This window comes from Phyllobates terribilis, unplaced genomic scaffold, assembly GCF_046119375.1.
Source record: "Phyllobates terribilis strain yellow unplaced genomic scaffold, ASM4611937v1 Scaffold_25__1_contigs__length_18738178, whole genome shotgun sequence".
NCBI classification, from domain to species: Eukaryota; Metazoa; Chordata; class Amphibia; order Anura; family Dendrobatidae; genus Phyllobates; species Phyllobates terribilis.
The window spans coordinates 17,736,857-17,808,945 of NW_027362785.1; the positions used below are offsets into that span (position 1 = coordinate 17,736,857).

At 47.8% G+C, this 72,089-nt stretch overlaps 1 protein-coding gene across 1 annotated transcript; it reads left to right on the forward strand.

Moving 5' to 3' along the window:
• The first annotated feature begins 782 nt into the window (after positions 1–782).
• ADAP2 (ArfGAP with dual PH domains 2) lies at positions 783–43,529 on the forward strand. Its single transcript, XM_073660389.1, has 11 exons — positions 783–978; positions 22,244–22,371; positions 25,367–25,458; positions 25,763–25,842; positions 25,935–26,047; positions 28,027–28,173; positions 29,022–29,105; positions 33,282–33,344; positions 38,456–38,533; positions 38,763–38,988; positions 43,053–43,529. Exons 1-11 carry the CDS (start codon positions 915–917, stop codon positions 43,079–43,081), a joined length of 1,104 nt encoding a protein of 367 aa, XP_073516490.1. The 5' UTR covers positions 783–914; the 3' UTR covers positions 43,082–43,529.
• The last annotated feature ends 28,560 nt before the right edge of the window (positions 43,530–72,089 follow it).

The following is a 72,089-nucleotide window of genomic DNA, read 5'->3' on the forward strand; positions in this document are numbered from 1 at the left end:
CCTCACCCCCAATCCTGGTACGTATGGCACCCCTCATTGAGTGACGAGTTATGGACACTCTGGCTTTTCCGTAGGCTGATGTTGATGCATTATGTACACTCTGGCCTTTCCGTAGGCTGATGTTGATGAGTTATGGCCACTCTGGCTTTTTCGTAGCCTGATGTTGATGCGTTATGGACATTCTGGCCTTTTCGGAGGCTGATGTTGATGAGTTATGGCCACTCTGGCTTTTTCGTAGGCTGATGTTGATGCATTATGTATACTCTGGCCTTTCCGTAGGCTGATGTTGATGCGTTATGGCCACTCTGGCTTTTTCGTAGGCTGATGTTGATGAGTTATGGACATTCTGGCCTTTTCGGAGGCTGATGACGAGTTATGGCCACTCTGGCTTTTTCGTAGGCTGATGTTGATGAGTTACGGACATTCTGGCCTTTTCGGAGGCTGATGTTGATGTGTTATGGACATTCTGGCCTTTTCGGAGGCTGATGTTGATGCGTTACGGACATTCTGGCCTTTTCGGAGGCTGATGTTGATGAGTTATGGCCACTCTGGCTTTTCCATAGGCTGATGTTGATGAGTTATGGCCACTCTGGCTTTTCCGTAGGCTGATGTTGATGAGTTATGGCCACTCTGGCTTTTCCGTAGGCTGATGTTGATGAGTTATGGACATTCTGGCCTTTTTGGAGGCCTCCTCTCGGTCCAGGTGCTGCGCAGGGTGCGGTTTTCTGGCTGTTCTGTATCTGGATTGTGAATACTTTCTCACTGACCTAGAAATAGGGAAGCTGCTGACAGAGTCCTGGAGTCGTTAGCAGGAAGTGACTTCCTTGTCACTGAACACTTGCACCCAGGGCTCCGTGCTGACAGCTGCCCCTCCATGGTCGCCGCACAGGCACGACCCATCATTAGTCCTCAGGATGTCTGTGCAGGAACTGCTGCAGCTCCCGGAGAACTCGCGATGTGCCGACTGCGGACAGGCCGGTAAGAGCTGCAGACTCTTCTCCAACATCACCTTCTAGAGCTGATCCAGGGGACACTGCAAAGAATTGGGAAAGGTGGTCGGAGGGTTCTAGAAAAAGTGCGTCCCCCAGGTGCAGACCACGGGCATCTTCTGGATCTGGGGCAAAAGACATGTCATGTTGGCACATTCATGTTCTCAGCTACTGTAGGCGATACACGGGGTCCTAGAAAAAGGAAAACAAATGAGAGCTGCTGTGTAATGGGCACTGGGTCGTAGACTAAAGGGTAATATGCTGGTCATAGTCTGCTCATTGCTCAAGGTAACCAGTGCCCGTCATTGAAATTGTGTCCCGGATATCGCCTTCTGGATTACAGGTTTGTGTCCCGGATATCGCGTTCTGGAATAGAGGTTTGTGTCCTGGATATCATGTTCTGGATTAGAGGTTTGTGTCCCAGATATCGCGATCTGGATTAGAGGTTTGTGTCCCGGATATCGCGTTCTGGATTAGAGGTTTGTGTCCCGGATATCGGGATTAGAGGTTTGTGTCCCAGATATTGCGTTCTGGATTAGAGGTTTGTGTCCCGGATATCGCGTTCTGGATTAGAGGTTTGTGTCCCAGATATCACGTTCTGGATTAGAGGTTTGTGTCATGGATATCGTGTTCTGGATTAGAGGTTTGTGTCCCGGATATCGCGATCTGGATTAGAGGTTTGTGTCCTGGATATCGGGATTAGAGGTTTGTGTCCCGGATATCGCGGTCTGGATTAGAGGTTTGTGTCCCGGATATCGCGTTCTGGATTAGAGGTTTGTGTCCTGGATATCGCGTTCTGGATTAGAAGTTTGTGTCCCAGATATCACGTTCTGGATTAGAGGTTTGTGTCATGCATATCGTGTTCTGGATTAGAGGTTTGTGTCCCGGATATCGTGTTCTGGATTAGAGGTTTGTGTCCCGGATATCGGGATTAGAGGTTTGTGTCCCGGATGTCGCGGTCTGGATTAGAGGTTTGTGTCCCGGATATCGCGTTCTGGATTAGAGGTTTGCGCCTGCATATCGCGTTCTGGATTAGAGGTTTCTGTTCTGGATATTGGGATTAGAGGTTTGTGTCCTGGATATCGCGTTCTGGATTAGAGGTTTGCGCCTGCATATCGCGTTCTGGATTAGAGGTTTCTGTCCTGGATATCGGGATTAGAGGTTTGTGTCCCAGATATCGGGATTAGAGGTTTGTGTCCTGGATATCGCGTTCTGGATTAGAGGTTTGTGTCCAGGATATCGCGTTCAGGATTAGAGGTTAGTATCTCGGATATCGCATTCTGGATTAGAGGTTTGTGTCCTGGATATCGCGTTCTGGATTAGAGGTTTGTGTCCCGGATAACGCGTTCTGGATTAGAGGTTTGTGTCCCGGATATCGCATTCTGGATTAGACGTTTGTGTCCTGGATATCACATTCTGGATTAGAGGTTTGTGTCCCGGATATCGGGATTAGAGGTTTGTGTCCCGGATATCGGGATTAGAGGTTTGTGTCCCGGATATCGGGATTAGAGGTTTGTGTCCCGGATATCGGGATTAGAGGTTTGTGTCCCGGATATCGGGATTAGAGGTTTGTGTCCCGGATATCGGGATTAGAGGTTTGTGTCCCAGATATCGCGTTCAGGATTAGAGGTTTGTGTCCTGGATATCGCGTTCTGGATTAGAGGTTAGTGTCTCGGATATCGCATTCTGGATTAGAGGTTTGTCTCCTGCATATCGCGTTCTGGATTAGAGGTTTGTGTCCCGGATATCGGGATTAGAGGTTTGTGTCCTGGATATCGCGTTCTGGATTAGAGGTTTGTGTCCCAGATATCGCGTTCTGGATTAGAGGTTATATCCCAGATATCGCGTTCTGGATTAGAGGTTTGTGTCACGGATATCGCGTTCTGGATTAGAGGTTTGTGTCCCGGATATCGCGTTCTGGATTAGAGGTTTGTGTCCTGGAAATCGCGTTCTGGATTAGAGGTTTGTGTCCCGGATATCGCGTTTTGGATTAGAGGTTTGTGTCCCGAATATCGCGTTCTGGATTAGAGGTTATATCCCAGATATCGCGTTCTGGATTAGAGGTTTGTGTCACGGATATCACGTTCTGGATTAGAGGTTTGTGTCCCGGATATCGCGTTTTGGATTAGAGGTTTGTGTCCCGAATATCGCGTTCTGGATTAGAGGTTATATCCCAGATATCGCGTTCTGGATTAGAGGTTTGTGTCCCGGATATCGCGTTCTGGATTAGAGGTTTGTGTCCCGGATATCATGTTCTGGATTAGAGGTTTGTGTCCCGGGTATCGCCTTCTGGATTAGAGGTTTAAGTCCCGGATATCGCGATCTGGATTAAAGGTTTGAGTCCCGGATATCGCGATCTGGATTAGAGGTTTGTGTCCCGGATATTGCGTTCTGGATTAGAGGTTTGTGTCCCGGATATCGCATTCTGGATTAGAGGTTTGTGTCCCGGATATCGCGTTCTGGATTAGAGGTTTGAGTCCCGGATATTGCGATCTGGATTAGAGGTTTGTGTCCCGGATATCACGTTCTGAATTAGAGGTTTGTGTCCCGGATATCGCATTCTGGATTAGAGGTTTGTGTCCCGGATATCGCGATCTGGATTAGAGGTTTGTGTCCCGGATATCGCGATCGGGATTAGAGGTTTGTGTCCCGGATATCGCGATCTGGATTAGAGGTTTGTGTCCCAGATATCGCGATCTGGATTAGAGGTTTGTGTCCCCGATATCGCGATCTGGATTAGAGGTTTGTGTCCCGGATATCGCGTTCTGGATTAGAGGTTTGTGTCCCGGATATCGCGATCTGGATTAGAGGTTTGTGTCCCGGATATCGCGTTCTGGATTAGAGGTTTGTGTCCCGGATATCGCGTTCTGGATTAGAGGTTTGTGTCCCGGATATCGCGTTCTGGATTAGAGGTTTGTGTCCCGGATATCGGGATTAGAGATTTGTGTCCCGGATATCGCGTTCGGGATTAGAGGTTTGTGTCCCGGATATCGGGATTAGAGGTTTGTGTCCCGGATATCGGGATTAGAGGTTTGTGTCCCGGATATCGCGGTCTGGATTAGAGGTTTGTGTCCTGGATATCGCGTTCTGGATTAGAGGTTTGTGTCCTGGATATCGCGTTCTGGACTAGCGGTTTGTGTCCCAGATATCACGTTCTGGATTAGAGGTTTGTGTCCTGGATATCGCGATCTGGATTAGAGGTTTGTGTCCCAGATATCACGTTCTGGATTAGAGGTTTGTGTCCCGGATATCGTGTTCTGGATTAGAGGTTTGTGTCCCGGATATCGCGTTCTGGATTAGAGGTTTGTGTCCTGGATATCGGGATTAGAGGTTTGTGTCCCGCATATCGAGATTAGAGGTTTGTGTCCTGGATATCGCGTTCTGGATTAGAGGTTTGTGTCCCGGATATCGCATTCTGGATTAGAGGTTTGTGTCCCGGATACCGCATTCTGGATTAGAGGTTTGTGTCCCGGATATCACGTTCTGGATTAGAGGTTTGTGTCCCGGATATCGCATTCTGGATTAGAGGTTTGTGTCCCGGATATCGCGATCTGGATTAGAGGTTTGTGTCCCGGATATCGCGATCGGGATTAGAGGTTTGTGTCCCGGATATCGCGATCTGGATTAGAGGTTTGTGTCCCGGATATCGCGATCTGGATTAGAGGTTTGTGTCCCCGATATCGCGTTCTGGATTAGAGGTTTGTGTCCCGGATATCGCGTTCTGGATTAGAGGTTTGTGTCCCGGATATCGCGATCTGGATTAGAGGTTTGTGTCCCGGATATCGCGATCTGGATTAGAGGTTTGTGTCCCCGATATCGCGTTCTGGATTAGAGGTTTGTGTCCCGGATATCGCGTTCTGGATTAGAGGTTTGTGTCCCGGATATCGCGATCTGGATTAGAGGTTGGTGTCCCAGATATCGCGTTCTGGATTAGAGGTTTGTGTCCCGGATATCGCATTCTGGATTAGAGGTTTGTGTCCCAGATATCGCGTTCTGGATTAGAGGTTTGAGTCCCAGATATCGCGTTCTGGATTACAGATTTGTGTCCCGGATATCGCGTTCTGGATTAGAGGTTTGTGTCTCGGATATTGTGTTCTGGATTAGAGGTTTGTGTCCCGGATATCGGGATTAGAGATTTGTGTCCCGGATATCGCGTTCGGGATTAGAGGTTTGTGTCCCGGATATCGGGATTAGAGGTTTGTGTCCCGGATATCGCGGTCTGGATTAGAGGTTTGTGTCCCAGATATCACGTTCTGCATTAGAGGTTTGTGTCCTGGATATCGCGATCTGGATTAGAGGTTTGTGTCCCAGATATCACGTTCTGGATTAGAGGTTTGTGTCCCGGATATCGTGTTCTGGATTAGAGGTTTGTGTCCCGGATATCGCGTTCTGGATTAGAGGTTTGTGTCCTGGATATCGGGATTAGAGGTTTTTGTCCCGCATATCGAGATTAGACGTTTGTGTCCTGGATATCGCGTTCTGGATTAGAGGTTTGTGTCCCGGATATCGTGTTCTGGATTAGAGGTTTGTGTCCCGGATATCGGGATTAGAGATTTGTGTCCCGGATATCGCGTTCGGGATTAGAGGTTTGTGTCCCGGATATCGGGATTAGAGGTTTGTGTCCCGGATATCGCGTTCTGGACTAGCGGTTTGTGTCCCAGATATCACGTTCTGGATTAGAGGTTTGTGTCCTGGATATCGCGATCTGGATTAGAGGTTTGTGTCCCAGATATCACGTTCTGGATTAGAGGTTTGTGTCCCGGATATCGTGTTCTGGATTAGAGGTTTGTGTCCCGGATATCGCGTTCTGGATTAGAGGTTTGTGTCCTGGATATCGGGATTAGAGGTTTGTGTCCCGCATATCGAGATTAGAGGTTTGTGTCCTGGATATCGCGTTCTGGATTAGAGGTTTGTGTCCCGGATATCGCATTCTGGATTAGAGGTTTGTGTCCCGGATACCGCATTCTGGATTAGAGGTTTGTGTCCCGGATATCACGTTCTGGATTAGAGGTTTGTGTCCCGGATATCGCATTCTGGATTAGAGGTTTGTGTCCCGGATATCGCGATCTGGATTAGAGGTTTGTGTCCCGGATATCGCGATCGGGATTAGAGGTTTGTGTCCCGGATATCGCGATCTGGATTAGAGGTTTGTGTCCCCGATATCGCGTTCTGGATTAGAGGTTTGTGTCCCGGATATCGCGTTCTGGATTAGAGGTTTGTGTCCCGGATATCGCGATCTGGATTAGAGGTTTGTGTCCCGGATATCGCGTTCTGGATTAGAGGTTTGTGTCCCGGATATCGCGTTCTGGATTAGAGGTTTGTGTCCCGGATATCGCGTTCTGGATTAGAGGTTTGAGTCCCGGATATCGCGTTCTGGATTACAGATTTGTGTCCCGGATATCGCGTTCTGGATTAGAGGTTTGTGTCTCGGATATTGTGTTCTGGATTAGAGGTTTGTGTCCCGGATATCGGGATTAGAGATTTGTGTCCCGGATATCGCGTTCGGGATTAGAGGTTTGTGTCCCGGATATCGGGATTAGAGGTTTGTGTCCCGGATATCGCGGTCTGGATTAGAGGTTTGTGTCCTGGATATCGCGTTCTGGATTAGAGGTTTGTGTCCTGGATATTGCGTTCTGGACTAGAGGTTTGTGTCCCAGATATCACGTTCTGGATTAGAGGTTTGTGTCCTGGATATCGCGATCTGGATTAGAGGTTTGTGTCCCAGATATCACGTTCTGGATTAGAGGTTTGTGTCCCGGATATCGTGTTCTGGATTAGAGGTTTGTGTCCCGGATATCGCGTTCTGGATTAGAGGTTTGTGTCCTGGATATCGGGATTAGAGGTTTTTGTCCCGCATATCGAGATTAGAGGTTTGTGTCCTGGATATCGCGTTCTGGATTAGAGGTTTGTGTCCCGGATATCGTGTTCTGGATTAGAGGTTTGTGTCCCGGATATCGCGTTCTGGATTAGAGGTTTGTGTCCCGGATATCGCGTTCTGGATTAGAGGTTTGTGTCCCGGATATCGCGTTCTGGATTAGAGGTTTGTGTCCCGGATATCGCATTCTGGATTAGAGGTTTGTGTCTCGGCTATCGCCTTCTGGATTAGAGGTTTAAGTCCCGGATATCGCGATCTGGATTAGAGGTTTGTGTCCCGGATATCGCCTTCTGGATTAGAGGTTTGTGTCCCGGATATCGCCTTCTGGATTAGAGGTTTGTGTCCCGGATATCGCCTTCTGGATTAGAGGTTTGTGTCCCGGATATCGCCTTCTGGATTAGAGGTTTGTGTCCCGGATATCGACTTCTGGATTAGAGGTTTGAGTCCCGGATATCGCGATCTGGATTAGAGGTTTGTGTTCCAGATATCGCGATCTGGATTAGAGGTTTGTGTCCCGGATATTGCATTCTGGATTAGAGGTTTAAGTCCCGGATATCGCGTTCTGGATTAGAGGTTTGTGTCCTGGATATCGCCTTCTGGATTAGAGGTTTAAGTCCCGGATATCGCGTTCTGGATTAGAGGTTTGTGTCCTGGATATCGCCTTCTGGATTAGAGGTTTAAGTCCCGGATATCGCGATCTGGATTAGAGGTTTGTGCCTCGGATATCGCGTTCTGGATTAGAGGTTTGTGTCCCTGATATCGCGTTCTGGATTAGAGGTTTGTGTCCCGGATATCGCATTCTGGATTAGAGGTTTGTGTCCCGGACACTTGCACGTTGCTTGGGAGAAGGTATGGTCCCATGTTTGGCACGTGTTCATCTCTACGATATTGAGGGATGTTGCTGTCTCCCACCGCCGTCGGTATTGGGGGGGCTTCTTACACACAGAGTTCTGGATTAGAGGAATGTGTCCGGAATGTGACATGTTGTAGATTTGAGCTTTTGGTTTTTTTAATCCAGGATTTTGCATGTGAGGAGTCCCGAGACGACTCTAGATTACAGTGTTCGGACATCGTGTGTGTTCTAGATTGTTAGATCTATGACTGGTATCTCTGAGATGTTCCAGACAAAATGTCTATGTCCCTGCGTGTTACAAGGGGTGTTCTGCATTTGGTGGTAAATGTACCGGACATTCTGGGTTAGAGGTCCGTGTTCTGGGTTAAAGGTCCGAGTTAGGGGTCCTGGGTTAGAGGTCCATGTTCTCGGTAGGGGTCTGGGTTTAGGCCCTTGTTCTGGGTTAGGGGTTTGTGTCCCGGATATCGCGATCTGGATTAGAGGTTTGTGTCCCGGATATCACGTTCTGGATTAGAGGTTTGTGTCCCCGATATCGCGTTCTGGATTAGAGGTTTGAGTCCCGGATATTGCGATCTGGATTAGAGGTTTGTGTCCCGGATATCACGTTCTGGATTAGAGGTTTGTGTCCCGGATATCGCATTCTGGATTAGAGGTTTGTGTCCCGGATATCGCGATCTGGATTAGAGGTTTGTGTCCCGGATATCGCGATCGGGATTAGAGGTTTGTGTCCCGGATATCGCGATCTGGATTAGAGGTTTGTGTCCCGGATATCGCGATCTGGATTAGAGGTTTGTGTCCCCGATATCGCGATCTGGATTAGAGGTTTGTGTCCCGGATATCGCGTTCTGGATTAGAGGTTTGTGTCCCGGATATCGCGATCTGGATTAGAGGTTTGTGTCCCGGATATCGCGTTCTGGATTAGAGGTTTGTGTCCCGGATATCGCGTTCTGGATTAGAGGTTTGTGTCCCGGATATCGCGTTCTGGATTAGAGGTTTGTGTCCCGGATATCGCGTTCTGGATTAGAGGTTTGAGTCCCGGATATCGCGTTCTGGATTACAGATTTGTGTCCCGGATATCGCGTTCTGGATTAGAGGTTTGTGTCTCGGATATCGCGTTCTGGATTAGAGGTTTGTGTCCCGGATATCGGGATTAGAGATTTGTGTCCCGGATATCGTGTTCGGGATTAGAGGTTTGTGTCCCGGATATCGGGATTAGAGGTTTGTGTCCCGGATATCTGGATTAGAGGTTTGTGTCCTGGATATCGCGTTCTGGATTAGAGGTTTGTGTCCTGGATATCGCGTTCTGGACTAGCGGTTGGTGTCCCAGATATCACGTTCTGGATTAGAGGTTTGTGTCCCGGATATCGCGATCTGGATTAGAGGTTTGTGTCCCAGATATCACGTTCTGGATTAGAGGTTTGTGTCCCGGATATCGTGTTCTGGATTAGAGGTTTGTGTCCCGGATATCGCGTTCTGGATTAGAGGTTTGTGTCCTGGATATCGGGATTAGAGGTTTTTGTCCCGCATATCGAGATTAGAGGTTTGTGTCCTGGATATCGCATTCTGGATTAGAGGTTTGTGTCCCGGATATCGCATTCTGGATTAGAGGTTTGTGTCCCGGATATCACGTTCTGGATTAGAGGTTTGTGTCCCGGATATCGCATTCTGGATTAGAGGTTTGTGTCCCGGATATCGCGATCTGGATTAGAGGTTTGTGTCCCGGATATCGCGATCTGGATTAGAGGTTTGTGTCCCGGATATCGCGTTCTGGATTAGAGGTTTGTGTCCCGGATATCGCGTTCTGGATTAGAGGTTTGTGTCCCGGATATCGCGTTCTGGATTAGAGGTTTGAGTCCCGGATATCGCGTTCTGGATTACAGATTTGTGTCCCGGATATCGCGTTCTGGATTAGAGGTTTGTGTCTCGGATATCGTGTTCTGGATTAGAGGTTTGTGTCCCGGATATCGGGATTAGAGATTTGTGTCCCGGATATCGCGTTCGGGATTAGAGGTTTGTGTCCCGGATATCGGGATTAGAGGTTTGTGTCCCGGATATCGGGATTAGAGGTTTGTGTCCCGGATATCGCGGTCTGGATTAGAGGTTTGTGTCCTGGATATCGCGTTCTGGATTAGAGGTTTGTGTCCTGGATATCGCGTTCTGGACTAGAGGTTTGTGTCCCAGATATCACGTTCTGGATTAGAGGTTTGTGTCCTGGATATCGCGATCTGGATTAGAGGTTTGTGTCCCAGATATCACGTTCTGGATTAGAGGTTTGTGTCCCGGATATCGTGTTCTGGATTAGAGGTTTGTGTCCCGGATATCGCGTTCTGGATTAGAGGTTTGTGTCCTGGATATCGGGATTAGAGGTTTTTGTCCCGCATATCGAGATTAGAGGTTTGTGTCCTGGATATCGCGTTCTGGATTAGAGGTTTGTGTCCCGGATATCGTGTTCTGGATTAGAGGTTTGTGTCCCGGATATCGCGTTCTGGATTAGAGGTTTGTGTCCCGGATATCGCGTTCTGGATTAGAGGTTTGTGTCCCGGATATAGCGTTCTGGATTAGAGGTTTGTGTCCCGGATATCGCGTTCTGGATTAGAGGTTTGTGTCTCGGATATCGCCTTCTGGATTAGAGGTTTAAGTCCCGGATATCGCGATCTGGATTAGAGGTTTGTGTCCCGGATATCGCCTTCTGGATTAGAGGTTTGTGTCCCGGATATCGCCTTCTGGATTAGAGGTTTAAGTCCCGGATATCGCGATCTGGATTAGAGGTTTGAGTCCCGGATATCGCGATCTGGATTAGAGGTTTGTGTTCCAGATATCTCGATCTGGATTAGAGGTTTGTGTCCCGGATATTGCATTCTGGATTAGAGGTTTAAGTCCCGGATATCGCGTTCTGGATTAGAGGTTTGTGTCCTGGATATCGCCTTCTGGATTAGAGGTTTAAGTCCCGGATATCGCGATCTGGATTAGAGGTTTGAGTCCCGGATATCGCGATCTGGATTAGAGGTTTGTGTCCCAGATATCGCATTCTGGATTAGAGGTTTGTGTCCCGGACACTTGCACGTTGCTTGGGAGAAGGTATGGTCCCATGTTTGGCACGTGTTCATCTGAACGATATTGAGGGATGTTGCTGTCTCCCACCGCCGTCGGTATTGGGGGGGCTTCTTACACACAGAGTTCTGGATTAGAGGAATGTGTCCGGAATGTGACATGTTGTAGATTTGAGCTTTTGGTTTTTTTAATCCAGGATTTTGCATGTGAGGAGTCCCGAGACGACTCTAGATTACAGTGTTCGGACATCGTGTGTGTTCTAGATTGTTAGATCTATGACTGGTATCTCTGAGATGTTCCAGACAAAATGTCTATGTCCCTGCGTGTTACAAGGGGTGTTCTGCATTTGGTGGTAAATGTACCGGACATTCTGGGTTAGAGGTCCGTGTTCTGGGTTAAAGGTCCGAGTTAGGGGTCCTGGGTTAGAGGTCCATGTTCTCGGTAGGGGTCTGGGTTTAGGCCCTTGTTCTGGGTTAGGGGTTTGTGTTCTGGCTTAGGGGTCCAAGTTCTGGGTTAGGGGTTGTGGAGACACGAGGATTCCAGGGCCGACTACCCCCATTAGTGGCACTCCGATTTTGGTGGGCACCCACAGAGAGGAGGTAATGACAAGTTTAGGAAGCTGACAGTCAATGGAGGCACGTGGCCAGATGATCTGATTGTCCCAACCTGGCTTTTCCAAACATCTCCATGATGCCAGGTGACCATAGGGGCCCAACCTGGCTTCTCTGAATGTCTCCATGGATTCAGTGATGGTCAATGGAGCAGATCTGTATCCCTCCAGCGGGGGCCGTGGTCCCTTAGGTTGCCATCCTATAAAATGTCAAATGTATCCCTCTTGATGGAGTCATGGTGTCCTGGCTGTTTTGTAGGGTCTCTCGTTTTGCAGAAGAATATAGATTCCTTTTTATACCCACAGCTGTTCTCCAGGCCATCATCCACAGGTCATGGGGAAGGTGGGATGAGAATAACTCTCATTGTTTGAGTATTTAATCAATCTGCATAGTTTGTCCTTCACTGTTTGCAGGTCAACAAGTTGCATGTACTTATCCAATGGGTAATCAACATATTAGGAAACATTAATTGTTCAATGACCCTGCGTCCCTGTCCTCCAAGAACAGAAACTCAATAAGCTGTAGGAGCTGATTTAATAGGTAAACAGCCGCTTTTCCTCACTTGCTGTCTGGGAAGTTCACTGACCTGATCTCTGATCAGCAGGATATGGGATCATCTCCCTGTTATACCGTCGTCATGATGATCGCAGGGGGGAGTGATAGGTGGAAAGCCCCTCCCACAAACAACTTTCTGGATACCACTGTCACTAAAGAGATGCCTCCGCTCCGACACACCGCTCTCACACACTGCTCTGATGCACTGAGCTGATCCACTGCTCCGACACACCACCTGTTTGTGACCCCTTCTCTAGATCATAGAGTTAGAGCATTGTGTATGTTCTGGTTATGTCTGAAATGTTCTGGATGAGCTCTGGGACATTACGTGTTCTGGATCAGCGGGTCTGCTCCAGGCTATTCCATGTTCTGGATCAGCGGGTCTGCTCTGGGCCATTATGTGTTTTGGATCAACTCCTGGCTATTCCATGTTCTGGATCATCAGGTTGGCTCTGGGCTATTACATTTTCTGGATCATCGGGTTGGCTTTCGGCCATTACATGTTCTGGATTGTGAGGAGCTGCCCATTTACTAAAGACTTTTCCAGGACGGAGCACTAATTTTCGTTAATCTTATTGTGTTTTCTTAGAGAATTGCTTGCTGTATTTTATTAATGTTCTGCTTTCTCATCAGTTTATGTACACCAATTTCACTTGTAAAGTGTCCAGCATTCTAGTAATCTCATCAGTATCTCAGGAGCCTCTAACCATTGTACAAATAGCGACTAGGCCAATTGTGGGGCTGTGTTTAAAGTAGATCCGACGGAGCCATCACCACAGGGAGTCTCACATTCAGAGCCAAGTGATGGGTTCGACCTGAGAAAAATAGCTCCACTATTACACACTTAACTTTTGGGGGGAGGGTGAGAGCAGTTCTTTCCCTTCAGGGGTCTGATCTCAGTGAAGGAGAAAAGAAGCCACATATAGGATCTAGTCTGAGGTCCTGGACCATGGATGGATCGATGGCATATGGAGTAGAGATCGGCTGCAAACTGGGCTGGATAAACATGCTACAGTTGTGGAATCTGTCGTCTGGATGTGATAAACTTTCTTAAAAGACTGTTGCTACTGGGATACCTTTTGCTTCTATCGTTTTATCAGTCATATGGAGGATCATGGACTCTGACTACAGACTATACTGGCTGTAGATATGAAATCTGTGGGCCAACCAAAAGTTGGGGGACAGTGAGTATGGCCTGGCACAAAGGCAGTGGAACTACCGCCCCGGGAATAGGATCTTGTGAACTGAGACATTTGTATTTTGGACATTTACTTGGAATTTCTGTATTACCATGGATGTGAGGAATAAAATATTGCTGCATCGTTAACCTGCCTAAGTGATTATTATAACCCACAATCTCGGATCTTTATAAGTGGTGGCAAGCGGTGGGTTCACCTATCTCTGGAGAGCATACCAGGGAAAGTTACTGAGACGTGACTTGGCAGAAGAGATGGCAGATTCCATCTACAACCTAATACAACGCTTGGTCGATTGGGACCGTGAACAACCACAGGAGGAGGTCAGTTCAGACGTGAAGGAGGGCATGTCCGAGGAGGGACTACAGCCCAGGGCTGTCATCCAGATGGCGGAGGATCGACTGACTGAGTTGAGGTGTTTAACCTGCCTAGGTGATTATTAAAACCCACAATCTCAGATCTTTACATGGATCATCGGTTTGTTTTTGGAGTATTCCATGTTCTGAATCAGCTCCTGCCTATTCCATGTTCTGGATCAGCTCCTGCCTATTCCATGTTCTGGATCAGCTCCTGCCTATTCCATGTTCTGGATCAGCTCCTGCCTATTCCATGTTCTGGATCAGCCCCTGCCTATTCCATGTTCTGGATCAGCTCCTGCCTATTCCATGTTCTGAATCAGGTCCTGGCCATTATATTTTCTGAATCAGCAAATCACTTCTGGGTTATTCCATGTTCTGGATCAGCTCATGGCCATTATATGTTCTGTATCAGCGGACCAGTTCTAGATTATTCCATGTTCTGGACCAGTTCCTGCATATTCCATGTTCTGGACCAGTTCCTGCATATTACATGTTCTGGATCAGCTTTAAGCTATTCCATGTTCTGGATCATCAGGTCATCTCTGGGCTCTTACATGTTCTGGATCAGCTACTGGCCATTATATGTTCTGGATCATTGGGTCATCTTTTGGCTATTCCATGTGCTGGATCAGCTCCTGCCTATTCCATGTCCTAGATCAGCAGGTTGGATCTGGGCTATTCCATGTTCTGGATCAGTTTCTGCCTATTCCATGTTCTTGATCTGCTCCTGGCCATTTTATGTTCTGGATCAGCTGACCAGTTCTGGATTATTCCATGTTCTGGACCGGGTGCTGCCTATTCCATGTCCTAGATCAGCAGGTTGGATCTGGGCTATTCCATGTTCTGGATCAGTTTCTGCCTATTCCATGTTCTTGATCTGCTCCTGGCCATTTTATGTTCTGGATCAGCTGACCAGTTCTGGATTATTCCATGTTCTGGACCGGGTGCTGCCTATTCCATGTTCTGGACCAGTTCCTGTCTATTCCATGTTCTGGATCAGGTCCGGGCTATTCCATGTTCTGAACTAGCTCCTGGCCCTTATATGTTCTGGATCATTGGGTCATCTTTTAGCTATTCCATGTTCGGGATCAGCTCCTGCTTATTCCATGTTCTGAATCAGCTCCTGCCTATCTCATGGTCTGGATCAGATCCTGGCCCTTATATGTTCTGGATCAGCAGATCACTTCTGGGTTATTCTATGTTATGGATCACGTTTGTGCCTATTCTATGTTCTGGACCAGTCCCTGCCTATTCTACGTTCTGGGTCATCAGGTCAGCTCTGGGCTATTACATGTTCTGGATCAGCTGCTGACCATTATATGTTCTGGATCACTGGGTGTCCTCTTGGCTATTCCATGTTCTGGATAAGCTCCTGCCTATTCCATGTTCTGGATCATCAGGTCAGCTCTAGGCTATTACATGTTCTGGATCAGCTGCTGGCCATTATATGTTCTGGATCATTAGGTGTTTTCTTGGCTATTCCATGTTCTGAATCAGCTCCTGTCTATTCCATGTTCTGGACAATTGGGTTGGCTATGGGCTATTCAATGTTCTTGATCAGTCCTCATCTATTCCATGTTCTGGATCAGCTCCTGCCTAGTCCATGTTCTGGATCATTGAGACATCTCTTGCCTATTCCATGTTCTGGATCATCTCCTGCCTATTCCATGTTCTGGATCATTGGGTCATCTATTACATGTTCTGGATCATTGGGTCATCTTGGGGCTATTCCATATTCTGGATTATTGGGTTGTCTCGGGGCTATTCAATGTTCTGGATCATTGGGTCATCTTGGGGCTATTCCATGTTCCGGATCAGCTCTTGCCTATTATATGTTCTGGGTTATTCCATGTTCTGGATAATTTGGTCGTCTATTCCATGTTCTGGATCATTGGGTAGTCTATTACATGTTCTGGATCATCGGGTCATCTTGGGGCTATTCCATGTTCCGGATCAGCTCTTGCCTATCATATGTTCTGTGTTATTCCATATTCTGGATCATTGGGTCGTCTATTCCATGTTCTGGATCATTGAGTCATCTATTCAATGTTCTGGATCATTGGGTAGTCTATTACATGTTCTGTATCATCGGGTCATCTTGGGGCTATTCCATGTTCTGAATCAGCTCCTGCCTATTCCATGTTCTGGATCAGCTCCTGCCTATTCCATGTTCTGGATCAGGTCCTGGCCATTATATTTTCTGAATCACCTAATCACTTCTGGGTTTTTCCATGTTCTGGATCAGCTCATGGCCATTATATGTTCTGTATCAGCGGACCAGTTCTAGATTATTCCATGTTCTGGACCAGTTCCTGCATATTCCATATTCTGGATCAGCTTTAAGCTATTCCATGTTCTGGATCATCAGGTCAGCTCTGGGCTCTTACATGTTCTGGATCAGCTACTGGCCATTATATGTTCTGGATCATTGGGTCATCTTTTGGCTATTCCATGTGCTGGATCAGCTCCTGCCTATTCCATGTCCTAGATCAGCAGGTTGGTTCTGGGCTATTCCATGTTCTGGATCAGTTTCTGCCTATTCCATGTTCTGGATCAGCTCCTGGCCATTATAGGTTCTGGATCAGCTGACCAGTTCTGGATTATTCCATGTTCTGGACTGGGTGCTGCCTATTCCATGTTCTGGAGCAGTTCCTGTCTATTCCATGTTCTGGATCAGGTCCGGGCTATTCCATGTTCTGGACTAGCTCCTGGCCCTTATATGTTCTGGATCATTGGGTGATCTTTTAGCTATTCCATGTTCTGGATCAGCTCCTGCTTATTCCATGTTCTGAATCAGCTCCTGCCTATCTCATGGTCTGGATCAGATCCTGGCCCTTATATGTTCTGGATCAGCAGATCACTTCTGGGTTATTCTATGTTATGGATCACGTTTGTGCCTATTCTATGTTCTGGACCAGTCCCTGCCTATTCTACGTTCTGGATCATCAGGTCAGCTTTGGGCTATTACATGTTCTGGATCAGCTGCTGACCATTATATGTTCTGGATCACTGGGTGTCCTCTTGGCTATTCCATGTTCTGGATCAGCTCCTGCCTATTCCATGTTCTGGATCATCAGGTCAGCTCTAGGCTATTACATGTTCTGGATCAGCTGCTGACCATTATATGTTCTGGATCATTAGGTGTTTTCTTGGCTATTCCATGTTCTGAATCAGCTCCTGTCTATTCCATGTTCTGGACAATTGGGTTGGCTATGGGCTATTCAATGTTCTGGATCAGTCCCCATCTATTCCATGTTCTGGATCAGCTCCTGCCTAGTCCATGTTCTGGATCATTGAGACATCTCTTGCCTATTCCATGTTCTGGATCATCTCCTGCCTATTCCATGTTCTGGATCATTGAGTCGTCTTGGGGCTATTCCTTGCTCTAGATCAGCACCTGCCTATTATATGTTCTGGGCTATTCCATGTTCTGGATCATCGGGTCATCTATTCCATGTTCTGGATCATTGGGTCATCTGTTCCATGCTCTGGATCATTGGGTCATCTATTCCATGTTCTGGATCATCGGGTCATCTATTCCATGTTCTGGATCATCGGGTCATCTATTCCATGCTCTGGATCATTGGGTCATCTTGGGGGTGATTCCATGTTCTAGATCAGCTCCTGCCTATTATATGTTCTGGGCTATTCCATGCTCTGGATCGGGTTCGCGATGTCCGAAGAGCTTTATGCGGCTGCCGCTGTCACTATTATCGGCCGTGCGTCATTCTGGGAAATCCTGGCTGATAGAAGAAATGGTGCAACGTCCTGACTCGAAACGTCGCTGCTTTTCCCATCTTTTCGTCGAGGAAGCCGCGTGTGAGGAGCTGCCGACCACATCCTGCTGACGCGTCTTTCACATTTCCCTTTTCGCTGTGGCCCGGACACGTCTCCATGCTGTTTGACATCGCATTTTCTCGACTTGTCTCTGTTCACACATTGTGTGTCTCTGATGAGACCACACCGTGTGACTGCGCTCCTATCTGTGGTGCCGCTGCGCTCGCTGTGGTCAGCCGCCATCACTGAAACGTCTCTGAATTCGCAGCAACTCCCGCTGATCTCATGTTAGATGCAAGATCCATGGGAAATAGCTGATAACAGGGAAAAGCAGATTGTATTCCCCTGTGCTACTGTAGTCAGTCTGGGGTAGCTGATAACAGAGAGTAATAGTACATGGTCAGACTGCAGCAGAACTGACAGTGATGCAGGCCGGTCATGTGCTGAGTATTGGCCGCTGATCTCCAGTTCTGTGGTTAGCGCTTCCTGTTCCTGTCCTGCCAGTTGTGAAATCTGTACAAAAAGGATGAAAATGATCCCGCTGACGGCGCAGAGGCAATCACCGGGGTCCTTTCCTGCTGACGGCGCAGAGGCAATCACCGGGGTCCATTCCCGCTGACGGCGCAGAGGCAATCACGGGGGTCCGTTCCTGCTGACGGCGCAGAGGCAATCACCGGGGTCCGTTCCCGCTGACGGCGCAGAGGCAATCACCGGGGTCTATTCCCGCTGACGGCGCAGAGGCAATCACCGGGGTCCGATCCCGCTGACGGCGCAGAGGCAATCACCGGGGTCCGTTCCCGCTGACGGCGCAGAGGCAATCACCGGGGTCCATTCCCGCTGACGGCGCAGAGGCAATCACCGGGGTCCATTCCCGCTGACGGTGCAGAGGCAATCACCGGGGTCCGTTCCCGCTGACGGCGCAGAGGCAATCACCGGGGTCCGTTCCCGCTGATGGCGCAGAGGCAATCACCGGGGTCCATTCCCGCTGACGGCGCAGAGGCAATCACCGGGGTCCGTTCCCGCTGATGGCGCAGAGGCAATCACCGGGGTCCATTCCCGCTGACGGCGCAGAGGCAATCACCGGGGTCCGATCCCGCTGACGGCGCAGAGGCAATCACCGGGGTCCGATCCCGCTGACGGCGCAGAGGCAATCACCGGGGTCCATTCCCGCTGACGGCGCAGAGGCAATCACCGGGGTCCATTCCCGCTGACGGCGCAGAGGCAATCACCGGGGTCCATTCCCGCTGACGGCGCAGAGGCAATCACCAGGGTCCGTTCCCGCTGACGGCGCAGAGGCAATCACCGGGGTCCGTTCCCGCTGACGGCGCAGAGGCAATCACCGGGGTCCGTTCCCGCTGACGGCGCAGAGGCAATCACCGGGGTCCGTTCCCGCTGACGGCGCAGAGGCAATCACCGGGGTCCATTCCCGCTGACGGCGCAGAGGCAATCACTGGGGTCCATTCCCGCTGACGGCGCAGAGGCAATCACCGGGGTCTATTCCCGCTGACGGCGCAGAGGCAATCACCGGGGTCCGATCCCGCTGACGGCGCAGAGGCAATCACCGGGGTCCATTCCCGCTGACGGCGCAGAGGCAATCACCGGGGTCCGTTCCCGCTGACGGTGCAGAGGCAATCACCGGGGTCCGTTCCCGCTGACGGTGCAGAGGCAATCACCGGGGTCCGTTCCCGCTGACGGCGCAGAGGCAATCACCGGGGTCCATTCCCACTGACGGTGCAGAGGCAATCACCGGGGTCCGTTCCCGCTGACGGTGCAGAGGCAATCACCGGGTTCCGTTCCCGCTGACGGCGCAGAGGCAATCACCGGGGTCCGTTCCTGCTGACGGTGCAGAGGCAATCACCGGGGTCCGTTCCCGCTGACGGTGCAGAGGCAATCACCGGGCTCAGTTCCCGCTGACGGCGCAGAGGCAATCACCGGGGTCCGTTCCTGCTGACGGTGCAGAGGCAATCACCGGGGTCCGTTCCCGCTGACGGTGCAGAGGCAATCACCGGGGTCCGTTCCCGCTGACGGCGCAGAGGCAATCACCGGGGTCCATTCCCACTGACGGTGCAGAGGCAATCACCGGGGTCCGTTCCTGATGACGGTGCAGAGGCAATCACCGGGGTCCGTTCCCGCTGATGTTGGAATGATCTGCGTTCAATAAGGGGAGCGTAGCTTCATGTATAGGATCATGTCTATGTCGCAGCACAACCAACAGATCTCTTGATCTAGAAACATTTAAGGGGCTGAAAGAGACAGGAGAGTTTGTAACTGGACAGAGGGGTCTGGAGAAGGACATACAGTAGAAATTTTGAAAATGGTAGAGAAGTCTGGATGAAGATAGAGGTATTGGGAAGGAGGGGTTAAAGGATTTCAAAGACTTCTTGAAGGGGAAAGAGGGGTCTTAAGGTGTGGAGACACGGAAGTCAGTGGGTGCTCTCATCGCTGAACCGACTGTTTGTAGAAAGACTGCATGGATCAGGGCTCATCCCACTGAACGCCCGCTCTCCTTTCCCGTGGGCAGAATACTACTCAGACAACACAAGGTGAACCATCAACAGACAGTACCATATAGAACAGTCCCGGCAAATACCCAAGATGGTGCAAATTACAGAGTCTCACCTGTCCGCTGACTCGCCGGAATTAGAGCAGCTGCCACTTCGAGGCTTCCAGGGCCGACTACATCCACCAGTGGCACCCCGCTTTTGGCTGGCACCCACAGAGAGAAGGTAGTGACAAGCTTAGGAAGCTGACAGTCCATTGAAGTATGTGACCAGGTGACCGAAGGGTCCCAACCTGGCTTCTCCAAACGTCTCCATAGGGCCAGTGATGGTCAATAGAGAAGATCTGTATTTTTCCAGCTAGAGACATGGTCCCTTGGGCTGGCATCCTGTAGAATGTCAAATCTGTGTCCCTCTTGATGATGCCATGGTATTCTGGGTGCTGTTCTGTAGTCTCCTTTTTTTGCAGAAGGATATAGATCCTTTTTTGCACCCACATCTTTGGTTCAAGCCATCGTCCACAGGCCAGGGGGAAGATGGGATGAAATTAACTCTCATTGTTTTGAGTAATCAATCTGCATATTTTGCCCTTCATTGTTTGCAAGTCAACAAGCTACATGAACTTCTACAATGGGTAATCAACAGATAAGCCAACATTGATCAATGACCCTGCATCCCTGTCCTCCAAAGATAGCAACACAGTCACCTGTAGAAGCTGATATAATAGGTAAACAGCAGGCATTTAACAATTCACAAGAGCGCTAGAAAAATCGGGAAGACATGGAGATCTAAAGGAGACAAAGGATTTTAAAGAGCCTGGATCTGGAGGGGAGAGAAGTGTCTGGAGGATATGGGAGTCTGGGGAGGGTCTGGAAAGAGACAAAGGGATTTGGAGGGAAAATTAATCTAGAGGGCGACAAGGGTCTTAAGGGCACTGATGAATCTGGAGGATAGAAAAGTCTGAAGAAGGACAAAGGAGTGTGCCGTGTCCAGAAGGATATGGAGTGTGCTCTGGAGGATAACCAAGGGATCTGAAGGCGACAGAAGGGACAAAGGAGGCTGGTGTTGTGTCTGTAGGACAGAAGACTCTGGATAGGAAAGACGGGTCTGTAGAGTAGCCCTGGGAGCAGGCAGAGCTGCCTGTGGAGGGGTCTTTTGGGGACAAAGGAGCCTGGGAGTGAACAGAGCAGTGTGATGGGATGGGCACGGCACTGAAGGTTGATCAACAAGTGGCAGAGTATTCTGGAGAGAGGGGGAACACTGGCCTGCCGGAAGAGTCTGAAGAGAGGTGAAACAAGAGTTTGCTGGAGGACTCTGGAGAGAGGGGGAACACGGGTCTGCCGGAGGAGTCAGGAGAGAGGGGGCACCGGGGTCTGCCAGAGGTGTCTGGAGAGAGGGGGCAAGGGGCTCTTCCAGACGAGTCTGGAGAGAGGGGGAACAGTGCTCTTCCAGAGGAGTCTGGAGAGAAGGGGCACCGGGGTCTGCCGGAAGAGTCTGGAGAGAGGTGAAACAGGAGTTTGCTGGAGGACTCTGGAGAGAGGGGGAACACGCGTCTGCCGGAGGAGTCAGGAGAGAGGAGGTATCGGGGTCTGCCGCAGGAGTCTGGAGAGAGGGGGCAAGGGGCTCTTCCAGACGAGTCTGGAGAGAGGGGGCACAGTGCTCTTTCAGAGGAGTCTGGAGAGAAGGGGCACCGGGGCCTGCCGGAAGAGTCTGGAGAGAGGTGAAACAGGAGTTTGCTGGAGGACTCTGGAGAGAGGGGGAACACGCGTCTGCCGGAGGAGTCAGGAGAGAGGAGGTATCGGGGTCTGCCACAGGAGTCGGGAGAGAGGGGGCAAGGGGCTCTTCCAGACGAGTCTGGAGAGAGGGGGCACAGTGCTCTTCCAGAGGAGTCTGGAGAGAAGGGGCACCGGGGTCTGCCGGAAGAGTCTGGAGATAGGGGGCACAGGGGCTCTTCCAGAGGAGTCTGGAGAGAGGGGAGGGGCTCTTCCAGAGGAGTCTGGAGAGAGGGGAGGGGCTCTTCCAGAGGAGTCTGGAGAGAAGGGGCACCGGGGCCTGCCGGAAGAGTCTGGAGAGAGGTGAAACAGGAGTTTGCTGGAGGACTCTGGAGAGAGGGGGAACACGCGTCTGCCGGAGGAGTCAGGAGAGAGGGGAGGGGCTCTTCCAGAGGAGTCTGGAGATAGGGGGCACAGGGGCTCTTCCAGAGGAGTCTGGAGAGAGGGGAGGGGCTCTTCCAGAGGAGTCTGGAAGACAGGGGGCACAGGGGTCTGCCGGAGGAGTCTAGAGATAGGGGGCACAGGGGTCTGCCGGAGGAGTCTGGAGAGAGGGGGCACAGGGGTCTGCCAGAGGAGTCTGGAGAGAGGGGGCACGGGGCTCTTCCAGAGGAGTCTGGAGAGAAGGGGCACCGGGCTGTGCTGGAGAAGGTGACGCGTGTCATATATTCCACTTTTCAGTCTGTCATCCGCTTGTCGTGTCTCCACAGAGCCAGTTTGGGCATCATGCGCTATTGGGGTCTTTGTTTGCTTGGAGTGCTCGGGGGTCCACAGGAACCCAAAAATTGGCAAGGTGAAATCTATACAACTGGACTACATGGAACAAGACATTGTACAGGTGAGGACCCCTGAGATGGCAGCTGCTCCCTGTGGGGCCGCCTCTCCCTTCTCGTCCCACCCTGTAGGGTCTTATATGTTCCACATCGTTCTATTACATACTGATCTGCCTTCCTACATACAGTTATTGAGGAATAACTAAGTACACCCCCCTGTGCATTCTGTGATCTTATGTATCAGGGTACATTGAAGAACAATATACAAATCTAATCCTGATAACTACTGTGAAGATCTGAGGTTGTGGCTTGTAATAATCACCTCGACAGGTTAACGATGCAACTATTTTTTATTCCTTACATCCATGGTTTTACAACAACTCCAGATAAATGGCCAAAATACAGTTCTCTCAGTCCTCAAAATCACCTCCCCGGGAAGGTAGCTCCACTGTCCCCATACCGGCCAATACTCCCTCTTTCCCAACTTTTAGTTGGCCCACAGATTTCGTATCTCCCACCAGTATAGTCTGCAGTCACAGTCCACGCTCCTCCAGATAATGTGTAACGCAATAGTTGCCCATGTTTCCAGCAGCAAAAAAAAGCAGAAAGTTCATCAAATCCAGATGACAGATCCCACTACTGTAGCACGTTTCTCAGGTCAGCTGGCAACCGATCTCCAAACTCCATAGGCCATCCATCCATGGGCTCCAGGACCTCATCCATAGATCCATGGATCTTCACCCCTCAACGTTACTCCACCAACTCTCTGACTAAACATGTGGCCATCCATCCATGGGCTCCAGGACCTCATCCATAGATCCATGGATCTTCACCCCTCAACGTTACTCCACCAACTCTCTGACTAAACATGTGGCCATCCATCCATGGGCTCCAGGACCTCATCCATAGATCCATGGATCTTCACCCCTCAACGTTACTCCACCAACTCTCTGACTAAACATGTGGCCATCCATCCATGGGCTCCAGGACCTCATCCATAGATCCATGGATCTTCACCCCTCAACGTTACTCCACCAACTCTCTGACTAAACATGTGGCTTATCCCTCCCTCCCGGGGATTAGCCCCCTGAATGGGTGGAAGTGTTCACCCCCCCCCCCCCAAAGCTAATTGTGTATTGGTGGAGGTTTTATTTTTCAGGCCAGACCCATCACCTGGGACTGTATGTGAGACTCCCTGTGGTGACGTCTTCTCTGGGTCTACTAATCCCATCCACACAATGGGCCTAGTGGCTGGGAGAACATGGTTTAAGGCCCCTGAGACACTGATGAGATTAATGGAATGATTGCTTTATCTTTACCTTTAGCAATCTCCTGTCTGACCTTATGTATACATAAGATACATCCTGCATTTCTTCCTCTGCTTACTGTCACTGAATGGAAACATTGATTCCTGAGGCTGAACTGATGAGCAAGCAAATCTCTAATAAAGCACAACAATAAGATTGATGGAACCGGTGCTCCGTGCTGGAAAAAGTCTGCATCCCATAGTGCTGTGGACTCCGCTCTACTTCCATTGGTCCAATAGTCTTTAGAACAATGCCAGCTCCTCCCCCACTTTTTCAACACAGACACAAATTTAAGAGGTTTCACTTTCATGAGAACGAAACTTTGTATCATCCAGTTTCTTCAAAGCATATTCCATGTCGTCCTTGCGAATGAAGTCCACAGTCTCCATTCCACCCTGGTGTAGATCAGTATAATAGACCTCTCCAGCTTCTCTCTTATGATCTATCAGATCCTGCCAACTCCCTGATGGGGAAGCCCTGAGACGAGGTCTCTATATTCAGTTCGCTGGAACAGGGGTCTGTTTGTTCCGCAGGATCCTCCATCCCCCCCCCTGATCTCTGGTTTGACCTGGGAAACTCCACATGTACCCAACGAACGGGAACCATACCTGTAACCATTGCGTCCAACCCCAGAGAGCTGACCTCCAGATAGGGGGATAGTCACTTGGCGGTCTGTTAAATAATGTTCTGGGGGGACAATATCTGGGCTGACCAGAGTGTTGGTAGACCTAGTGTCCCAAAGTCCCTGGGACTCCTCCCTGATGTCATTTATCTCCCCCAGATCACGTTCCTTCATGGTAACAGTCATTGCATTTTGTGTATTTGGGTTACGACATTGGCCCAGTGGCACACCAATCCTGCTCCTAGGTTGTTTCCCAGCAACACATCTACTGGTAGGTGCCACACTACTCCTACATCCACCATTCCATGACTGTGACCCCAGTCTAAATGTAGTCGGGTCCTACGAATGTTCAAAGATTCTCCTCCGGCTATGTTGACTAACATACGGCTGCCGGGGACAATACATTGGTCCAGTACTAAATGTTCTTTGATCAATGTGACTGAGGCTCCAGAGTCACGGAGTCCCGGAGCCTCCACGCCCTCTACCCAGACCGGCTGCAGATGCTGGTTCATGGTCGCTGAGGTGTCCCATCTAGTCTGGGACTCTTGTCCTTGTACCACATATACCTCTTCCTCTTCTGGCTGGGGTAGTGGGATCCTCTCCCCCAGAATTGCAGCACAGTGTTCACCGGTTGAGGGTGCGGATGATGTGGGCTAGAACGTTTCTGGCATCCCCAATGCGTCCACAGTTATGGCAGCTTAACCCCAACCCCGACGTGGGCTGTACTTGGGGGCTTGGGAAACCTCCCCCCCTTTGTGAAGTCAGAAATCCCCACAGTACCTCCTCTCGGTGGTCCATGGGTCTCTCTGGCCTCACTGTAAGCTCCTGTTCCTGACTCACTGGGTCCGTACTTCCACGTAGCCCTGGTCGATCCACAACTGTAGCATGTGTGTTCAGCCCAGTCGGCAACCAGACTCCAAACAGCATAGGCCATCCCTCCATGGCTCCAGGACCTCAGCCTAGATCCTCTCCCTTCGACATCATTCCACCCTCTCCCTGACTAAAATGTGGCTTATTCCTCCCTCCTGGGGATCATACACCGGGCCCCTCCTATATATCGGGCCCGGTCCTCTCTATACACCGGGCCCCGCCATCACTTTTGAATTTGTTTTTCTTTGTTTCTTGTCTCAGTTCCTGCAGAGTCGCGGGAACAGAAGAGCCCAGGAAGAATACGAAGCCTTCGTGCCTCCATATTATTACCGCCCCACGGAGAAGGACTGCAAGTAGGTGCCACACGGGGCCACGGCGCAGGCACAGCAGACTTCAGTGTCTCATTTCTCAATGGCATCGTGTGGAGATGTGACTGATCCCTAAGCCCCAGGACCGCACCGCCTTCCTGGCCAAACCCAGTGCTGGCCATCACAGCCGGGCAGGATTGCGAGGCTGTGGCGTAGGTTTCTGAGGCCTGGGTAGGAGCGCAAGTCTGCGGCACAGGTGTCTGAGGCCCGGGCAGGAGCGCGAGGCCGAGAGGTGCAGGAGTCTGAGGCCAGGGGCGAGTGGTTACCGCTCCGTTGTTTTTTCCTTTAGGGTATTGAGGGAACAATGGATCCGAGCGAAGTACGAGCGTCAGGAGTTCAGATCTGGTGAGCGGTGTCGCTACGCCGTCGGTAAGTGCAGGACTTGCGGTAGAGGCCCGGTTTGAGCGCGCGGAGGCCGGCCTCAGGTGTCCATTACACGGCCTCCAATTTTTCTCTGACAGATTTTAAAGAAGGCGTCCTGTGGAAGAAAGGACGAAACAAAGGGCAGTTCCTGGAGAGACTGTTCACATTCTCCGAGAGCGACGGCATGCTTACCTACTGCACCAAGGACAAAGTGAGTGTGCTGCCGGCGCCGCTTATCTCCCAGGGGCACCTGTGAGGGTCTCCTTGCCGGTTACCACCTCCATGGGGCGAGTGGTGCAGCAGATGGCATCTCACCCAGGGATTGGCCCCTGCAGGTCGGGCATTGAGGAGGCTTGGACTGGCCCATGGGAGGGCAGGAGAATCCTCTGGTGGGCCCCCGTGCAAGAGTGGGCCACCACCCTCTTATATGAGCAGTACTGAGCACTATACATTAGAATCACTATGTACAGACAAAGGCTGTAACTTATTAATGTAACATGTCATTGTTATATACAGTGGTGTGAAAAAGTATTTGCCCCCTTCCTGATTTCTTATTCTTTTCCATGTTTGTCACTTAAAAGTTTCAGATCACAAAACAAATGTAAATATTAGACAAAGATAACACAAGTAACCACAAAATGCAGTTTTTACATGAAGATCTTTATTATTAAGGGAAAAAGAAATCCAAACCTACAGGGCCCTGTGTGATTGTGATTGCCCCTAAACCTAATAACTGGTTGGGCTCTTAGCAGCAACAACTGCAATCAAGCTTTTGCGATAACTGGAAATGAGTCTTTACAACGATCTGCAGGAATTTTGGCCGCTCATCTTTGCAGAATTGTAATTCAGCCACACTGGAGGGTTTCCGAGCATGAACCGTCTTCTTAAGGTCCAGCCGCAGCATCTCAATCGGATTGAGGTCAGGACTGTGACTAGGTCACTCCAAAGTCTTCATTTTGTTTTTCTTAAGCCATTCAGAGGTGTACTTGCTGGTGTACTTTGGATCATTGTCCTGCTGTATAACCCAAGTGCGCTTCAGCTTGAGGCCACAGATGACAGGACCTTCTCCTTCAGGATTTTTTGGTGGACAGCAGAATTCATGGTTCCATTTACCACAGCAAGTCTTCCAGGTCCTGAAGCAGCAAAACAGCCCCAGACCATCACACTACCACCACCATATTTTACTGTTGGTATGATGTTCCTTTTATGAAATGCTGTGTTACTTCTACGCCAGATATAATAGGACATACACCTTCCAAAAACCTCAACTTTTGTCTCGTCAATCCACAGAATATTCTCCCAAAAGTCTTGGCGATCATCAAGATGTTTTCTGGCAAAACTAAGACTAGCCTTTATGTTCTCTTTGCTCAGCAGTGGTTTTCGTCTTGGAACTCTGCCATGCTGCCATTTTGGCCCAGTCTCTTTCTTATGGTGGAGTCATGAGCACTGACCTTAACTGAGGCAAGTGAGGCCCGCAGTTCTATGGATGTTGTTGTGGGGTCTTTTGTGACCTCTTGGATGAGTCGTTGCTGTGCTGTTGGGGTAATTTTGGTCGGCCGGTCACTCCTGGGAAGGTTCACCACTGTTCCGTGTGTTTACCATTTGTGGATAATGGCTCTCACTGTGTTTTGCAGGAGTCCTAAAGCTTTGGAAATGGCTTTATAACTTTTTCCAGGCTGATGGATCTCAATTACATTGTTACGCATTTGCTCCTGAATTTCTTTGGATCGCAGCATGATGTGTAGTTTTTGAGGATCTTTTGGTCTACTTCATGTGTGGCAGTAATCAGGCCTTTGTGTGGCTGGGAAATTGAACTCAGCTTCCCAAAGATGTGATAAATCACAGCTAATTTATGTTTTATGGGGGGGCAATCACTATCACACAGGACCCTGTAGGTTTGGATTTCTTCCCTTAATAATAAAAACCTTCATTTTATAATCTGCATTTTGTGTTATCTTTCTGTAATAGTTACATTTGTTTTGTGATCTGAAACAGTTACCTGTGACAAACATGGAAAAGAATAAGAAATCAGGAAGGGGGCAAATACTTTCACACCACTGTACATGTGACGGAGGAGAATGTGACATTCACATGTAGCTGATTAGTGGCCCCTGGAGTTGGTTACAGATGGGCCCCTGGCTCCCCAGTCCGACTTGATGGGGGATTCGCTGGATGTTTTCTCGTCCTCAGCGCAATAAACCCAAGGGCCGGTTTCCCATCCGGAGCCTGAACGCCACATTCCAGTGTGAGAAGATGGAGCTGGAGCACGGGCTGGAGATCACCTGTGTGCAGGGCGGGCGGACCAGGAGCATCTACGTGTACCACAAGGACGGGGAGGTGGGTGATGCCATCCCCTGCAGAGCCCCTCGCCCACAGCGCCCCTCACCCACAGCGCCCCCTCACCAGCAGCACCCCTCACCAGCAGCGCCCCTCACCAGCAGCGCCCCTCACCCGCAGCGCCCCTCACCCACACTGCCCCTCACCCACAGCGCCCCTCACCCGCAGCGCCCCTCGCCAGCAGCGCCCCTCACCCGCAGCGCCCCTCGCCCACACTGCCCCTCACCCACAGAGCCCCTCACCAGCAGCGCCCCTCACCTGCAGTTCCCCTCGCCCACACTGCCCCTCACCCACAGAGCCCCTCGCCAGCAGCGCCCCTCACTCGCAGTTCCCCTCGCCCACACTGCCCCTCACCCACAGAGCCCCTCGCCAGCAGCGCCCCTCACCCGCAGCGCCCCTCGCCCACACTGCCCCTCACCCACAGAGCCCCTCACCAGCAGCGCCCCTCACCTGCAGTTCCCCTCGCCCACACTGCCCCTCACCCACAGAGCCCCTCACCAGCAGCGTCCCTCACCTGCAGTTCCCCTCGCCCACACTGCCCCTCACCCACAGAGCCCCTCGCCAGCAGCGCCCCTCACCCGCAGCGCCCCTCGCCCACACTGCCCCTCACCCACAGAGCCCCTCGCCAGTAGCGCCCCTCACCCACACTGCCTCTCACCCGCAGCGCCTCTCACCCGCAGCGCCCCTCACCAGCAGCACCCCTCACCCGCAGCGCCCCTCACCCGCAGCGCCCCTCACCTGCAGCGCCCCTTACCAGCAGCGCCCCTCACCCGCAGCGCCCCTCGCCCACACCACCCCTCGCCAGCCCACTCTCACATCTGTCAGAAATCCTCATCTTGTGATGGCAGGAAATCGTCACTTGGTACAACGTCCTCCGCGCCGCGCGCTTCAACTATCTGAAGAAGACGTTCCCAGACACTCCAGAGGCCGAGGTAAGAGTGCGAGTGTGGAGGGCAGCACGCGGAGCCACGAGTGTGGAGGGCAGCGCGCGGAGCCGCGAGTGTGGAGGGCAGCGCGCGGAGCCGCGAGTGTGGAGGTCAGCGCGCGGAGCCGCGAGTGTGGAGGTCAGCGCGCAGAGCCGCGAGTGTGGAGGTCAGCGCGCGGAGCCGCGAGTGTGGAGGGCAGCGCGCGGAGCCGCGAGTGTGGAGGGCAGCGCGCGGAGCCGCGAGTGTGGAGGTCAGCGCGCGGAGCCGCGAGTGTGGAGGTCAGCGCGCAGAGCCGCGAGTGTGGAGGTCAGCGCGCGGAGCCGCGAGTGTGGAGGACAGCGCGCAGAGCCGCGAGTGTGGAGGACAGCGCGCAGAGCCGCGAGTGTGGAGGACAGCGCGCAGAGCCGCGAGTGTGGAGGGCAGCGCGCGGAGCCGCGAGTGTGGAGGACAGCGCGCGGAGCCGCGAGTGTGGAGGACAGCGCGCAGAGCCGCGAGTGTGGAGGTCAGCGCGCAGAGCCGCGAGTGTGGAGGTCAGCACGCAGAGCCGCGAGTGTGGAGGACAGGGCTCGGAGCCGCGAGTGTGGAGGACAGCGCGCGGAGCCGCGAGTATGGAGGGCAGCGCGCGGAGCCGCGAGTGTGGAGGGCAGCGCGCAGAGCCGCGAGTGTGGAGGGCAGCGCGCAGAGCCGCGAGTGTGGAGGTCAGCGCGCGGAGCCGCGAGTGTGGAGGACAGCGCGCGGAGCCACGAGTGTGGAGGGCAGCGCGCGGAGCCGCGAGTGTGGAGGGCAGCGCGCGGAGCCGCGAGTGTGGAGGTCAGCGCGCAGAGCCGCGAGTGTGGAGGACAGGGCTCGGAGCCGCGAGTGTGGAGGACAGCGCGCGGAGCCGCGAGTATGGAGGGCAGCGCGCGGAGCCGCGAGTGTGGAGGTCAGCGCGCGGAGCCGCGAGTGTGGAGGGCAGCGCGCAGAGCCGCGAGTGTGGAGGTCAGCGCGCGGAGCCGCGAGTGTGGAGGACAGCGCGCGGAGCCACGAGTGTGGAGGGCAGCGCGCGGAGCCGCGAGTGTGGAGGTCAGCGCGCAGAGCCGCGAGTGTGGAGGTCAGCGCGCGGAGCCGCGAGTGTGGAGGACAGGGCTCGGAGCCGCGAGTGTGGAGGACAGCGCGCGGAGCCGCGAGTATGGAGGGCAGCGCGCGGAGCCGCGAGTGTGGAGGTCAGCGCGCGGAGCCGCGAGTGTGGAGGGCAGCGCGCAGAGCCGCGAGTGTGGAGGACAGGGCTCGGAGCCGCGAGTGTGGAGGACAGCGCGCGGAGCCGCGAGTATGGAGGGCAGCGCGCGGAGCCGCGAGTGTGGAGGTCAGCGCGCGGAGCCGCGAGTGTGGAGGGCAGCGCGCAGAGCCGCGAGTGTGGAGGTCAGCGCGCGGAGCCGCGAGTGTGGAGGACAGCGCGCAGAGCCGCGAGTGTGGAGGTCAGCGCGCAGAGCCGCGAGTGTGGAGGTCAGCACGCAGAGCCGCGAGTGTGGAGGACAGGGCTCGGAGCCGCGAGTGTGGAGGACAGCGCGCGGAGCCGCGAGTATGGAGGGCAGCGCGCGGAGCCGCGAGTGTGGAGGTCAGCGCGCAGAGCCGCGAGTGTGGAGGGCAGCGCGCAGAGCCGCGAGTGTGGAGGTCAGCGCGCGGAGCCGCGAGTGTGGAGGACAGCGCGCGGAGCCACGAGTGTGGAGGGCAGCGCGGAGCCGCGAGTGTGGAGGTCAGCGCGCGGAGCCGCGAGTGTGGAGGTCAGCGCGCAGAGCCGCGAGTGTGGAGGTCAGCGCGCAGAGCCGCGAGTGTGGAGGTCAGCGCGCAGAGCCACGAGTGTGGAGGACAGCGCGCGGAGCCGCGAGTGTGGAGGACAGCGCGCGGAGCCGCGAGTGTGGAGGACAGCGCGCGGAGCCGCGTGTGTGGAGGACAGCGCACGGAGCCGCGAGTGTGGAGGGAAGCAGGCGGAGCCGCGAGTGTGGAGGGAAGCAGGCGGAGCCGCGAGTGTGGAGGGCAGCGCGCGGAGCCGCGAGTGTGGAGGTCAGCTCCTGCGGTCACTCCTATTACACCAGGCGCAGGTTGTGCTCCACTTTGTACATCGGGCAGCAATATTAATCTACTGGTATAATTGTGAAAGGAGAATAGCGTATGATCTGGCAATGGGAGAGAATGGTGCGTGATCCGGCGATGGGGGACAATGGTGGGTGATCCGGCGATGGGGGACAATGGTGGGTGATCCGGCGATGGGGGAGAAGGGCGCGTGATCTGGCGATGGGAGAATGGCACGTGATCCGGCGATGGGGGAGAATGGGGGGTGATCCGGCGATGGGGGACAATGGTGGGTGATCTGGCGATGGGGGACAATGCCGGGTGATCTGGCGATGGGAGAGAATGGGGGGTGATCCGGCGATGGGGGACAATGGTGGGTGATCTGGCGATGGGGGACAATGCCGGGTGATCTGGCGATGGGAGAGAATGGGGGGTGATCCGGCGATGGGGGAGAATAGTGCGTGATCTGGGGATGGGGGAGAATGGTGCGTAATCCGGCGATGGGGGAGAATGACGGGTGATCTGGCGATGGGGGAGAATGGCGGGTGATCTGGCGATGGGGGAGAATGGCGGGTGATCTGGCGATGGGGGAGAATGGTGGGTGATCTGGCGATGGGAGAGAATGGGGGGTGATCTGGCGATGGGGGACAATGGTGGGTGATCTGGCGATGGGGGACAATGCCGGGTGATCTGGCGATGGGAGAGAATGGGGGGTGATCCGGCGATGGGGGACAATGGTGGGTGATCTGGCGATGGGGGACAATGCCGGGTGATCTGGCGATGGGAGAGAATGGGGGGTGATCCGGCGATGGGGGAGAATAGTGCGTGATCTGGGGATGGGGGAGAATGGTGCGTAATCCGGCGATGGGGGAGAATGACGGGTGATCTGGCGATGGGGGAGAATGGCGGGTGATCTGGCGATGGGGGAGAATGGCGGGTGATCTGGCGATGGGGGAGAATGGTGGGTGATCTGGCGATGGGAGAGAATGGCGCGTGATCCGGCGATGGGGGAGAATGGCGGGTGATCTGGTGATGGGGGAGAATGGTGGACTCTGGGGCTGGGAGAGAATCGAGTGCATGGACGGAGCTTGCAGAGATTTCCTCGCTGACTATCGGGGTGGATCGCCTTCGGGTGATCTTGGTTGGGGGGAGTACATGACGGGTGTCAGTATCTGATGAACCAGCCGGACCACATTCCTGCTCTGCAGAGGGAGCTAGGAATGTGCGGGGGGGAATCCCTGATGTCCTGGCAGGAAGAGGCCGCCGATTATTGTGCTTCATAAATTATTCACAGGAGACTTTTACCGGGCCACAACGGGCGGACGGGGCCTGGCGTGGGGCGTGAGACTGGCGAATGGAGCCTGGCGCAGGGCGTGAGACTGGCCGACGGGGCCTGGCGCGTGGCGTGTGACTGGCGGACGGGGCCTGGCGTGTGACTGGCAGACGGGGCCTGGCGCGGGGCGTGTGACTGGCGGACTTGGCCTGGTGCGGGGCGTGTGACTGGCAAACGGGGCCTGGCGTGGGGCGTGTAACTGGCGGACGGGGCCTGGCGTGGGGCGTGAGACTGGCGGATAGAGCCTGGCGCGGGGCGTGAGACTGGCGGACGGGGCCTGGCGTGTGACTGGCGGACGGGGCCTGGCGTGTGACTAGCAGACGGGGCCTGGCGTGTGACTGGCAGACGGGACCTGGCGTGGGGCGTGTGACTGGCGGACGGGGCCTGGCGCGGGGCGTGTGACTGGCGGACAGGGCCTGGCGCAGGGCGTGTGACGTGCAGATGGGCAATGGTGTGGGGCATTTGATGGACGGACGAGGCCTTGTTCGGGGCACGTGACGTGCAGATGGAGAATGGTGTGGGGCGTATGACTGACGGATGGAGTCTGGCGCGGGGCGTGTGACTGGCGGACGGGGCCTGGCGCGGGGTGTGTGATGTGCAGATGGAGAATGGTGTGGGGCGTATGACTGATGGACGGGGTCTGGCGCGGGGCTGTGAGTTGTTGGTGTTCTTCAATCGTTTTATCAGGATATTATAATCCCTTCTGGTCAGATCGGTTGAGAATATTCCTGGATCGGCCGATGCTTCATATATAACTGCGGCCGCCATTACTGTCATGTGACCTGCGTACTATCTTCTAGTTGATACCGAAGATTACCCGCAATTACACCAAAAGTGGATACATGGAAAAGACGGGACCCACCGTGAGTGCCCCCATATGCTCCTCCGTGTGCCCTCCGTATTTTGTATATGTCACCTATTGTACACTTCCTCTGTGTCTCCTCCTCTGGGTCGGGCAGTGTGTATATAATGTACAGTTCCTCTGTGTCTCCTCCTCTGGGGCGGGCAGTGTGTATATATTGTACAGCTCCTCCGTGTCTCCTCCTCTGGGGCGGGCAGTGTGTATATATTGTACAGCTCCTCCGTGTCTCCTCCTCTGGGGCGGGCAGTGTGTATATATTGTACAGCTCCTCCGTGCCTCCTCCTCTGGGGCGGGCATTGTGTATATATTGTACAGCTCCTCCGTGTCTCCTCCTCTGGGGCGGGCAGTATATATATATTGTACAGCTCCTCTGTGTCTCCTCCTCTGGGGTGGGCAGTATGTATATATTGTACAGCTCCTCTGTGTTTCCTCCTCTGGGGCGGGCAGTGTGTATATATTGTACAGCTCCTCCATGTCTCCTTCTCTGGGGTGGGCAGTGTGTATATATTGTACAGCTCCTCCGTGTCTCCTCCTCTGGGGCGGTCAGTGTGTATATATTGTACAGCTCCTCCGTGTCTCCTCCTCTGGGGCGGGCAGTGTGTATATATTGTACAGCTCCTCCGTGTCTCCTCCTTTGGGGCGGGCATTGTGTATATATTGTACAGCTCCTCTGTGTCGCCTCCTCTGGGGCGGGCAGTGTGTATATATTGTACAGCTCCTCCGTGTCTCCTCCTTTGGGGCGGGCATTGTGTATATATTGTACAGCTCCTCTGTGTCGCCTCCTCTGGGGCGGCCAGTCTGTATATATTGTACAGCTCTTCCGTGTCTCCTCCTCTGGGGCGGGCAGTGTGTATATATTGTACAGCTCCTCCGTGTCTCCTCCTCTGGGGCGGGCAGTGTGTATATATTGTACAGCTCCTCCGTGTCTCCTCCTCTGGGGTGGGCAGTGTGTATATATTGTACAGCTCCTCCGTGTCTCCTCCTCTGGGGCGGGCAGTGTATATATTGTACAGCTCTTCCGTGTCTCCTCCTCTGGGGCGGGCAGTGTGTATATATTGTACAGCTCCTCCGTGTCTCCTCCTCTGGGGCGGGCAGTGTGTATATATTGTACAGCTCCTCCGTGTCTCCTCCTCTGGGGTGGGCAGTGTATATATTGTACAGCTCCTCTGTGTCTCCTCCTCTGGGGTGGGCAGTGTGTATATATTGTACAGCTCCTCTGTGTCTCCTCCTCTGGGGTGGGCAGTGTGTTTATATTGTACAGCTCCTCCGTGTCTCCTCCTCTGGGGCGGGCAGTGTGTATATATTGTACAGCTCCTCCGTGTCTCCTTCTCTGGGGTGGGCAGTGTGTATATATTGTACAGCTCCTCTGTGTCTCTTCCTCTGGGGTGGGCAGTGTGTATATATTGTACAGCTCCTCTGTGTCTCCTCCTCTGCGGCGGGCAGTCTGTATATATTGTACAGCTCCTCCGTGTCTCCTCCTCTGGGGCGGGCAGTATGTATATATTGTACAGCTCCTCCGTGTCTCCTCCTCTGGGGCGGGCAGTGTGTATATATTGTACAGCTCCTCCGTGTCTCCTCCTCTGGGGCGGGCAGTGTGTATATATTGTACAGCTCCTCCGTGTCTCCTCCTCTGGGGCGGGCAGTGTGTATATATTGTACAGCTCCTCCGTGTCTCCTCCTCTGGGGCGGGCAGTGTGTATATATTGTACAGCTCCTCTGTGTCTCCTCCTCTGGGGCGGGCAGTGTATATATAGTACAGCTCCTCCGTGTCTCCTCCTCTGGGGCGGGCAGTGTGTATATATTGTACAGCTCCTCCGTGTCTCCTCCTCTGGGGCGGGCAGTGTGTATATATTGTACAGATCCTCCGTGTCTCCTCCTCTGGGGCGTGCAGTGTGTATATATTGTACAGCTCCTCTGTGTCTCCTCCTCTGGGGCCGGCAGTGTATATATTGTACAGCTCCTCCGTGTTACGTCCTCTGGGGCGGGCAGTGTGTATATATTGTACAGCTCCTCCGTGTCTCCTCCTCTGGGGCGGGCAGTGTGTATATATTGTACAGCTCCTCCGTGTCTCCTCCTCTGGGGCGGGCAGTGTGTATATATTGTACAGCTCCTCTGTGTCTCCTCCTCTGGGGTGGGCAGTGTATATATTATACAGCTCCTCCGTGTCTCCTCCTCTGGGGCGGGCAGTGTGTATATATTGTACAGATCCTCCGTGTTTCCTCCTCTGGGGTGGGCAGTGTGTATATATTGTACAGCTCCTCTGTGTCTCCTCATCTGGGGCGGGCAGTGTATATATTATACAGCTCCTCTGTGTTTCCTCCTCTGGGGTGGGCAGTGTGTATATATTGTACAGCTCCTCTGTGTCTCCTCCTCTGGGGCGGGCAGTGTTTATATATTGTACAGCTCCTCCGTGTCTCCTCCTCTGGGGCGGGCAGTGTGTATATATTGTACAGCTCCTCCGTGTCTCCTCCTCTGGGGCGGGCAGTGTGTATATATTGTACAGCTCCTCTGTGTCTCCTCCTCTGGGGCGGGCAGTGTGTATATATTGTACAGCTCCTCCGTGTCTCCTCCTCTGGGGCGGGCAGTGTGTATATATTGTACAGCTCCTCCGTGTCTCCTCCTCTGTGGCGGGCAGTGTGTATATATTGTACAGCTCCTCTGTGTCTCCTCCTCTGGGGTGGGCAGTGTGTATATATTGTACAGCTCCTCCGTGTCTCCTCCTCTGGGGTGGGCAGTGTGTATATATTGTACAGCTCCTCTGTGTCTCCTCCTCTGGGGCAGGCAGTGTGTATATATTGTACAGCTCCTCCGTGTCTCCTCCTCTGGGGCGGGCAGTGTGTATATATTGTACAGCTCCTCCGTGTCTCCTCCTCTGGGGCGGGCAGTGTGTATATATTGTACAGCTCCTCTGTGTCTCCTCCTCTGGGGCGGGCAGTGTATATATAGTACAGCTCCTCCGTGTCTCCTCCTCTGGGGCGGGCAGTGTGTATATATTGTACAGCTCCTCCGCGTCTCCTCCTCTGGGGCGGGCAGTGTGTATATATTGTACAGATCCTCCGTGTCTCCTCCTCTGGGGCGTGCAGTGTGTATATATTGTACAGCTCCTCTGTGTCTCCTCCTCTGGGGCCGGCAGTGTATATATTGTACAGCTCCTCCGTGTTACGTCCTCTGGGGCGGGCAGTGTGTATATATTGTACAGCTCCTCCGTGTCTCCTCCTCTGGGGCGGGCAGTGTGTATATATTGTACAGCTCCTCCGTGTCTCCTCCTCTGGGGCGGGCAGTGTGTATACATTGTACAGCTCCTCTGTGTCTCCTCCTCTGAGGCGGGCAGTGTGTATATATTGTACAGATCCTCCGTGTCTCCTCCTCTGCGGCGGGCAGTGTGTATATATTGTACAGATCCTCCGTGTCTCCTCCTCTGGGGCGTGCAGTGTGTATATGTTGTACAGCTCCTCTGTGTCTCCTCCTCTGGGGCGGGCAGTGTATATATTATACAGCTCCTCCGTGTTACGTCCTCTGGGGCGGGCAGTGTATATATTGTACAGCTCCTCCGTGTCTCCTCCTCTGGGGCGGGCAGTGTGTATATATTGTACAGCTCCTCCGTGTCTCCTCCTCTGGGGCGGGCAGTGTGTATATATTGTACAGATCCTCCGTGTTTCCTCCTCTGGGGTGGGCAGTGTGTATATATTGTACAGCTCCTCTGTGTTTCCTCCTCTGGGGCGGGCAGTGTGTATATATTGTACAGCTCCTCTGTGTCTCCTCCTCTGGGGCGGCCAGTCTGTATATATTGTACAGCTCCTCTGTGTCTCCTCCTCTGGGGCGGCCAGTCTGTATATATTGTACAGCTCCTCCGTGTCTCCTCCTCTGGGGCGGGCAGTGTATATATTGTACAGCTCCTCTGTGTCTCCTCCTCTGGGGCGGGCAGTCTGTATATATTGTACAGCTCCTCTGTGTCTCCTCCTCTGGGGCGGGCAGTGTATATATTGTACAGCTCCTCCGTGTCTCCTTCTCTGGGGCGGGCAGTGTGTATATATTGTACAGCTCCTCCGTGTCTCCTCCTCTGGGGCGGGCAGTGTGTATATATTGTACAGCTCCTCCGTGTCTCCTCCTCTGTGGCGGGCAGTGTGTATATATTGTACAGCTCCTCTGTGTCGCCTCCTCTGGGGCGGCCAGTCTGTATATATTGTACAGCTCTTCCGTGTCTCCTCCTCTGGGGCGGGCAGTGTGTATATATAGTACAGCTCCTCTGTGTCTCCTCCTCTGAAGCGGGCAGTGTGTATATATTGTACGGCTCCTCCGTGTCTCCTCCTCTGGGGTGGGCAGTGTGTATATATTGTACGGCTCCTCCGTGTCTCCTCCTCTGGGGCGGGCAGTGTGTATATATTGTACAGCTCCTCTGTGTCGCCTCCTCTGGGGCGGCCAGTCTGTATATATTGTACAGGTCTTCCGTGTCTCCTCCTCTGGGGCGGGCAGTGTGTATATATAGTACAGCTCCTCTGTGTCTCCTCCTCTGTGGCGGGCAGTGTGTATATATTGTACGGCTCCTCCGTGTCTCCTCCTCTGGGGTGGGCAGTGTGTATATATTGTACGGCTCCTCCGTGTCTCCTCCTCTGGGGCGGGCAGTGTGTATATATTGTACAGCTCCTCTGTGTCTCCTCCTCTGGGGCGTGCAGTGTGTATATATTGTACAGCTCCTCCGTGTCTCCTCCTCTGGGGCGGGCAGTGTGTATATATTGTACAGCTCCTCCGTGTCTCCTCCTCTGGGGCGGGCAGTGTGTATATATTGTACAGCTCCTCCGTGTCTCCTTCTCTGGGGCGGGCAGTGTGTATATATTGTACAGCTCCTCTGTGTCTCCTCCTCTGGGGCGGGCAGTGTGTATATATTGTACAGCTCCTCCGTGTCTCCTCCTCTGGGGTGGGCAGTGTGTATATATTGTACAGCTCCTCTGTGTCTCCTCCTCTGGGGTGGGCAGTGTCTGTATATTTTATTGCTCCTCTTTACATTGGGGTGGGCTCTGCGCGCTGATATTGGGGTCTTTCTTCGCTCTGCCGTCTCCCGCGTACGACTGAACTATTACTCTCCGTCTGATCCGCTGTCATCCGTCCCTGCAGCAGCGAGAACGCTTCAAGAAACGATGGTTCAACCTGGACTCCGAGGAGAGGAAGCTCCTGTACTACAAGGAGCCGCTGGTGAGTGCTGCCGAGAAGGAGAATCGCACATCCAGTCTGATAGTCACCTGTTCTAGAGCAAACAACCGGGCTGATCTCGAACATGGACAGTGAATACCGTACACCCCGACTGCTCTAGAACAGGGAATGTGAAGATTGCACGCCCCGACTGCTCTAGAACAGGGAATGTGAAGATTGCACGCCCCGACTGCTCTAGAACTGGTAACAACCGTGAACTATGTGATTGCAGGACCCCTATGAGCAGGGCGGGATCTTTATCGGGAGCGGCGCGGCGGGCTACCAGGTGACAGAAGGCCTGCCCAATGGGATGAAAGGGAACAAGTGGACGGCGGGAATCACAATCCGGACGCCCCAGCGGGAATTCATCCTCACCTGCGAGAACAGCAAAGAGCAGAAGGACTGGCTGCAGGTGCTGCGGGCGATCACCGCCCGACCAATCAGCACTCACGATACCGGTACAGCTGTTACATCAGGTCTTATACTCCAGAGCTACAGTCACAATTCTGCTGTTACTTTGTGTCTTATCCTCCAGTCACCTCCAGAGCTACAGTCACTATTCTGCTGTTACATCATGTCTTATCCTCCAGTCACCTCCAGAGCTGCAGTCACTATTCTGCTGTTGCATCTTATCCTCCAGTCACCTCCAGAGCTGCAGTCACTATTCTGCTGTTACATCATGTCTTATCCTCCAGTCACCTCCAGAGCTGCACTCACTATTCTGCTGTTACATCGTGTCTTATCCTACAGTCACCTCCAGAGCTGCACTCACTATTCTGCTGTTACATCGTGTCTTATCCTACAGTCACCTCCAGAGCTGCAGTCACTATTCTGCTGTTACATCGTGTCTTATCCTCCAGTCACCTCCAGAGCTGCAGTCACTATTCTGCTGTTGCATCTTATCCTCCAGTCACCTCCAGAGCTGCAGTCACTATTCTGCTGTTACATCATGTCTTATCCTCCAGTCACCTCCAGAGCTGCACTCACTATTCTGCTGTTACATCGTGTCTTATCCTCCAGTCACCTCCAGAGCTGCACTCACTATTCTGCTGTTACATCATGTCTTATCCTCCAGTCACCTCCAGAGCTGCAGTCACTATTCTGCTGTTGCATCTTATCCTCCAGTCACCTCCAGAGCTGCAGTCACTATTCTGCTGTTACATCATGTCTTATCCTCCAGTCACCTCCAGAGCTGCACTCACTATTCTGCTGTTACATCGTGTCTTATCCTACAGTCACCTCCAGAGCTGCACTCACTATTCTGCTGTTACATCGTGTCTTATCCTACAGTCACCTCCAGAGCTGCACTCACTATTCTGCTGTTACATCATGTCTTATCCTCCAGTCACCTCCAGAGCTGCAGTCACTATTCTGCTGTTGCATCTTATCCTCCAGTCACCTCCAGAGCTGCAGTCACTATTCTGCTGTTACATCATGTCTTATCCTCCAGTCACCTCCAGAGCTGCACTCACTATTCTGCTGTTACATCGTGTCTTATCCTCCAGTCACCTCCAGAGCTGCGCTCACTATTCTGCTGTTACATCATGTCTTATCCTCCAGTCACCTCCAGAGCTGCACTCACTATTCTGCTGTTACATCGTGTCTTATCCTACAGTCACCTCCAGAGCTGCAGTCACTATTCTGCTGTTACATCATGTCTTATCCTCCAGTCACCTCCAGAGCTGCACTCACTATTCTGCTGTTACATCGTGTCTTATCCTCCAGTCACCTCCAGAGCTACAGTCACTATTCTGCTGTTACATCATGTCTTATCCTCCAGTCACCTCCAGAGCTGCAGTCACTATTCTGCTGTTGCATCTTATCCTCCAGTCACCTCCAGAGCTGCAGTCACTATTCTGCTGTTACATCATGTCTTATCCTCCAGTCACCTCCAGAGCTGCACTCACTATTCTGCTGTTACATCGTGTCTTATCCTCCAGTCACCTCCAGAGCTGCGCTCACTATTCTGCTGTTACATCATGTCTTATCCTCCAGTCACCTCCAGAGCTGCACTCACTATTCTGCTGTTACATCGTGTCTTATCCTACAGTCACCTCCAGAGCTGCAGTCACTATTCTGCTGTTACATCATGTCTTATCCTCCAGTCACCTCCAGAGCTGCACTCACTATTCTGCTGTTACATCGTGTCTTATCCTCCAGTCACCTCCAGAGCTACAGTCACTATTCTGCTGTTACATCATGTCTTATCCTACAGTCACCTCCAGAGCTGCACTCACTATTCTGCTGTTACATCGTGTCTTATCCTACAGTCACCTCCAGAGCTGCAGTCACTATTCTGCTGTTACATCGTGTCTTATCCTCCAGTCACCTCCAGAGCTACAGTCACTATTCTGCTGTTACATCATGTCTTATCCTCCAGTCACCTCCAGAGCTGCAGTCACTATTCTGCTGTTGCATCTTATCCTCCAGTCACCTCCAGAGCTGCAGTCACTATTCTGCTGTTACATCATGTCTTATCCTCCAGTCACCTCCAGAGCTGCACTCACTATTCTGCTGTTACATCGTGTCTTATCCTCCAGTCACCTCCAGAGCTGCACTCACTATTCTGCTGTTACATCGTGTCTTATCCTACAGTCACCTCCAGAGCTGCAGTCACTATTCTGCTGTTACATCATGTCTTATCCTCCAGTCACCTCCAGAGCTGCACTCACTATTCTGCTGTTACATCGTGTCTTATCCTCCAGTCACCTCCAGAGCTACAGTCACTATTCTGCTGTTACATCATGTCTTATCCTCCAGTCACCTCCAGAGCTGCAGTCACTATTCTGCTGTTACATCGTGTCTCATCCTTCAGAGCTGCACTCACTATTCTGCTGTTACATCATGTCTTATCCTCCAGTCACCTCCAGAGCTGCACTCACTATTCTGCTGTTACATCGTGTCTTATCCTCCAGTCACCTCCAGAGCTGCACTCACTATTCTGCTGTTACATCGTGTCTTATCCTACAGTCACCTCCAGAGCTGCAGTCACTATTCTGCTGTTACATCATGTCTTATCCTCCAGTCACCTCCAGAGCTGCACTCACTATTCTGCTGTTACATCGTGTCTTATCCTCCAGTCACCTCCAGAGCTACAGTCACTATTCTGCTGTTACATCATGTCTTATCCTCCAGTCACCTCCAGAGCTGCAGTCACTATTCTGCTGTTACATCGTGTCTCATCCTTCAGAGCTGCACTCACTATTCTGCTGTTACATCATGTCTTATCCTCCAGTCACCTCCAGAGCTGCACTCACTATTCTGCTGTTACATCGTGTCTTATCCTCCAGTCACCTCCAGAACTGCAGTCACTATTCTGCTGTTGCATCTTATCCTACAGTCACCTCCAGAGCTGCAGTCACTATTCTGCTGTTACATCATGTCTTATCCTACAGTCACCTCCAGAGCTGCAGTCACTATTCTGCTGTTACATCATGTCTTATCCTCCAGTCACCTCCAGAGCTGCACTCACTATTCTGCTGTTACATCGTGTCTTATCCTCCAGTCACCTCCAGAGCTGCGCTCACTATTCTGCTGTTACATCATGTCTTATCCTCCAGTCACCTCCAGAGCTGCAGTCACTATTCTACTGTTGCATCTTATCCTACAGTCACCTCCAGAGCTGCAGTCACTATTCTGCTGTTACATCGTGTCTTATCCTCCAGTCACCTCCAGAGCTGCAGTCACTATTCTGCTGTTGCATCTTATCCTACAGTCACCTCCAGAGCTGCAGTCACTATTCTGCTGTTACATCGTGTCTTATCCTACAGTCACCTCCAGAGCTACAGTCACTATTCTGCTGTTGCATATTATCCTCCAGTCACCTCCAGAGCTGCAGTCACTATTCTGCTGTTGCATCTTATCCTCCATTCACCTCCAGAGCTGCACTCACTATTCTGCTGTTACATCGTGTCTCATCCTTCAGAGCTGCACTCACTATTCTGCTGTTACATCATGTCTTATCCTCCAGTCACCTCCAGAGCTGCACTCACTATTCTGCTGTTACATCGTGTCTTATCCTCCAGTCACCTCCAGAACTGCAGTCACTATTCTGCTGTTGCATCTTATCCTACAGTCACCTCCAGAGCTGCACTCACTATTCTGCTGTTACATCGTGTCTCATCCTTCAGAGCTGCACTCACTATTCTGCTGTTACATCATGTCTTATCCTCCAGTCACCTCCAGAGCTGCACTCACTATTCTGCTGTTACATCGTGTCTTATCCTACAGTCACCTCCAGAGCTGCAGTCACTATTCTGCTATTACATCGTGTCTTATCCTCCAGTCACCTCCAGAGCTGCAGTCACTATTCTGCTGTTACATCGTATCCTCCAGTCACCTCCAGAGCTGCAGTCATATCCAGAGATCAGGGCCCGGTCTGCTATCTTGCAGGAGCTGTAGCTCTCACATGTGCCGCAGTCTGACTTCCCATGATGCTCTGGGCCAGTAGCAGGGGCTGCATATATGGGGGGTCCACCGCGATGCTCAGTAATATTGATAAGTGGTCTCTTCTGTCTCACAGGGGGCCGCGCACCGGAAATCATCCCGTAAGGGACGGAGACCACACCGACCCTGCGCCAGATAACGGCACCGACCAGGAGACCGACAGTCCTGTGCAATCACTGACAGATGGAGACCCCAGGAGCAAGACACTAGAGACTGAGCCGGGGGTCCAGAGGGGCAAGAGACCCCCGCTGCCTCCCCCACGTCTCTGCCCCTCACATGGACAAACCTACAGCAATAAACCAAATGTAAAGGACAACAACTCTCATCCTCTAAAAGTGCAGATCATGTGGTATATGTCACAGCAGTCCTATGTAAGAAGCCAGATTACACAGGGGAGATCATCTGCAGTCCCACGTAACACCACAAGTAACAGAATGATAACTGGCAGAGTACAGATCATCCTGCAGGAGCGGACGCTGACACCTCGGCCCCGTGCAATGTCATGTGCCCAGCTTCTTTTATGGAAACCAACATACAGATTATATATACTGAGTGTGTGTGTGTGTGTGTATATATACCTACTACATAGGCTCCTATCACTATGCATATTACCGTCCCTTATTACATAGTGTCTTCCCTTGTTATATACAGCATTGTCCCTTATTACATAGTGTCCTCCCTTGTTATATACAGCACTGTCCCTTATTACATAGCGTCTTCCCTTATGTAATAAGGGACAGTGCTGTATATAACAAGGGAGGACACTATGTAATAAGGGACAGTGCTGTATATAACAAGGGAGGACACTATGTAATAAGGGCCGACGCTGCACATAACAAGGGAGGACACTATGTAATAAGGGACAGTGCTGTATAATAACAAGGGAGGACACTATGTAATAAGGGCCGACGCTGCACATAACAAGGGAGGACACTATGTAATAAGGGACAGTGCTGTATATAACAAGGGAGGACACTATGTAATAAGGGACAGTGCTGTATATAACAAGGGAGGACACTATGTAATAAGGGCCGACGCTGCACATAAGGGAAGACACTGTTATGTGCAGCACTGTCCCTTATTACATAGTGCCCTCCCTTGTTATGTGCAGCACTGTCCCTTATTACATAGTGCCCTCCCTTGTTATATACAGCACTGTCCCTTATTACATAGTGCCCTCTCTTATGTATATTACCATCCCTTCTTACACACAGAGCTGATCACCATTATTGGCACGCCTTCATTTTTCCATAGACTGTACAATATCTTCATAAATAAATGGAAATGTACCAAAGTTATGTCCTCAGGATTCTTTAATTAGTGTCCAAAGTAACAACAATAAAACATTGAAATTCCAACATGGAAGATGGAAACCAAAGAAGAAACAGGGGCCTTTATTGCTGCATCTGCTGGTTATTCTAATTAATACTTGGTTGCCCCCCTAATTAATACTTAGTTGCCCCCTAATTAATACTTGGTTGCCCCCTAATTAATACTTGGTTGCCCCCCTAATTAATACTTGGTTGCCCCCTAATTAATACTTGGTTGCCCCCTAATTAATACTTGGTTGCCCCCCTAATTAATACTTGGTTGCCCCCTAATTAATACTTGGTTGCCCCCCTAATTAATACTTGGTTGCCCCCCTAATTAATACTTGGTTGCCCCCCTAATTAATACTTGGTTGCCCCCTAATTAATACTTGGTTGCCCCCTAATTAATACTTGGTTGCCCCCTAATTAATACTTGGTTGCCCCCTAATTAATACTTGGTTGCCCCCTAATTAATACTTGGTTGCCCCCCTAATTAATACTTGGTTGCCCCCTTAATTAATACTTGGTTGCCCCCCTAATTAATACTTGGTTGCCCCCTAATTAATACTTGGTTGCCCCCCTAATTAATACTTGGTTGCCCCCTTAATTAATACTTGGTTGCCCCCTAATTAATACTTGGTTGCCCCCCTAATTAATACTTGGTTGCCCTCTAATTAATACTTGGTTGCCCCCCTAATTAATACTTGGTTGCCCCCTAATTAATACTTGGTTGCCCCCCTAATTAATACTTGGTTGCCCCCTAATTAATACTTGGTTGCCCCCCTAATTAATACTTGGTTGCCCCCTTAATTAATACTTGGTTGCCCCCTAATTAATACTTGGTTGCCCCCTTAATTAATACTTGGTTGCCCCCCTAATTAATACTTGGTTGCCCCCTAATTAATACTTGGTTGCCCCCCTAATTAATACTTGGTTGCCCCCCTAATTAATACTTGGTTGCCCCCTAATTAATACTTGGTTGCCCCCCTAATTAATACTTGGTTGCCCCCTAATTAATACTTGGTTGCCCCCTAATTAATACTTGGTTGCCCCCTAATTAATACTTGGTTGCCCCCTAATTAATACTTGGTTGCCCCCTAATTAATACTTGGTTGCCCCCTAATTAATACTTGGTTGCCCCCTTAATTAATACTTGGTTGCCCCCTAATTAATACTTGGTTGCCCCCTAATTAATACTTGGTTGCCCCCCTAATTAATACTTGGTTGCCCCCCTAATTAATACTTGGTTGCCCCCTAATTAATACTTGGTTGCCCCCCTAATTAATACTTGGTTGCCCCCTAATTAATACTTGGTTGCCCCCTAATTAATACTTGGTTGCCCCCTAATTAATACTTGGTTGCCCCCTAATTAATACTTGGTTGCCCCCTTAATTAATACTTGGTTGCCCCCCTAATTAATACTTGGTTGCCCCCCTAATTAATACTTGGTTGCCCCCCTAATTAATACTTGGTTGCCCCCTAATTAATACTTGGTTGCCCCCTAATTAATACTTGGTTGCCCCCCTAATTAATACTTGGTTGCCCCCTAATTAATACTTGGTTGCCCCCTAATTAATACTTGGTTGCCCCTTAATTAATACTTAGTTGCCCCCTAATTAATACTTGGTTGCCCCCCTAATTAATACTTGGTTGCCCCCCTAATTAATACTTGGTTGCCCCCCTAATTAATACTTGGTTGCCCCCTAATTAATACTTGGTTGCCCCTTAATTAATACTTAGTTGCCCCCTAATTAATACTTGGTTGCCCCCTAATTAATACTTGGTTGCCCCCTAATTAATACTTGGTTGCCCCCTAATTAATACTTGGTTGCCCCCCTAATTAATACTTGGTTGCCCCCTTAATTAATACTTGGTTGCCCCCCTAATTAATACTTGGTTGCCCCCTAATTAATACTTGGTTGCCCCCCTAATTAATACTTGGTTGCCCCCTTAATTAATACTTGGTTGCCCCCTAATTAATACTTGGTTGCCCCCCTAATTAATACTTGGTTGCCCTCTAATTAATACTTGGTTGCCCCCCTAATTAATACTTGGTTGCCCCCTAATTAATACTTGGTTGCCCCCCTAATTAATACTTGGTTGCCCCCTAATTAATACTTGGTTGCCCCCCTAATTAATACTTGGTTGCCCCCTTAATTAATACTTGGTTGCCCCCTAATTAATACTTGGTTGCCCCCTTAATTAATACTTGGTTGCCCCCCTAATTAATACTTGGTTGCCCCCTAATTAATACTTGGTTGCCCCCCTAATTAATACTTGGTTGCCCCCCTAATTAATACTTGGTTGCCCCCTAATTAATACTTGGTTGCCCCCCTAATTAATACTTGGTTGCCCCCTAATTAATACTTGGTTGCCCCCTAATTAATACTTGGTTGCCCCCTAATTAATACTTGGTTGCCCCCTAATTAATACTTGGTTGCCCCCTAATTAATACTTGGTTGCCCCCTAATTAATACTTGGTTGCCCCCTTAATTAATACTTGGTTGCCCCCTAATTAATACTTGGTTGCCCCCTAATTAATACTTGGTTGCCCCCCTAATTAATACTTGGTTGCCCCCCTAATTAATACTTGGTTGCCCCCTAATTAATACTTGGTTGCCCCCCTAATTAATACTTGGTTGCCCCCTAATTAATACTTGGTTGCCCCCTAATTAATACTTGGTTGCCCCCTAATTAATACTTGGTTGCCCCCTAATTAATACTTGGTTGCCCCCTTAATTAATACTTGGTTGCCCCCCTAATTAATACTTGGTTGCCCCCCTAATTAATACTTGGTTGCCCCCCTAATTAATACTTGGTTGCCCCCTAATTAATACTTGGTTGCCCCCTAATTAATACTTGGTTGCCCCCCTAATTAATACTTGGTTGCCCCCTAATTAATACTTGGTTGCCCCCTAATTAATACTTGGTTGCCCCTTAATTAATACTTAGTTGCCCCCTAATTAATACTTGGTTGCCCCCCTAATTAATACTTGGTTGCCCCCCTAATTAATACTTGGTTGCCCACCCTTTGGCATTGCTGTCGGCCTCCACACGTTTCTTGTCGCCATCTATAAGCTTCTTGCTCTTCTCTGGAGTTTTCTCCCATCATCCTTTGCAGTTTGTTCGAGCTCTTGAATGTTTGCAGGTTCTTTCCCCAATGGCAGATTTCACCCCAAAGATCTCCAATGGCATCAAGATCAGGACTCATTGTGGCCATTTTATAATAGTCCATTTTGTCTTTTCCAACCATTCCGCTGTACTTTTGGATGTGGGCTTTGGGTCACTGTCTTGCTGGAGGACCCATGATCTTCCCCTCAATCCAAGTTCTCTTATACTGGATAGGACATTATGCTCCCGCATCCAGGGAGGTTCTTGACGGCTCCATGCTTGGAAAACTTCTTAATAACATTGTGCACTGTTGAAACTGGGACACCAAGGTCTTTGGAGATGGCATTATACCCCCTGGAAGTCCTGCGCCAAATCCTTTGTCTTTACCATTATATATATATATATATATCTCCCCTGCCCCTCCCCCCGCCGGGCTGTCAGGAGATATTATACATTATATACTTACAGGTCATGGGGCCAATAACCATCAGCAGGACTGTGTGTATATATATATATACTAGATGGTGGCCTGATTCTAATGCATCAGGTATTCTAGAATATGTATGTGGCCGACTGAGCGCAATTAGCAGAGCGGGGTTTAAATGGCTTGTGCACTACTTTACATTAATCCCGCAATGTATCCCCCCGGGACCCCTAATGAATTTTGGAGAACCGGGGAGCGAGGCCGCTGGGAGATGACAGGCTAGCACAGGGTGAGTGTGAGTGTGAGTGTGAGCATCTGAGCGTGATGGCTCAGACTACATACTGCTGTAAGAAGAGATGATATACACTACATACTGCTGTAAGAAGAGATGATATATACTACATACTGCTGTAAGAAGAGATGATATACACTACATACAGCTGTAAGAAGAGATGATCTACACTACATACAGCTGTTAGAAGAGATGATATATACTACATACTGCTGTAAGAAGAGATGATCTACACTACATACTGCTGTAAGAAGAGATGATATACACTACATACAGCTGTAAGAAGAGATGATATACACTACATACTGCTGTAAGAAGAGATGATATACACTACATACAGCTGTAAGAAGAGATGATCTACACTACATACTGCTGTAAGAAGAGATGATCTACACTACATACAGCTGTAAGAAGAGATGATCTACACTACATACAGCTGTAAGAAGAGATGATATACACTACATACAGCTGTAAGAAGAGATGATATATACTACATACTGCTGTAAGAAGAGATGATCTACACTACATACAGCTGTAAGAAGAGATGATATACACTACATACTGGTGTAAGAAGAGATGATCTACACTACATACAGCTGTAAGAAGAGATGATATATACTACATACTGCTGTAAGAAGAGATGATCTACACTACATACAGCTGTAAGAAGAGATGATATACACTACATACTGCTGTAAGAAGAGATGATATACACTACATACTGCTGTAAGAAGAGATGATATACACTACATACTGCTGTAAGAAGAGATGATATACACTACATACAGCTGTAAGAAGAGATGATATACACTACATACTGGTGTAAGAAGAGATGATATACACTACATACTGCTGTAAGAAGAGATGATCTACACTACATACTGCTGTAAGAAGAGATGATATACACTACATACAGCTGTAAGAAGAGATGATATACACTACATACAGCTGTAAGAAGAGATGATATACACTACATACTGCTGTAAGAAGAGATGATATACACTACATACTGCTGTAAGAAGAGATGATATACACTACATACAGCTGTAAGAAGAGATGATATACACTACATACTGGTGTAAGAAGAGATGATATACACTACATACTGCTGTAAGAAGAGATGATATACACTACATACTGCTGTAAGAAGAGATGATATACACTACATACAGCTGTAAGAAGAGATGATATACACTACATACAGCTGTAAGAAGAGATGATATACACTACATACTGCTGTAAGAAGAGATGATATACACTACATACTGCTGTAAGAAGAGATGATATACACTACATACTGCTGTAAGAAGAGATGATATATACTACATACAGCTGTAAGAAGAGATGATATACACTACATACAGCTGTAAGAAGAGATGATATACACTACATACAGCTGTAAGAAGAGATGATATACACTACATACAGCTGTAAGAAGAGATGATATACACTACATACTGGTGTAAGAAGAGATGATCTACACTACATACTGCTGTAAGAAGAGATGATATACACTACATACTGCTGTAAGAAGAGATGATATATACTACATACTGCTGTAAGAAGAGATGATCTACACTACATACAGCTGTAAGAAGAGATGATATACACTACATACTGCTGTAAGAAGAGATGATATATACTACATACAGCTGTAAGAAGAGATGATATACACTACATACAGCTGTAAGAAGAGATGATATACACTACATACAGCTGTAAGAAGAGATGATATACACTACATACAGCTGTAAGAAGAGATGATCTACACTACATACTGCTGTAAGAAGAGATGATATACACTACATACTGCTGTAAGAAGAGATGATATACACTACATACTGCTGTAAGAAGAGATGATATACACTACATACAGCTGTAAGAAGAGATGATATACACTACATACAGCTGTAAGAAGAGATGATATACACTACATACAGCTGTAAGAAGAGATGATATACACTACATACTGGTGTAAGAAGAGATGATCTACACTACATACAGCTGTAAGAAGAGATGATATACACTACATACTGCTGTAAGAAGAGATGATATACACTACATACAGCTGTAAGAAGAGATGATATACACTACATACAGCTGTAAGAAGAGATGATATACACTACATACAGCTGTAAGAAGAGATGATATACACTACATACAGCTGTAAGAAGAGATGATATACACTACATACAGCTGTAAGAAGAGATGATATATACTACATACTGCTGTAAGAAGAGATGATATACACTACATACTGCTGTAAGAAGAGATGATATACACTACATACAGCTGTAAGAAGAGATGATATATACTACATACTGCTGTAAGAAGAGATGATATACACTACATACTGCTGTAAGAAGAGATGATATACACTACATACTGCTGTAAGAAGAGATGATATACACTACATACAGCTGTAAGAAGAGATGATATATACTACATACTGCTGTAAGAAGAGATGATCTACACTACATACAGCTGTAAGAAGAGATGATATATACTACATACTGCTGTAAGAAGAGATGATCTACACTACATACAGCTGTAAGAAGAGATGATATACACTACATACAGCTGTAAGAAGAGATGATATACACTACATACTGCTGTAAGAAGAGATGATATACACTACATACTGCTGTAAGAAGAGATGATATACACTACATACTGCTGTAAGAAGAGATGATATACACTACATACAGCTGTAAGAAGAGATGATATATACTACATACTGCTGTAAGAAGAGATGATCTACACTACATACAGCTGTAAGAAGAGATGATATATACTACATACTGCTGTAAGAAGAGATGATCTACACTACATACAGCTGTAAGAAGAGATGATATACACTACATACAGCTGTAAGAAGAGATGATATACACTACATACTGCTGTAAGAAGAGATGATCTACACTACATACTGCTGTAAGAAGAGATGATATACACTACATACTGCTGTAAGAAGAGATGATCTACACTACATACAGCTGTAAGAAGAGATGATATATACTACATACAGCTGTAAGAAGAGATGATCTACACTACATACAGCTGAAAGAAGAGATGATCTACACTACATACTGCTGTAAGAAGAGATGATATACACTACATACTGCTGTAAGAAGAGATGATCTACACTACATACAGCTGTAAGAAGAGATGATATATACTACATACAGCTGTAAGAAGAGATGATCTACACTACATACAGCTGAAAGAAGAGATGATATATACTACATACTGCTGTAAGAAGAGATGATCTACACTACATACTGCTGTAAGAAGAGATGATCTACACTACATACTGCTGTAAGAAGAGATGATCTACACTACATACTGCTGTAAGAAGAGATGATATATACTACATACTGCTGTAAGAAGAGATGATATACACTACATACAGCTGTAAGAAGAGATGATCTACACTACATACTGCTGTAAGAAGAGATGATCTACACTACATACTGCTGTAAGAAGAGATGATATATACTACATACTGCTGTAAGAAGAGATGATATACACTACATACTGCTGTAAGAAGAGATGATATACACTACATACTGCTGTAAGAAGAGATGATATATACTACATACTGGTGTAAGAAGAGATGATCTACACTACATACAGCTGTAAGAAGAGATGATATACACTACATACTGCTGTAAGAAGAGATGATCTACACTACATACAGCTGTAAGAAGAGATGATATATACTACATACAGCTGTAAGAAGAGATGATCTACACTACATACAGCTGAAAGAAGAGATGATATATACTACATACTGCTGTAAGAAGAGATGATCTACACTACATACTGCTGTAAGAAGAGATGATATACACTACATACTGCTGTAAGAAGAGATGATATATACTACATACTGCTGTAAGAAGAGATGATATACACTACATACAGCTGTAAGAAGAGATGATATACACTACATACTGCTGTAAGAAGAGATGATATACACTACATACTGCTGTAAGAAGAGATGATATATACTACATACTGGTGTAAGAAGAGATGATCTACACTACATACAGCTGTAAGAAGAGATGATATACACTACATACAGCTGTAAGAAGAGATGATCTACACTACATACAGCTGAAAGAAGAGATGATATATACTACATACAGCTGTAAGAAGAGATGATATACACTACATACTGGTGTAAGAAGAGATGATATACACTACATACAGCTGTAAGAAGAGATGATATACACTACATACTGCTGTAAGAAGAGATGATATATACTACATACTGCTGTAAGAAGAGATGATCTACACTACATACAGCTGTAAGAAGAGATGATATATACTACATACAGCTGTAAGAAGAGATGATCTACACTACATACAGCTGAAAGAAGAGATGATATATACTACATACAGCTGTAAGAAGAGATGATATACACTACATACTGGTGTAAGAAGAGATGATATACACTACATACTGCTGTAAGAAGAGATGATATACACTACATACTGCTGGTAAAAGAGATGATCTACACTACATACAGCTGTAAGAAGAGATGATCTACACTACATACTGCTGTAAGAAGAGATGATCTACACTACATACAGCTGTAAGAAGAGATGATCTACACTACATACTGCTGTAAGAAGAGATGATATACACTACATACAGCTGTTAGAAGAGATGATCTACACTACATACTGGTGTAAGAGATGATATATACTACATACTGCTGTAAGAAGAGATGATATACACTACATACAGCTGTTAGAAGAGATGATCTACACTACATACAGCTGAAAGAAGAGATGATATATACTACATACAGCTGTAAGAAGAGATGATATACACTACATACTGGTGTAAGAAGAGATGATATACACTACATACTGCTGTAAGAAGAGATGATATACACTACATACTGCTGGTAAAAGAGATGATCTACACTACATACAGCTGTAAGAAGAGATGATCTACACTACATACTGCTGTAAGAAGAGATGATCTACACTACATACAGCTGTAAGAAGAGATGATATATACTACATACTGCTGTAAGAAGAGATGATCTACACTACATACTGCTGTAAGAAGAGATGATCTACACTACATACTGCTGTAAGAAGAGATGATCTACACTACATACAGCTGTAAGAAGAGATGATATATACTACATACTGCTGTAAGAAGAGATGATATACACTACATACAGCTGTAAGAAGAGATGATATATACTACATACAGCTGTAAGAAGAGATGATATACACTACATACTGGTGTAAGAAGAGATGATCTACACTACATACAGCTGTAAGAAGAGATGATATATACTACATACTGCTGTAAGAAGAGATGATCTACACTACATACTGCTGTAAGAAGAGATGATCTACACTACATACTGCTGTAAGAAGAGATGATCTACACTACATACAGCTGTAAGAAGAGATGATATATACTACATACTGCTGGTAAAAGAGATGATATATACTACATACAGCTGTAAGAAGAGATGATATACACTACATACTGCTGTAAGAAGAGATGATATATACTACATACAGCTGTTAGAAGAGATGATCTACACTACATACAGCTGTAAGAAGAGATGATATATACTACATACTGCTGTAAGAAGAGATGATATACACTACATACTGCTGTAAGAAGAGATGATCTACACTACATACAGCTGTAAGAAGAGATGATATACACTACATACAGCTGTTAGAAGAGATGATCTACACTACATACAGCTGTAAGAAGAGATGATATATACTACATACTGCTGTAAGAAGAGATGATATACACTACATACTGCTGTAAGAAGAGATGATCTACACTACATACAGCTGTAAGAAGAGATGATATATACTACATACTGCTGGTAAAAGAGATGATATATACTACATACTGCTGTAAGAAGAGATGATCTACACTACATACTGGTGTAAGAGATGATATATACTACATACAGCTGTAAGAAGAGATGATCTACACTACATACAGCTGTAAGAAGAGATGATCTACACTACATACTGCTGTAAGAAGAGATGATATACACTACATACAGCTGTTAGAAGAGATGATCTACACTACATACTGGTGTAAGAGATGATATATACTACATACAGCTGTAAGAAGAGATGATATACACTACATACAGCTGTTAGAAGAGATGATATACACTACATACTGCTGTAAGAAGAGATGATATACACTACATACAGCTGTAAGAAGAGATGATATATACTACATACAGCTGTAAGAAGAGATGATATATACTACATACTGCTGTAAGAAGAGATGATATACACTACATACTGCTGTAAGAAGAGATGATCTACACTACATACTGCTGTAAGAAGAGATGATATATACTACATACAGCTGTAAGAAGAGATGATATATACTACATACAGCTGTAAGAAGAGATGATATACACTACATACTGGTGTAAGAAGAGATGATATACACTACATACTGCTGTAAGAAGAGATGATATACACTACATACTGCTGGTAAAAGAGATGATATACACTACATACTGCTGTAAGAAGAGATGATCTACACTACATACAGCTGTAAGAAGAGATGATATATACTACATACTGCTGTAAGAAGAGATGATATACACTACATACTGCTGTAAGAAGAGATGATATACACTACATACAGCTGTAAGAAGAGATGATATATACTACATACAGCTGTAAGAAGAGATGATATATACTACATACAGCTGTAAGAAGAGATGATCTACACTACATACTGCTGTAAGAAGAGATGATATACACTACATACAGCTGTAAGAAGAGATGATATATACTACATACAGCTGTAAGAAGAGATGATATACACTACATACTGCTGTAAGAAGAGATGATATACACTACATACAGCTGAAAGAAGAGATGATATACACTACATACTGCTGTAAGAAGAGATGATATATACTACATACAGCTGTTAGAAGAGATGATCTACACTACATACAGCTGTAAGAAGAGATGATATATACTACATACTGCTGTAAGAAGAGATGATCTACACTACATACAGCTGTAAGAAGAGATGATCTACACTACATACAGCTGTAAGAAGAGATGATATACACTACATACTGCTGGTAAAAGAGATGATATATACTACATACTGCTGTAAGAAGAGATGATCTACACTACATACTGCTGTAAGAAGAGATGATCTACACTACATACTGCTGTAAGAAGAGATGATCTACACTACATACTGGTGTAAGAGATGATATATACTACATACAGCTGTAAGAAGAGATGATATACACTACATACTGCTGGTAAAAGAGATGATATATACTACATACTGCTGTAAGAAGAGATGATCTACACTACATACTGGTGTAAGAAGAGATGATATATACTACATACAGCTGTAAGAAGAGATGATCTACACTACATACTGGTGTAAGAGATGATATATACTACATACAGCTGTAAGAAGAGATGATATACACTACATACTGCTGGTAAAAGAGATGATATATACTACATACTGCTGTAAGAAGAGATGATCTACACTACATACTGGTGTAAGAAGAGATGATATATACTACATACAGCTGTAAGAAGAGATGATCTACACTACATACTGCTGTAAGAAGAGATGATCTACACTACATACAGCTGTAAGAAGAGATGATATATACTACATACTGCTGTAAGAAGAGATGATATACACTACATACAGCTGTAAGAAGAGATGATCTACACTACATACAGCTGTAAGAAGAGATGATATATACTACATACAGCTGTAAGAAGAGATGATCTACACTACATACTGCTGTAAGAAGAGATGATCTACACTACATACAGCTGTAAGAAGAGATGATATATACTACATACTGCTGTAAGAAGAGATGATATACACTACATACAGCTGTAAGAAGAGATGATCTACACTACATACAGCTGTAAGAAGAGATGATATATACTACATACAGCTGTAAGAAGAGATGATCTACACTACATACAGCTGTAAGAAGAGATGATATATACTACATACAGCTGTAAGAAGAGATGATCTACACTACATACAGCTGAAAGAAGAGATGATATATACTACATACAGCTGTAAGAAGAGATGATATACACTACATACTGCTGTTAGAAGAGATGATCTACACTACATACTGGTGTAAGAGATGATATATACTACATACAGCTGTAAGAAGAGATGATCTACACTACATACAGCTGTAAGAAGAGATGATATATACTACATACAGCTGTAAGAAGAGATGATCTACACTACATACTGCTGTAAGAAGAGATGATATACACTACATACAGCTGTAAGAAGAGATGATATATACTACATACAGCTGTAAGAAGAGATGATATACACTACATACTGCTGTAAGAAGAGATGATATACACTACATACTGCTGGTAAAAGAGATGATATATACTACATACTGCTGTAAGAAGAGATGATCTACACTACATACTGGTGTAAGAAGAGATGATATATACTACATACAGCTGTAAGAAGAGATGATCTACACTACATACTGCTGTAAGAAGAGATGATCTACACTACATACAGCTGTAAGAAGAGATGATATATACTACATACTGCTGTAAGAAGAGATGATATACACTACATACAGCTGTAAGAAGAGATGATCTACACTACATACAGCTGTAAGAAGAGATGATATATACTACATACAGCTGTAAGAAGAGATGATCTACACTACATACTGCTGTAAGAAGAGATGATCTACACTACATACAGCTGTAAGAAGAGATGATATATACTACATACTGCTGTAAGAAGAGATGATATACACTACATACAGCTGTAAGAAGAGATGATCTACACTACATACAGCTGTAAGAAGAGATGATATATACTACATACAGCTGTAAGAAGAGATGATCTACACTACATACAGCTGTAAGAAGAGATGATATATACTACATACAGCTGTAAGAAGAGATGATCTACACTACATACAGCTGAAAGAAGAGATGATATATACTACATACAGCTGTAAGAAGAGATGATATACACTACATACTGCTGTTAGAAGAGATGATCTACACTACATACTGGTGTAAGAGATGATATATACTACATACAGCTGTAAGAAGAGATGATCTACACTACATACAGCTGTAAGAAGAGATGATATATACTACATACAGCTGTAAGAAGAGATGATCTACACTACATACTGCTGTAAGAAGAGATGATATACACTACATACAGCTGTAAGAAGAGATGATATATACTACATACAGCTGTAAGAAGAGATGATATACACTACATACTGCTGTAAGAAGAGATGATATACACTACATACAGCTGAAAGAAGAGATGATATACACTACATACTGCTGTAAGAAGAGATGATATATACTACATACAGCTGTTAGAAGAGATGATCTACACTACATACAGCTGTAAGAAGAGATGATATATACTACATACTGCTGTAAGAAGAGATGATATACACTACATACTGCTGTAAGAAGAGATGATCTACACTACATACAGCTGTAAGAAGAGATGATATATACTACATACTGCTGTAAGAAGAGATGATCTACACTACATACAGCTGTAAGAAGAGATGATATATACTACATACTGCTGTAAGAAGAGATGATCTACACTACATACTGCTGTAAGAAGAGATGATCTACACTACATACTGCTGTAAGAAGAGATGATCTACACTACATACAGCTGTAAGAAGAGATGATATATACTACATACTGCTGTAAGAAGAGATGATCTACACTACATACTGCTGTAAGAAGAGATGATATACACTACATACTGCTGTAAGAAGAGATGATCTACACTACATACAGCTGTAAGAAGAGATGATATATACTACATACTGCTGTAAGAAGAGATGATATACACTACATACTGCTGTAAGAAGAGATGATATACACTACATACAGCTGTTATAATAATAATACTAATTTTTATTTCTATAGCGCCAACATATTCCACAGCACTTTACAATTAAGCGGGGACATGATGCTAGACCCAGCAGATAAACAATCCTTGGTGTTTTGTATTAGGGTAGGGGTGATGTCAGGGGAAGAAGTGTATAGTTGGGTGTCGTCAGCATCGAGATGATACTGGAAGCCAAATCTGCTGATAGTTTGTCCAATAAGGGGTAGTGTATAGAGAGAAGAGGAGGGGGCCTAGGACTGAGCCCTGAGGATCCCCGATAGTAAGGGGATGAGGAGGGGAAGAAGAGCCGGCAAAAGACACAGTGAAGGAGCGGTCAGAGAGGTAGGAGGAGAACCAGGAGAGAACGGTTTCCTTGAGGCCAATAGAGAGGAGCATAGTGAGGAGGAGCTGGTGATCCACAGTGTCGAATGCTGCAGAGAGATCCAGGAGATCAGCAGGGAGCAGTGACCTTTGGATTTGGCTGTTAGTAGATCATTCGAGACTTTAGTGAGGGCAGTTTCAGTAGAGTGTGAGGAGCGGAAACCAGATTGTAAAGGGTCGAGGAGAGAGTTATCTGAGAGATAGCGGATTAGACGGGAGTGAAGCAAGCGTTCCAGGAGTTTAGAGATGAAAGGAAGATTAGAGAGCGGTCTGTAGTTAGCAGTGCAGTTCTGGTCCAGGGATGGCTTTTTAAGTCAAAGGGTTATGATGGCATGTTTAAATGAGGAGGGAAAGATACCTGAAGAAAGAGAGAGGTTCAATCTTTTAGTCAGGTGAGTGGTGACCACCGGTGAGAGGGACTGCAGGAGATGTGAAGGAATGGGGTCACTGTTGCAGGTTGTAGGCCGAGAAGAAGCGAGGAGCTGGGTAACCTCTTCTTGTGTGACAGGCTCAAAGATGGCTAGTGAGCTTGAAGTGCGGTAGGGAAGGGGATCCAGGCACTGAGGAGATTGGGCTGAGATGTCCTGATGGATGTGGTTGATTTTTTCCAAGAAATAAGTGGCCAGATCCTCACTGCTGAGGTTGGTGGTGAGGGCCTGTGCTTTAGGTTTCAGGAGGGAGTTTTACGGTTTGGAAAAGTCGTTTTGGGTTGTTGGACATTGAAGTGATGAGGGTGGTGAAATCGGATTGTTTGGCCAGATGAAGGGCAGAGTTCTAGGTTTTGAGCATGAATTGATAGTGGATGAAGTCCTCTTCTAAAAGAGATTTTCTTCACTGACGCTCAGCACACCTTGAGCAACGCTGGAGAAAACGTGTTTGCATCGTGTGCCAGGGCTGCCGTTGTCTGTGTGGGATCTTTCTGCGAGTAGAAGGAGCTGCTTCATCTAGGGCGCACTTCAGTGTATTGTTGTAGTGTGACAATGCCAAGTGTGGACAGGAGAAGGAGGAGATGGGGGCTAAAGATGTGTGGAGATTGTCCATAAGCTGCTGGGTATTAATGGTACGTGTATTCCTCTAAGTGTGGTAAGTGGGGGTGTCCCGGGTGAAGAGACAATTCTTAACAGAGAAGGAAAGAAGGTTGTGGTCCGAGAGCGGGAGAGGGGAGTTGGTCAAGTCATCCAGCAAGCAGAGCCTGGCAAAAACCAGGTCCAGAGTGTTCCCGTCTTCATGGGTAGGAGAATTAGTAAACTGTGAGAGACGGAATGAAGAAGTTTGAGAAAGTAGATGAGAGGCCGATTGGGAGAGGGGGTCATCGATGGGGATGTTAAAGTCGCCCATGATGAGGGTGGGGATGTCACAGGATAGAAAGTGAGGAAGCCAGGTGGCAAAGTGATCCAAGAAGTGGCGGGGGGAGCCTGGAGGGCGATACACGACTGCCACTCACAGGGAGAAGGGTTTAAAGAGTGTGATGGTGTGGACTTCAAAGGAAGGAAACCTAAGTGAGGGAACCGGGGGGATGACCTGGAAAGCACATTGTGAGGAAAGGAGCAGACCAACCCCTCCACCCTGTCTGTTGCCATGTCTGGCGGTCTGTGAAAATTTCAGCCCACCAAACGAGAGAGCAGCAGCAGCGGTGGTGTCTAGCTGCTGAATCCAGGTTTCTGTGATAGCCAGAAGGTTAAGAGAATTAGAGAGGAAAAAATCATGGATGTAAGTTAGTTTGTTCCACACAGACCGTGCGTTGCAGAGAGCGCAATGGAAATCAATAGGAGAGGGCATGCACTGAACGTTAATAAGATTAGCAGGGTTTCTATATGCAGCTGGAGGAGAGTGGTGTACGCTAGTGGAGGGGGGCCCAGGGTTGGGGGAGATGTCGCCTGCGACTAGTAAAAGGAGAAAGAAGAGAAAGATCAGGTGGTGCAATGATTTGTCTGAACGTTTTGAGTGCTGTATGGAGGTAGTGGATGGTTTGCAGTGGGTGAGGAATGTCAGTAGAGCCTCAGAGTTCTACATGGGAGAGGGGAGAAGGGAAGGGCTGATATAGAGAGAGTGCACAGAATGTTTTGAAGGGCGGGCGAGATGTGAGAAAGCAGCAGTGAAAACAAATAAAAAGCCGATTGATAAGACTAATGCATAATGCAGTATTAGTGACCGAGAAGCATGTTTGGATGAAAGTTTTATGCACCTTCCCTGTCTCCTGCCCTGTCCAACTGCCATGGTCTAACTGCACTTGTAATTATTGCACTTAGAATCTATTGCACGCGTGACCCCGCACGCGTGCTATTTGCAGCCAGTGCTGAATATATATGAAATGAAATGTCTCCTAGAGGCCAGCACCAGTTGGTCATACTGAGTAATTAGCCAATTAGCACTGGGCTAGAGCAGGCAATGCTAGGTAAGATAAACACAGAGGCCATAAACCAATGAAAGAGAAGGCTTTGAACATTTGAAAATAGAAACAAAAAGACAAAAAGATGCAGGACCAAACAATTAAATACCATGGAAAAATGTTGCTAGAGAATCTGACTCTGTTCACACTTATCAGACAGCACACAAACGGATGGATGGATTAAATACCTGTGTGAAGAAGAAGAGAGGAGAGAGATGATCTACACTACATACTGCTGTTAGAAGAGATGATATACACTACATACTGCCATTGAAATGACTGTCAGAGACACTTGTCGAATAGGACACTTTGCTGAATAAGGACACGTGCATGCACCCCACACCACGTGCACCCCTTACAATGCATCGAGATTTATAGGAAGGACTATAGCATCAGGTGAGAGGGATTGTGGGAGCTGCTTGGGACTAAATTGCCAGCTGTTCAGCTCACCAGGGGAGTGGAGGCCTGATCAAAGACACAGACCTAACACACTATGCCTCACACAGTATCACACCTTTCACCATCAGATAAAGTCTACAATGATGGAAGGACACAGTGACATAGAATCGTTTCAACATGAGATGTTAGAAGAGATGATCACACTACAGGAAGCGCTAATATCTTAGAGGGAAAAAAACTAAATCTGGAAGAAACAAAGAAGAATAGCAAAAGAGGAGACAGAGAGACTAATTGCCAAGGAAAGTAAAACCAATCCCAAACTGTTCATTAACTATAGAAACAGTAAAAGGATTCAAACTGATGGCGTTGGCCCATTGAAAAATAACCTGGGTAAAATCCTAGAGGGCGATGAGGGGAAAGCAAACCTACTCAATTTATCGCAGGAAATGCAGAGTGATAAAGTAAATCCTCCGCTAAATATCACCCACCTAACCCAGGAGGAAGCTCAGAAACGCCTAAAGAATATCAAAATAGACAAGTCACCAGGCCCAGATGACATACACCCCCGGGTACTAAAAGAATTAAGTCATGTGATAGACAGGCCGCTGTATCTTAGATTCAAGCACTCTTTATGGACAGGGACTGTCCCACTAGACTGGCGCCAAGCAAATGTGGGACCAATATTCAAAAAGGGGTCTAAAAGTGACCCTGGGAACTAGAGAGCAGTCAGCTTAACGTCTGTTGTGGGTAAATTGTTTGAAGGATTTCTTAGAGATGCTATTGTAGAATATCTTAATGAGAAGAACTGTCTAACTCCATATCAACATGGATTCATGAGGGATCGCTCCTGATCGCCTTCTACGAGGAGGTGAGCTCACAGCTGGACCGGGGAGAGTCAGTGGATGTTGTAGACCTTGACTTCTCCAAAGCGTTTGATACCGTGCCACACAAAAGGTTGGTCGATAAAATGAGAATGCTTGGTCTGGGGGATAATGTGTGCAAGTGGGTAAATAGCTGGCTGAGTGATAGAAAGCAGAGGGTGGTTATCAATGGAGTAAGCTCAGGAGGTGTCAGGGTTACTAGCGGGGGGCCTCAAGGGTCTGTCTTGGGCCCTATATTATTTAATATATTTATTAATGATCTAGTGGAAGGGTTGCATAGTAAAATAGCAATATTTGCAGATGATACTAAACTTTGTAAAGTAGTTAATACAGATGAGGATAGGGCACAGCTACAGGAGGATTTAGATAAATTGGGGAGTTGGGCCAAAAAATGGCAAATGGGGTTCAATGCCGATAAATGTAAGGTCATGCACATGGGAAAGAAAAACAGCAGTCACCCATACATATTAAATGGGAAACCGTTGGGGAAATCGGACATGGAGAAGGACCTGGGCGTCTTGGTTAACAGCAAATTCAATTGGAGTGCCCAGTGTCAGGCAGCAGCTGCCAAGGCAAATAGAGTCATGGCATGCATCAGAAGAGGAATAGGGGCATATGATGAGAACATTGTTCTTCCTCTGTATAAAGCGCTGGTAAGGCCGCACTTACAATATTGGGCACAGTTCTGGCCTCCGGTGCTCAGGAAACACATATTGGAGCTAGAGAGGGTACAAAGGAGGGCGACTAAGGTAAGAAAGGGAATGGAGGGACTAGAATACCCAGAGAGGTTGTCAAAATTAGGCCTAGTTACATTGGAAAAGAGAAGGCTTAGGGGAGACCTCATAAACATGTAGAAATACATCAGGGGGCAGTACAGAGATCTCTCCCATGACCTGTTTAGACCAAGGATGGTGACAAAGACGAGGGGGCACACTATGCGTCTGGAGGAAAGGAGGTTCCTGCACCAGCATAGAAGGGGATTCTTTACGGTCAGAGCCGTGAGACTCTGGAACTCTCTGGGAGAGGAAGTGGTGATGTCCAACTCACTTAATGAGTTCAAGAGAGGCCTGGACGCCTTTCTGGAGAACAAGAAAATTACATCTTATGCTTAGTGATAGTTAATTAATCCAGGGATTTAATCTGACTGCCAGATTGGTGTCGGGAAGTGAATTTTTCATCAGTGATGTCAATTGGCCTATCCCGCATGGTATAGGAATAGCGGAATAGCTGCAGTGCACAACAAATAGGCTGAACTGGATGGACGCTTGGCTTTTTTCGGCCTTATCAACTATGGAACTATGTAACTATGTACATACTGCTGGTAGAAGAGATGATCTACACTACATACTGCTGGTAAAAGAGATGATATACACTACATACTGCTGGTAAAAGAGATGATATATACTACATACTGCTGTAAGAAGAGATGATCTACACTACATACTGCTGTAAGAAGAGATGATCTACACTACATACTGCTGTAAGAAGAGATGATCTACACTACATACTGCTGTAAGAAGAGATGATCTACACTACATACAGCTGTAAGAAGAGATGATATATACTACATACTGCTGTAAGAAGAGATGATCTACACTACATACAGCTGTAAGAAGAGATGATCTACACTACATACAGCTGTAAGAAGAGATGATCTACACTACATACAGCTGTTAGAAGAGATGATATATACTACATACTGCTGTAAGAAGAGATGATATATACTACATACTGCTGTAAGAAGAGATGATCTACACTACATACTGCTGTAAGAAGAGATGATCTACACTACATACTGCTGTAAGAAGAGATGATCTACACTACATACTGCTGTAAGAAGAGATGATCTACACTACATACTGCTGTAAGAAGAGATGATATATACTACATACAGCTGTAAGAAGAGATGATCTACACTACATACTGCTGTAAGAAGAGATGATATACACTACATACTGCTGTAAGAAGAGATGATCTACACTACATACTGCTGTAAGAAGAGATGATCTACACTACATACAGCTGTAAGAAGAGATGATATATACTACATACAGCTGTAAGAAGAGATGATATATACTACATACTGCTGTAAGAAGAGATGATCTACACTACATACTGCTGTAAGAAGAGATGATATATACTACATACTGCTGTAAGAAGAGATGATATATACTACATACAGCTGTAAGAAGAGATGATATACACTACATACAGCTGTAAGAAGAGATGATCTACACTACATACAGCTGTAAGAAGAGATGATATATACTACATACTGCTGTAAGAAGAGATGATCTACACTACATACAGCTGTAAGAAGAGATGATATATACTACATACTGCTGTAAGAAGAGATGATATATACTACATACTGCTGTAAGAAGAGATGATCTACACTACATACTGCTGTAAGAAGAGATGATATACACTACATACAGCTGTTATAATAATAATACTAATTTTTATTTCTATAGCGCCAACATATTCCACAGCACTTTACAATTAAGCGGGGACATGATGCTAGACCCAGCAGATAAACAATCCTTGGTGTTTTGTATTAGGGTAGGGGTGATGTCAGGGGAAGAAGTGTATAGTTGGGTGTCGTCAGCATCGAGATGATACTGGAAGCCAAATCTGCTGATAGTTTGTCCAATAAGGGGTAGTGTATAGAGAGAAGAGGAGGGGGCCTAGGACTGAGCCCTGAGGATCCCCGATAGTAAGGGGATGAGGAGGGGAAGAAGAGCCGGCAAAAGACACAGTGAAGGAGCGGTCAGAGAGGTAGGAGGAGAACCAGGAGAGAACGGTTTCCTTGAGGCCAATAGAGAGGAGCATAGTGAGGAGGAGCTGGTGATCCACAGTGTCGAATGCTGCAGAGAGATCCAGGAGATCAGCAGGGAGCAGTGACCTTTGGATTTGGCTGTTAGTAGATCATTCGAGACTTTAGTGAGGGCAGTTTCAGTAGAGTGTGAGGAGCGGAAACCAGATTGTAAAGGGTCGAGGAGAGAGTTATCTGAGAGATAGCGGATTAGACGGGAGTGAAGCAAGCGTTCCAGGAGTTTAGAGATGAAAGGAAGATTAGAGAGCGGTCTGTAGTTAGCAGTGCAGTTCTGGTCCAGGGATGGCTTTTTAAGTCAAAGGGTTATGATGGCATGTTTAAATGAGGAGGGAAAGATACCTGAAGAAAGAGAGAGGTTCAATCTTTTAGTCAGGTGAGTGGTGACCACCGGTGAGAGGGACTGCAGGAGATGTGAAGGAATGGGGTCACTGTTGCAGGTTGTAGGCCGAGAAGAAGCGAGGAGCTGGGTAACCTCTTCTTGTGTGACAGGCTCAAAGATGGCTAGTGAGCTTGAAGTGCGGTAGGGAAGGGGATCCAGGCACTGAGGAGATTGGGCTGAGATGTCCTGATGGATGTGGTTGATTTTTTCCAAGAAATAAGTGGCCAGATCCTCACTGCTGAGGTTGGTGGTGAGGGCCTGTGCTTTAGGTTTCAGGAGGGAGTTTTACGGTTTGGAAAAGTCGTTTTGGGTTGTTGGACATTGAAGTGATGAGGGTGGTGAAATCGGATTGTTTGGCCAGATGAAGGGCAGAGTTCTAGGTTTTGAGCATGAATTGATAGTGGATGAAGTCCTCTTCTAAAAGAGATTTTCTTCACTGACGCTCAGCACACCTTGAGCAACGCTGGAGAAAACGTGTTTGCATCGTGTGCCAGGGCTGCCGTTGTCTGTGTGGGATCTTTCTGCGAGTAGAAGGAGCTGCTTCATCTAGGGCGCACTTCAGTGTATTGTTGTAGTGTGACAATGCCAAGTGTGGACAGGAGAAGGAGGAGATGGGGGCTAAAGATGTGTGGAGATTGTCCATAAGCTGCTGGGTATTAATGGTACGTGTATTCCTCTAAGTGTGGTAAGTGGGGGTGTCCCGGGTGAAGAGACAATTCTTAACAGAGAAGGAAAGAAGGTTGTGGTCCGAGAGCGGGAGAGGGGAGTTGGTCAAGTCATCCAGCAAGCAGAGCCTGGCAAAAACCAGGTCCAGAGTGTTCCCGTCTTCATGGGTAGGAGAATTAGTAAACTGTGAGAGACGGAATGAAGAAGTTTGAGAAAGTAGATGAGAGGCCGATTGGGAGAGGGGGTCATCGATGGGGATGTTAAAGTCGCCCATGATGAGGGTGGGGATGTCACAGGATAGAAAGTGAGGAAGCCAGGTGGCAAAGTGATCCAAGAAGTGGCGGGGGGAGCCTGGAGGGCGATACACGACTGCCACTCACAGGGAGAAGGGTTTAAAGAGTGTGATGGTGTGGACTTCAAAGGAAGGAAACCTAAGTGAGGGAACCGGGGGGATGACCTGGAAAGCACATTGTGAGGAAAGGAGCAGACCAACCCCTCCACCCTGTCTGTTGCCATGTCTGGCGGTCTGTGAAAATTTCAGCCCACCAAACGAGAGAGCAGCAGCAGCGGTGGTGTCTAGCTGCTGAATCCAGGTTTCTGTGATAGCCAGAAGGTTAAGAGAATTAGAGAGGAAAAAATCATGGATGTAAGTTAGTTTGTTCCACACAGACCGTGCGTTGCAGAGAGCGCAATGGAAATCAATAGGAGAGGGCATGCACTGAACGTTAATAAGATTAGCAGGGTTTCTATATGCAGCTGGAGGAGAGTGGTGTACGCTAGTGGAGGGGGGCCCAGGGTTGGGGGAGATGTCGCCTGCGACTAGTAAAAGGAGAAAGAAGAGAAAGATCAGGTGGTGCAATGATTTGTCTGAACGTTTTGAGTGCTGTATGGAGGTAGTGGATGGTTTGCAGTGGGTGAGGAATGTCAGTAGAGCCTCAGAGTTCTACATGGGAGAGGGGAGAAGGGAAGGGCTGATATAGAGAGAGTGCACAGAATGTTTTGAAGGGCGGGCGAGATGTGAGAAAGCAGCAGTGAAAACAAATAAAAAGCCGATTGATAAGACTAATGCATAATGCAGTATTAGTGACCGAGAAGCATGTTTGGATGAAAGTTTTATGCACCTTCCCTGTCTCCTGCCCTGTCCAACTGCCATGGTCTAACTGCACTTGTAATTATTGCACTTAGAATCTATTGCACGCGTGACCCCGCACGCGTGCTATTTGCAGCCAGTGCTGAATATATATGAAATGAAATGTCTCCTAGAGGCCAGCACCAGTTGGTCATACTGAGTAATTAGCCAATTAGCACTGGGCTAGAGCAGGCAATGCTAGGTAAGATAAACACAGAGGCCATAAACCAATGAAAGAGAAGGCTTTGAACATTTGAAAATAGAAACAAAAAGACAAAAAGATGCAGGACCAAACAATTAAATACCATGGAAAAATGTTGCTAGAGAATCTGACTCTGTTCACACTTATCAGACAGCACACAAACGGATGGATGGATTAAATACCTGTGTGAAGAAGAAGAGAGGAGAGAGATGATCTACACTACATACTGCTGTTAGAAGAGATGATATACACTACATACTGCCATTGAAATGACTGTCAGAGACACTTGTCGAATAGGACACTTTGCTGAATAAGGACACGTGCATGCACCCCACACCACGTGCACCCCTTACAATGCATCGAGATTTATAGGAAGGACTATAGCATCAGGTGAGAGGGATTGTGGGAGCTGCTTGGGACTAAATTGCCAGCTGTTCAGCTCACCAGGGGAGTGGAGGCCTGATCAAAGACACAGACCTAACACACTATGCCTCACACAGTATCACACCTTTCACCATCAGATAAAGTCTACAATGATGGAAGGACACAGTGACATAGAATCGTTTCAACATGAGATGTTAGAAGAGATGATCACACTACAGGAAGCGCTAATATCTTAGAGGGAAAAAAACTAAATCTGGAAGAAACAAAGAAGAATAGCAAAAGAGGAGACAGAGAGACTAATTGCCAAGGAAAGTAAAACCAATCCCAAACTGTTCATTAACTATAGAAACAGTAAAAGGATTCAAACTGATGGCGTTGGCCCATTGAAAAATAACCTGGGTAAAATCCTAGAGGGCGATGAGGGGAAAGCAAACCTACTCAATTTATCGCAGGAAATGCAGAGTGATAAAGTAAATCCTCCGCTAAATATCACCCACCTAACCCAGGAGGAAGCTCAGAAACGCCTAAAGAATATCAAAATAGACAAGTCACCAGGCCCAGATGACATACACCCCCGGGTACTAAAAGAATTAAGTCATGTGATAGACAGGCCGCTGTATCTTAGATTCAAGCACTCTTTATGGACAGGGACTGTCCCACTAGACTGGCGCCAAGCAAATGTGGGACCAATATTCAAAAAGGGGTCTAAAAGTGACCCTGGGAACTAGAGAGCAGTCAGCTTAACGTCTGTTGTGGGTAAATTGTTTGAAGGATTTCTTAGAGATGCTATTGTAGAATATCTTAATGAGAAGAACTGTCTAACTCCATATCAACATGGATTCATGAGGGATCGCTCCTGATCGCCTTCTACGAGGAGGTGAGCTCACAGCTGGACCGGGGAGAGTCAGTGGATGTTGTAGACCTTGACTTCTCCAAAGCGTTTGATACCGTGCCACACAAAAGGTTGGTCGATAAAATGAGAATGCTTGGTCTGGGGGATAATGTGTGCAAGTGGGTAAATAGCTGGCTGAGTGATAGAAAGCAGAGGGTGGTTATCAATGGAGTAAGCTCAGGAGGTGTCAGGGTTACTAGCGGGGGGCCTCAAGGGTCTGTCTTGGGCCCTATATTATTTAATATATTTATTAATGATCTAGTGGAAGGGTTGCATAGTAAAATAGCAATATTTGCAGATGATACTAAACTTTGTAAAGTAGTTAATACAGATGAGGATAGGGCACAGCTACAGGAGGATTTAGATAAATTGGGGAGTTGGGCCAAAAAATGGCAAATGGGGTTCAATGCCGATAAATGTAAGGTCATGCACATGGGAAAGAAAAACAGCAGTCACCCATACATATTAAATGGGAAACCGTTGGGGAAATCGGACATGGAGAAGGACCTGGGCGTCTTGGTTAACAGCAAATTCAATTGGAGTGCCCAGTGTCAGGCAGCAGCTGCCAAGGCAAATAGAGTCATGGCATGCATCAGAAGAGGAATAGGGGCATATGATGAGAACATTGTTCTTCCTCTGTATAAAGCGCTGGTAAGGCCGCACTTACAATATTGGGCACAGTTCTGGCCTCCGGTGCTCAGGAAACACATATTGGAGCTAGAGAGGGTACAAAGGAGGGCGACTAAGGTAAGAAAGGGAATGGAGGGACTAGAATACCCAGAGAGGTTGTCAAAATTAGGCCTAGTTACATTGGAAAAGAGAAGGCTTAGGGGAGACCTCATAAACATGTAGAAATACATCAGGGGGCAGTACAGAGATCTCTCCCATGACCTGTTTAGACCAAGGATGGTGACAAAGACGAGGGGGCACACTATGCGTCTGGAGGAAAGGAGGTTCCTGCACCAGCATAGAAGGGGATTCTTTACGGTCAGAGCCGTGAGACTCTGGAACTCTCTGGGAGAGGAAGTGGTGATGTCCAACTCACTTAATGAGTTCAAGAGAGGCCTGGACGCCTTTCTGGAGAACAAGAAAATTACATCTTATGCTTAGTGATAGTTAATTAATCCAGGGATTTAATCTGACTGCCAGATTGGTGTCGGGAAGTGAATTTTTCATCAGTGATGTCAATTGGCCTATCCCGCATGGTATAGGAATAGCGGAATAGCTGCAGTGCACAACAAATAGGCTGAACTGGATGGACGCTTGGCTTTTTTCGGCCTTATCAACTATGGAACTATGTAACTATGTACATACTGCTGGTAGAAGAGATGATCTACACTACATACTGCTGGTAAAAGAGATGATATACACTACATACTGCTGGTAAAAGAGATGATATATACTACATACTGCTGTAAGAAGAGATGATCTACACTACATACAGCTGTAAGAAGAGATGATATATACTACATACAGCTGTAAGAAGAGATGATATATACTACATACAGCTGTAAGAAGAGATGATCTACACTACATACAGCTGAAAGAAGAGATGATATATACTACATACAGCTGTAAGAAGAGATGATATACACTACATACTGGTGTAAGAAGAGATGATATATACTACATACAGCTGTAAGAAGAGATGATATACACTACATACTGCTGTAAGAAGAGATGATATACACTACATACTGCTGGTAAAAGAGATGATATACACTACATACTGCTGTAAGTAGAGATGATCTACACTACATACAGCTGTAAGAAGAGATGATCTACACTACATACAGCTGTAAGAAGAGATGATATATACTACATACTGCTGTAAGAAGAGATGATATACACTACATACTGCTGTAAGAAGAGATGATATACACTACATACTGCTGTAAGAAGAGATGATATATACTACATACAGCTGTAAGAAGAGATGATCTACACTACATACTGCTGTAAGAAGAGATGATCTACACTACATACAGCTGTAAGAAGAGATGATATATACTACATACTGCTGTAAGAAGAGATGATATATACTACATACTGCTGTAAGAAGAGATGATATACACTACATACTGCTGTAAGAAGAGATGATCTACACTACATACAGCTGTAAGAAGAGATGATATATACTACATACTGCTGTAAGAAGAGATGATATACACTACATACTGCTGTAAGAAGAGATGATATACACTACATACAGCTGTTATAATAATAATACTAATTTTTATTTCTATAGCGCCAACATATTCCACAGCACTTTACAATTAAGCGGGGACATGATGCTAGACCCAGCAGATAAACAATCCTTGGTGTTTTGTATTAGGGTAGGGGTGATGTCAGGGGAAGAAGTGTATAGTTGGGTGTCGTCAGCATCGAGATGATACTGGAAGCCAAATCTGCTGATAGTTTGTCCAATAAGGGGTAGTGTATAGAGAGAAGAGGAGGGGGCCTAGGACTGAGCCCTGAGGATCCCCGATAGTAAGGGGATGAGGAGGGGAAGAAGAGCCGGCAAAAGACACAGTGAAGGAGCGGTCAGAGAGGTAGGAGGAGAACCAGGAGAGAACGGTTTCCTTGAGGCCAATAGAGAGGAGCATAGTGAGGAGGAGCTGGTGATCCACAGTGTCGAATGCTGCAGAGAGATCCAGGAGATCAGCAGGGAGCAGTGACCTTTGGATTTGGCTGTTAGTAGATCATTCGAGACTTTAGTGAGGGCAGTTTCAGTAGAGTGTGAGGAGCGGAAACCAGATTGTAAAGGGTCGAGGAGAGAGTTATCTGAGAGATAGCGGATTAGACGGGAGTGAAGCAAGCGTTCCAGGAGTTTAGAGATGAAAGGAAGATTAGAGAGCGGTCTGTAGTTAGCAGTGCAGTTCTGGTCCAGGGATGGCTTTTTAAGTCAAAGGGTTATGATGGCATGTTTAAATGAGGAGGGAAAGATACCTGAAGAAAGAGAGAGGTTCAATCTTTTAGTCAGGTGAGTGGTGACCACCGGTGAGAGGGACTGCAGGAGATGTGAAGGAATGGGGTCACTGTTGCAGGTTGTAGGCCGAGAAGAAGCGAGGAGCTGGGTAACCTCTTCTTGTGTGACAGGCTCAAAGATGGCTAGTGAGCTTGAAGTGCGGTAGGGAAGGGGATCCAGGCACTGAGGAGATTGGGCTGAGATGTCCTGATGGATGTGGTTGATTTTTTCCAAGAAATAAGTGGCCAGATCCTCACTGCTGAGGTTGGTGGTGAGGGCCTGTGCTTTAGGTTTCAGGAGGGAGTTTTACGGTTTGGAAAAGTCGTTTTGGGTTGTTGGACATTGAAGTGATGAGGGTGGTGAAATCGGATTGTTTGGCCAGATGAAGGGCAGAGTTCTAGGTTTTGAGCATGAATTGATAGTGGATGAAGTCCTCTTCTAAAAGAGATTTTCTTCACTGACGCTCAGCACACCTTGAGCAACGCTGGAGAAAACGTGTTTGCATCGTGTGCCAGGGCTGC

Excerpts from the sequence above, each read along its gene's own strand:
- ADAP2 (XM_073660389.1), top strand. The coding sequence starts at position 915 with ATGTCTGTGCAGGAACTGCTGCAGCTCCCGGAGAACTCGCGATGTGCC. Across the intron at positions 22,372-25,366 it reads TGGAACAAGACATTGTACAG|TTCCTGCAGAGTCGCGGGAA; the intron begins GTGAGGACCCCT and ends TTCTTGTCTCAG. Across the intron at positions 26,048-28,026 it reads CCTACTGCACCAAGGACAAA|CGCAATAAACCCAAGGGCCG; the intron begins GTGAGTGTGCTG and ends TCTCGTCCTCAG.